Here is a 71,292-nt window from a genome sequence, read left to right on the forward strand (position 1 = left end):
GAGCCATGTTTGCCATGCTCGCTCTTCAAGCTGGCCAGAGTCTCTTCAACTCCTGCCCTCATGGAGCCCTGGGAGAAGGGCACAGTGGTTCATATCTGCAATCTCAGCACTTGGGAGGCTGAGATATGAGGATGAGTTTGAGGCAAACCTAGTCGACACAGTGAGACCCAATTTCTAAACACCCAGGGCTAAGGACCTAGCTCATTGTAACTCAGTAGTGGGGTTTGACTCATCAAACCAGGAAGAGTAAGAAGGGCAAGGTGTGGAGGGGAAGGACAAAGATGAGAAGATAAAGAAGGCCTGGTTTGGATCAGAAGATCTTTGCATAAGCTGATAGCTCATGGCAAGCAAGTTTATTAAGAACTATAGCATCGTATATATTATTTCCGGGGGGTGAGGGGGGGGTGGGGAGGAATAGAGGCAGTAGAAAGCTAATTAAGCAATGTTATCAAAGAGAACAAAGGATACCTCAGGCATAGCTACCTCAGGGCTGATAACCACAACCAAGGAGGAAGTGCACGGTTCTCAAAAACTATAATATCGATTCCTTTCGGGCTCTCGCTCAGCCCCAGACTGACCTTGCCAAGCCTGGCCCTAGGCAAAGACACAAATTAATGTTCCCTTTGTCCTTTCATCAGGCCCTCAGAGAAAGCTTTGGATAGGCCTGGCTCCTAACACCTGACAGTCATGCCCAATACCTTATGTTCAAACCCCAGTGCTGACAAATAAGGGCAAAAACCTATCTGTTGCTTAACAGTTACCTGAAGATTTAAACATCCAGCCTTAAGCGGGAAGGTAAACAACTCAAACTAGCTTTAGGAAGTACCTGAAACTGACCAGATTTACAAGGCCCCTCCCTACCAGAGTAAACAATACTGGTTGAGGATCCTTCTCAGAGGAAGGGAAACTGAGCTGCAAAGAAGACTCTGAGACCAGACCAGCTGCTTGAAGAAGAGAAATCATCTGAGCTGCCTGGAAGTTTAGACCAACTGAGGTACCTGGAAAGGACACTCTCCAATCTGCTGAACTGCCTGCAGGGTGTGTAGTAGATAAGCTCCCAGTTACCAGCTTTGTAAGCTGTCACCCATGATGGACTTTAGTGATGCAGCTGTTTGAGTCATTTTCATTCCTGTAAGCAAGCCTTCCCCCATATTCCTGTAAGTAACCCCAATAAAACTCACCAAGTTGGACTTAAGTGTACTTTGTCAGACTGTACTTTGGTCTGTTGTGGACTTACTATTTAGGTTAAGTAGACATGTGTTGTGTCTCTTCAGGAAAAGCTTTGTCACACAAACAATGCTATAGGATCATTCAAAAGACACAGAGCCATGCCAGGTGATGGTTGTACATGGCTTTAATCCCAGCTCTGGAGCAGCAAAAGCAGGCAGATCTACAGCCTGGTCTACAGATCAAGTTCCAGGATAGCCAGGACTACACAAAGAAACCCTGCTGTCTCAAACAAACAAACAAAGCTAGAAAGACACCCTTGACTGTAAAGTGTCCTAGGATTTTCCCTGTCCAATTACATTAGGGCAAGAGGAGGCCTGTGATTGGACAGGGAAAAGAGAGGCAGAGTGAAGAGGTGCAGAGACAGAGAGTGTCTCAAGAGAAGGAGAAGGCAAGATGGCAGCAGACATGAACCAACGTGGCTTTAACCAGCTACAAGTAGTTATGATATAAAGTTAGGATAATTGGAATAAAGCTTTTATCATTATCAAATGGTTCTAAAATTATTGTATTGGCATCTTGTAAATTGTGATTTTATTGATTCATAAAGCTGATTGGTTAACTATAAGCTTTAAGAGTTTTGATTTTACCGGGTTACTGGGTATTGTGATATCTAACCTCGAGGTTGGTGGCACAGTTTGGTTACTGGAATGTGGGACAGAGCCAGCAGGACCCCACGGGGCATAGTGTTGTGGCCTGCTGGTGCCAGCACTAGAGCAGGAACATGCCGGCTCTTTTTTAAAATTTCCCACAAACAGTAGAGTGAGGCAATCTCAATAACAAAATGGGGGTGGGGGGATTGGAGACTTGAAGATAGTTGAACTTAAAAGTTCTTGCAGAACAAGGACATAAGTTGAATCCCCAAATCTAACGGTGCATGTTGTAAGCGCAGTGCTAGGGAGGCAGAGAGTGGAGGCTACCTGGGACTTACTGACCAGACAGTCTAGCCTAACCAATGAGTCCAGGTTCCAGGCAGATAGCTACTGAGGAATTACACTCAAGGTTGACCACTGGCCTCCACACATGTGCACACACACCTGCAGCCCCCAAACATGCTTTCATACTTGCACATACTACACATCAAAAAAAGAAAGAAAGAGAAAGAGGAAAAAGGGGAATATATATTCAAACACAAAGGCAATAAAGACACATTTTATTCAATATTACTGCAGTAAGGGAGATGGATTCAAGAAAAATAAGTTCAACTCTAGGTATACCAAAAACATGGTGAGGCTGTGTGTGTGCATGCGTGTTTGTGTGTGTGTGTGTGTGTGTGTGTGTGTGTGTGTGGTCTCATGTGTGCAAGGCTTCCTTGAATTCACTATGTAACTAAAGATGACTTGAATTTCTAATTCTCCTGCCTCCTTCTGTCTAATGCTTGTGAACAGGCATGCTCCACCATGCCTGGTTTGGAAAATTACTAAGATCAGGTCTTTCTTCTTTCTTTGTCTATTTCTTTCCTTATTAATTTCGTGTGTGTGTGTGTGTGTCTTGGTTATATGCACTTTGAACTCCTCCCTCTATTCCTCTGGATGCTTTGAACACATGCCCATCGAATTTTCATGACCACCACTGCCTTCTCTTCCTCCTCCTCCTCCTCCTCCCTCCTCTCCTCTTTCCAACCTGAGTTTTCTATTCCCTGATCTGCCAAGCTGTAACAAGCTGAACTGCACACTCTGCTGTAGTGGACAAAAGCTGCCCTTGGTACCTCCCATGAGTGCCACCACATCTTTGATCATCAGACTGAATTACCCTTTCCCTCCTTCTCTCTCCTCCTTCTCCTGCCCCACCCCCACTCCTTTTCTTTTTCTTCCTTTTCTACAATCTATTGAGTCCAATTAGTGCTGCCTGTGTGAGCATGGGTAACCTAGCAACAATTACACCAGAAGAAAAGTGACTCCCTCTCACCCCTGCAGCCATCAGTTGACAATAGTTCCTCAGCTAGGGGCAGAGCCTCATGAGCCTGTCCCTCAAAGAGCCTGGGATTTTTGACTAGCTCGATCATGTGCGGGTGAGCATAGCTGCTTGTGGACATGCTATATACAAAAGACAGCATGGCACAGCAGCCCTCCCCATGCTCCAGCTCTTACTCTTTCCACCCATCTTCTGAGTTACTCCCAGAGATTTAGGGCTGAGCATTCAATAGTCAATCTCAGGACCTTAAGAGTCATGAATTTCCACACTGACTGCTGGCCAGGGTCAACAGCAGCACTAACTTATGAGCATGAACATAAGCATTTAGTTTGACAATGTTCATGTCTGTTTTGCAAAACAAGAGTAGTGAGTTCCCCTGTTAGGGCCCATAAGCTCCTATGACCTTATAACAGTGGTTCTCAACTTTCCTATTGCTGCAACCCTTTAATATACTTCTTCTTGTTGTGCTGACCCCCCCAACCATAAAATTATTTCATTGTTAACTTCATAACTGTAATTTTGGCACTTATGAATTGTAATGGAAATATCTGATATGCAGGATCCCTGATTTGTGACCCTGCAAAGGTCATGACCCACAGGTTGAGGACTTCTGCCTTAGACTTTTTTCAGTACTACTGATAGCATTCTGCCAAAGGTAGGCCAAAGACTTAGACATTGAGGGTAGGGAACGTGGAACAGGATCAGATAGTATCAAGGGAAGAGGGTGATTCTCATTAAACTGACTCAGTGGTATTCTTGCTCTAAAACTAGACAAGAGATTTAGAGGTTTATGTAAATGGCCACACTCTTGCCTAGCATGGAAAAGACCCTGGATTCAATCTCAGGTGGCAAAAATCAGCAAAACGAAACGGGATAGGAGTGTAGCTCAGTCTATACAGTGCTTGCTTAGCATGTACAAAGACCTGATTTCAGGTACCAATAAGTGACTTATTTATAAAAGTGCTTTTATTTCTTTTGTACAAAAAAAAAAAAAGAAATCTGAAATTGGAGAGCATTTGGGTGCTTCTCAGTTCCCACAGTTTCTTGCATGATACACATTATTTGGGGAACTGTCTGGGAGTTCAGTACTTGCTTTCAGTTCTATTTGGAGTTAATATGGAAACTAAGACTTTGTAATATTGGGGGCTCCTTATTAAAATCACAACTTAAATTGAGAGAACTGTACTTATCTCCCACTAGACATTTCCTCCTAAAACCAAATTCAGAGGAAGTAATAACTCTTGTCAGTTCTCCTGTAGACAATTTTAACTATCTGATTAAAATATTTGAACATGAGACTGTCAAGAGAAGAGATGGGCCAAAGAGAGCAAAACCCACTATTATTATTACAAGAGGAGATTTTAGCATATCTCCCCCAAACTCAAAAATGAAGAACACTAATGTTACGTGGGAAATCAGAGAAATAGAAACAACCTACCTCATGGGCATGTGTGGAAACTTCAATCCAACACACACACACACACACACACACACACTGCCTTCTTCCCCTTTCTCCATCCCTCTCTTCAACCCATGCCTTGGATCCAATTGCTCTGCCTTTGAGCCACACCACCAACCCAAGAACATACTTCTCATATACAGAATACAAACAAAATACTTGGGCCAGCAAGATGGCTCAGAAGGGAAAAGGCACCTGCCACCAGTGGGCAACCATCTCTGGGACCCAAAGTGGTAGAAGTAGAAGGAGAAAACTGACTCCTGGAAGTAGTCCTCTAATCTCCATATGTGCGACATGGGATTTGTGCATTTATACACATAGCTACACACACACACACACACACACACACACACACACACACACAAATAAACCAAAATTTTATTTAAAAAAAAAAACTATCCCTGATTTAATATGCTTCTCAATCCATTTTCTAAACTAATAATTGTTTTTCCTTCTATTCCATAGGTCTTTGGAGTATGGTGTGGTTGCAAATAGTAAGGAGAAAAAGGTTGCTTTCCCCATGTTTGCCACTGCAACTTCTTGCTGCTGAAGCAGTTTATGTGCAATTTTCAATGTGTACATATATCACTATATTCTGATTTTAGAAGTTATTTCCATAGACTGTATGGTGAAAAATAACTGTAATTCTAGCAAGGAGGCAGAGGCAGGACAGCTGCCCCAAGTTGGAAAGAGAGAGACAGAGACATACAGAGAGAGAGAGAGAGAGAGAGAGAGAGAGAGAGAGAGAGAGAGCCAGCAAGCCAGCCTTGCTATGTATCCTTGAATCCTTGCTATAAAAACACAAATCATACAGCAATGTATAAAGTAAAGAATGAGCTGAGTATGGTGGCCAAAGCCTATAATCCCAGCACTTTCGAGGCAGGGACAGGAAAAGCAAGAGTTCAGTCATTCGAAGCTACATAGAAAATTCCAGGCCAACTTGGGCTACTGAGACCTATCTGGTTTCTTTCTCCATCCCTCTCACCTCATATCTGAGACAAAGGCTCCCACTGAACCTGGAACCTGGCGATCTGATTAGACTGTGGCCCGGCAGCCAGCAAAACCCAGGGATCCCCTTGTCTTTGCCTCCTCCACACTGGGATTGCACTTCCCTACACCTGCGGGTGTGGCCATCCAACTCAGATTCTACGCTGAAGCAGCAAGCACTTTAAAGACAGAGCTGTCTTCCTGGCCCCGGGCCTATTTTTGCTTTCCTTTGTTTTTACTCTGATTTATTTGTTTACATTGTGTGTTTATGAGTCTCTATGGGGACATGTGACTGTCGGTGTATAGAGCTCAGAAGACAGCTTGCACAACTTGTTTTTTTTAACCTCAAGCTATCATAGTTCTCAAGAGGAAAGGATCAGGAATGGCTTAGTGGCCATTGTTTTATCCAGCTGAACAATCTAGCTGGCCCAACGCTTATCAGACTGTGCACTGTATAATGCATCCTAATCCTGTATTTTAATTGGCTTTCCAATTACTAAGTAACTGCTGGTTTCAGTGGGGTGGTACAGAAGGGTTTCATGTGGGTGCACAACCGGTTATTCTTCTAGATTTTTCATATGTCGCTCTCTACAAGACTACTTCATCCTTTATAAAGCCGGTGTCAGAGAGTCCCACTGTACCGTGAATACACCCTATTTAACAGATTCCTTTAAACATTTTTAATGCTTTTTTAGGGGAAAAAATGTTTGACACTGTCATTGAGGTGCCGAGGCTGCACTGAGGGAATCTAGAAAAGATGTGGGAGCATAGACAGGAGCCTCTGGGCTATAATAAACCAGAGTGGAGCTTGGATAGGACGTAGCTATGTTTCCCATCTTCCTAGTACATGAAATACCTGAGAGTCCATGACAGCCTGGAAGTCTTATTACATCTTTAATAAGATACTTTTTTCCCTCTTCAGGAGTCCAAACTTCCTCCTCCCTAATTACATCTTTAGCTTTTGAAACCCCATCTTAGCTTTACGATCCAAACCAAACCTCACCATGATATAACTTGCCCTGGATGAAAATCAAGTCTCCCTTCCCCAGTCCCGACACTGAGCCTTTTCTTCCAAGGGCTATAAGTACTATGGCACTGTGCTGAAGAGTTTTCTGCCTCCGCCTCCGAGGACCTTACCTAATTTCTCACACATGTGCTAAAATAAAAACAGTCTCCTAGGGGGAAAGCACCTGCAGCCAAGCCTGATGGATGACCTCAGTTCAATCCCTCTGACCGCTCCTGCAAGCGGTTCTCTGGCCTCCACACATGCGCTGTAGAACGCGAGCCGTACACATATGAAACGCCCACACATAGAATTAAAATTACGTGCAAATGACATAATTGTTAGCGAATAAACAGCTCTTTTCTGCTAATACACAGCTGAAAGAGAAGGCAAAGTTCCGTAGGGGGAAGGGGGAATTGTCACCTAGGCGTCCTTGGGTGTAAAATGAGAGCAGTGCATAAGATCAATTAAAAGATGGAAAGCCCTTATATAGTAGAGTCTGGTGGGTGTTAAGCAATGAATAAACGTCTCTGTCAGGATGCAGAGCCCGGCAGGGGGCGTGGCCACCGGAATTACTTTGGTCCACAGTCCCCGCGGTCATGTGATTGCTAAGATGGCGTCGTCCTGTTCGCGGAGGCTGCTAGCTGCCGCTCTGCTGCCTTGGTGCTGCGCCGCCTGGGCCCTGGGGCATCTGGACCCACCTTCACCACCACCGCTGGTGATCTGGCATGGGATGGGTGAGTGGGCGTGGACGGGGGCATCCTTTTCCCCCCTCGGTTCTTAAATCTGGAAAGACGATAGGGATTCCACAGCACCCGCCTAGTCCAAGGTTTTCGGATTTGTTGCTCTGCACGGAAGGGACGACAACCAGGTGTCTTTAGTGAGTGCTCAGTGAGTATTGTGCACGGCTTGGTTTATGCTTTGTTAAAATCCTGGCAGCAGTAGCATCAGCCTGCAGTATCTCACAGTCAGTCCAGCCTGCCCCTGCAGAGCTGGACTGCACACTCAGGCTTTCATTCCTTCACATCTGAATAGAGATCTACCAGGGGCCTTCATGTCCTTTATACAGTTACCTCAGAGCACCTGCTATACCTGAGCATGAAGCATTCTCATCTTTCTGGAACTTGCTGTCCAGTGGGGGAAACGTATTATAAGGAAATACGGGAAACTTGTCAAATGGCCAGGAGTGCAGTGAAAACAGAAGATAGAGCCTCAGGTGTGAGCTTGTGCTTCTACGGAGCAAGTTAGAACAGGAAACGGGATTCACCCAAGAGTGACAACTGAGTAGAGCTTAAGAGGATGCAGCACCATGGAGGGAGCAACTGGCCAGATCCTCCCTCCCGCCCCACCCCCCCGGAGCTCCCAGGGATTGGACCACCAACTAAAGAGTACACATGGAGGGACCCATGGCTCCAGCTGCCTATGTGGCAGAGGATGGACTTGGACATCAGTAGGAGGAGAGGCCCTTGAACCTGAGAATGTTCGATGCCCCAGTGTAGGGGAATGCCAGGGAGGGAAGACAGGAGTGGGTGGGTGGGGAACACCCTCATAGAGTCAGGGGGAGGGGGGATTGGATAGGGGGGTTCCGATGGGGAGACCTGGAAAGGGGAAAACATTTAAATGTAAATAAAGAAAATATCCAATAAAAAAAATAAAAGAAGGAAAAAAGAGAAGAAAAAAAGGAGGACGAGGGAAGATGCCATAGGGACATGTGGTCACAGGAGCAGCAGGTGCAAAGGCCCTGAGCTTGGCAGACTAGCATGCAGAGCAGTGTAGCAGGAGCAGCGGGAGCAAGGGAATAAGAGGGTGGACAAGTATGCTGGGGCTTTTAAGATTAGTGTAAGGACTTGGAATTTCACTAGGAACTTGTGAGGTGGTAGAATTTACATTTGTAAAGAACTGTTCTAAGCCCTTTGTGCTAGCTAGCAACTGTAAAGAGCTAGTTTAGGAATGTAACTCCCCAGCACTCCGGAGGCAGAAGCAGGAGGAACACCCCGAGTTTGAGGCCTGCATGATCTACATGGCAAGTTCCACATCAGCCAGAGCTACATGGGAAGACCCATATAATTAAAATTAAAAATGACGTTGAAAGGATCTATTTCTGACACTAGATGTCTATGCATACCCTAAGTGATCACTGAACAAAAGCTGTGGCTATGAGCTCTGGGGAGAAGTTGTCATTAGAAGAAAAGGGATTGAGAACAGTCAGCTGAGATCACAGGGAATTCAGGTGCTTGTCAACAGAACCAACAACAGGCATTTTCTTTGGGAGCTCAGATTTAAAACTATATATATATATATACACATACATACATACATACACATACATACACATACATACACATACATACATACATATACATATATATACACATATATTTTAAAAAATCAAGTGTGTGTGTGTGTATTGTGTGTGTGTATATATATGTATATATACACACACACTGTAGTTGTCTTCAAACACACCAGAATAGGGAATCAGATTCCATTACAGATGGTTTGTGAGCCACCATGTGGTTTACTCAGGAACTCTGGAAGAGCTGTCAGTGCTCTTAACCACTGAGCCATCGCACCAGCCCCCAGGGAGCTCTGATTTATTAGCTGTGAAGATTGGTTTTCTTGAAGAGTCTTAGGGAGATTCCCTGTATAAGATTCAGCTCAATGGCCTGTTTGTCCTCAAGAGTCCCTGGCTTTGTCCTGTAGCTAAGTCAATTGTTTCTTTTTCTCTCTGGGATAAGGCGAAGAGGGATCAGGGTCAGGCTCAGTAGGGCTGTAGACAGGGAGGAGGGAGACCTTACAGGATTGTGCTTTATGGATTAAAGGCATGAGTGCCTGTCTGTCTTGTCCCACCAGTGTCCTCATTTCTGTTGTAGTTGCTGTGTTGAGAATAGATTGTAGATGTCACAGGAACTGCAAGGGGACACTGCAGACTTAAACCCAGAGATGCCTGTGACTCAGAGCTGTATAACGACAGCTGTGTGGTAACAGGAAGTGTGGTGGAAGTTTGGCATACTTCAGTGTGGCATCAAAGAATTAGATATGGCATGAGAGATGGAGGTGGCAGAGATGACTACACAGGCTTTGGCTTGGACAATTAGAAAGTGAAGTTGTTTAATGAAAATAGGGTTGCTTGGATGATGAGCATACTGGGGGGGGGGGGGGTAGTCAGAATTTTTTTAAACCAAAGTAACGCACACTGTACTTGCTGCCCTCAAGAAGCTCAAAGAGTAGGATCCCGGTCCTCAGCCAGTTGAGGTTCATAGCCAGACCCTGTCTCAAAACAAAAGAAGTAGAGGTTCTGCTTTTGGACTTAGTAACTAAAGGGTGTATTGTTATTGTTTTGGTGTATTGCTAAGTTTAATTTTTGGGTCTTTTTTATTAAAGTTTTTTGTTGTTTTTATTGTTGGGTGGTTTTTGTTTTGTTTTTTGTTTTTCTTTTTTTTGTTTTCCAAACAGGGTTTCTCTGTATAGCCCTGGCTGTCCTGGAACTCACTTTGTAGACCAGGCTGGCCTCGAACTCAGAAATCCGCCTGCCTCTGCCCCCCAAGTGCTGGGATTAAAGGTGTGTGTCACCACTGCCCAGCTAAAGTATTTTTTTATTAGTGTGTGTGTGTGTGTGTGTGTGTGTGTGTGTTGTAACCCTTGCACCATTACAGACCTAGTTTTTGGCTGAGACCAGGTCTCATTTGGTACAGGCTAGCTCAGAATTTATATTTATTGCCTAGACAAGAATTATTTTGAACTTTGATCTTATCCCTTCCCCCACAGTCCCCAAAGAGCTAGAATTATAGGCATGTGGAAATATGCAGGGATCGTTTGATTGTTTTGTTTTGTTTGAGACAATATCTTTTGTAGGCCAGGGTATCATTGAACTGTGTAGCCAAGGCCTCTTTTGGTCCTTACTCATTACAACATGGTGGATATTAAGAAAGAAATAGAAGCTTCTCTAAGGCAGAGTGTTTTCTCCTTAACCTTCCCATCCAGGTGAAATGCTGTGATTCAAGTACAAAGTGGGATACCATATCAGCCCGCATTTCTACTCAGTGGTCCATTTGCTTCCTATTTTTAGTTCTGGTTGTTTCCGGAAAAGGAAACAATTCTAGGGCTAGGCTGAGGCTCTGAGCTCTGAGGCTCTCATTCCCTAGTTTATACAAGTTGGAAGTCAACCATTTCCCAAAGCTCACAGTAACTGATTACATTTTGTGCCTCGGGCATTTCTTGGACCTTAATCCTAGTCCTGATGTTACAGATGTGTGGCACTAGACCTTCATCCTGGTCCCTGACATTGCAGATGTGTGTGGCACTATGCCTGCCTTCTCTTTTTTTCTTTCTATTTCTTTCTTATGCTTTAAGACAGGGATTCATGCAGCTCAGACCAGCCTCAAACTTCACTAAGAAACCGAGGATGACCTTGAACAATTCTCTTCCCTCTGCCTTCAAAGTGCTGGGACCACATCTGTCCACCCTGTCTAGTTTATGCAGTCCTGGGTTCCTACCCAGGGCCTGGTACACGTTGGGCAAACACTCCCTCAGCAGGGCTACTTCTCCAGCCCCACGTGGCCTTCTGAAGCTTGTTAGCACCAGCTAGACAGAGCTTAAGCTTGTGGGTTTTTGTCTGTTACTATTGAGGTGAAACTCATGTAACATCAGGTTCACAGTTTTCAGTGCACAATTCAGTGGCATTGAGCCTGCTCACAAGCTGAGGCTTCCTCGTGATTTCAGAACTTGTCAGCACCCAGGAAACCCACCATATGGGTTAAGTCATTGTTTCCTTCCCCCTCCTCTCACTCTTGATAACCTCCAGCCTCTTTCCTATGCTTGTAGGGTGTCTTACTCTGGACATAACAGGTAAAAGGTATTGGGTAATTATTCTTTTGTGCAGGGTTATTTTAAGATACATGCTTTGAGGTTCATCCAAGTTGTAGCATGTGTCAGCACTTCCTTTCTATTTATAAGTGGATAGTATTCCATTGTATGAATATACCACAGATTATTTATCCAGTAATGGGCATTTGGCTTATTTCTGCCTTTTAGCTATTACCAGTAATACCACTTTAGACATTTGGGTAAGGTTTTACTGTATGTCTTCATTTTTCTTAGTTATCTAGTATGAGTAGAGTTGCTGGGTCATTTGATAATTTCATGCTTAATTGTTTGTTTGTTTGTTTGTTTGTTTGTTTTTTTAAGATAGAGTTTCTTCATGTATCCCTAGTTGTCTTGGAACTCACTCTGTAAACCAGGCTGGACTTGCCAAAGAATTCACAGAAATCTGCCCGCCCCTGCATCCCAAGTGCTGGGATTAAAGGCATGCACCACCACTACCCCGTGCTTAATTTTTTTTAAGTCATTGCAATACTTTTCCACAGAGATTACATTGGTATAGTTCCATTAAGAGGATACCAGCATACCTCATTCCCCATGTCCTTGCCATCACTTATCTACTAATTTTTTAAATGTTATTTTTTTCCAGATATGGTGATACACAACCTTTAATCTCAGCACTGAGGAGACAGAGGTAGACAGGTATCTCTGAGTTTGAGACCAACCTGATCTATATGGAGAGTTCTAGTCCAGCTAGGATTATGTAGCAATACCCTACCTAAACAACAATGTTAAGTTGTTTTTAAGCAGTCTAGGTGGGTATGGATTAACAGTTCATCGTTTTAGCTTGCATTTTGTCAACAGTGATTCTGTTGACCATTTTCTATCTTAGGCAAGTATCTTTGCATCTTTTCTCAATTTATTTTTTAAGATTAAGGAAAATTGGGGAGTGTGTGTGTGTGTGTGTGTGTGTGAGAGAGAGAGAGAGAGAGAGAGAGAGAGAGAGAGAGAAAGATTGATTAGAAGAGGGTATCATTGGATCCCTGGTGCTGTAGTTATAGGTGGTTGTGAGGCACCCAACATGGGTCTGAAACTGAATTCAGAAGCTCTGGAAGTGCTCTGAACTGCAGACCCTTCTCTCTAGCCTCTTCATTTCTTTTATTTTAAAATTATTTATTTTTATTTTTGTGTATATGTGTGTGCCTATGTGAGTGTATGTCAAGTACACATAGATGCCCTAGGAAGCCAGATGATGGTGACAGCATCAGATTTCCTGGAGCTGGAGTGCATGTACTTGTGAGCCATCCAACATGAGTGTTGGGAATCAAACTTGAGTCCTGTTCAAGAGCAATCTCTTTGTCATTGTTCTGTTGCTATGAAGAGACACCAGGGCAACTCTTAGTAAATAGGGCACTTCATTGAGGGCTTGTTTACAGTTTCAAAGATTGAGTCATCATGGTGGGGAGCTTGGTGACACTCATGGTGCTGGAACAGTAGCTGAGGGCTGCATCCTGATCCAGAGACAGACAGATAGACAGGCAGACAGCACCTGGCCTGAGCTTTTAAAACTTTAGAGACCAACTCCAATGACACACTTCCTCCAACAAGGCCAAACCTCCTAATCCTTCTAATCCTTTCAAAGAGCTTCATTCCCTGACTAAGCATTCAAATATATGAGCCTATGGGGGACTTTCTTATTCAACCCACCACCAGCAGCCAGCTCTCCAACACTACTCCATTTCATAATTATATTATTTGCCTTGTTGAGTTGTAAGAATTACTTGTGTATCTGGACACTGAATTGAGGTACATGTTTCACAGATAATTTTCTCTCCTTCTGGAGTCTCGACTTTTGGTTTCCGGCTTCTTACATTTGAGTCAGAACCCCATATGGGATTATGTTACTAGATATGGGTATCTAGAAAGACATGGCAACGGTGTTCTGAATGCTCAATGAGCAAAAATGTATTCAAAGTCAAGAGTGAAGTGAACTGCATTGTTTCTGTCAGTGTGTACATCTCCCACTCCCTTGGTTCTGAACACAGAACACTGTGTACTGTGCACGCTGCCCTTCATGAACACCAACAAATGCTGCCTCCAACAGCCTGCTCAGTCTCCAGCCTGCTGGGCGTTGTGAACCCCAGTGCTCTTATTATATATACAATGTCTTATGCTTTTCTAGTGGTTTTATTGCAAGAAACAAGGACTTAATATTTTTATCAGCATGTAAGTACCAAATTAGTTTCTCTATCATATTGTGCCCCAGTGATTACTTGTAAAGTTGCCATTTGAGAGGGCTGGAGACAAAGCATAGTGGTTAAGAGAACCTCTGACCTTCAGAGGACTTTAATTTTGTTTCCAGCACTTACATGATAGCTCACAGTTGCCTGAAACTCTGCTTTCAAGGGCAGACACCCTCTTCTGTACTCCAGAGGCACCAGGCATGCATATGGTGCACATATACATACATGCAAGCAAACGTTCATACATATCAATTAAAAGAAATACAAATTTCAGAGTTGCTAACTTGAGTTTCGTCTAAAAAAAAAAAAAAAGTCAGTAAATTTTTGTTTTGTGATTAGGATAGAATGTCCAATAGTTTCTGAAATAACCCCAAGCATGCTTCTGACATTTATACTATATATATTTCTGCAAGCAGTATTTCAGTACTTATAAAACCGAAATCTTGATTAACTCTGAAGAACACCAAGATCTATCTATGTCTTCTATTATCAGCTGTTCAGCTAGAATGAATTTTAGTGGGGTTGGGGGGGGGGGCCTTAGTTTGATTGATTGATTGATTGATTGATTGATTGATTTCATTTTTTTATTTGTTTGTTTGTTTATTTGTTTGTTTTTAAAGAGAGTCTGTATTGTCCTGGCTATCCTGGAACTCATCTGTAGACCAGACTGGCCTGGAACTCAGATATCCACCTGCCTCTGCCTCCTGAGTGCTGGGACTAAAGGTGTGTGCCACCACTATCCCTCTGCCCTCAGTTCTTTCTAAATTTGAAGCTAGGGTCTCAATATGTAGGTCTGGCTAGACTGGAACTCAGTGTGTTGACCAGTCTGGTCTCTCAATTTTACAGACATCTGCCTGCCTTTGCCTCCGGAGTGCTGGGTTTAGACAGTGACCTACTCTGCTGAGGTGAAAATATAATTCTTTATGTAAAAATAAACAAGTACAATGTTTACCATTTTGTAAAATTAATTTTGCCCTTAGTAAAATGGTAAAGTTTTGTGTATACCGAAGAATTATCTTATGATTCATTATCAGTAAGTGTTTGGTTTGTATATATGCTGTATGCACCCATATAACCAAGGTAGTGTTAAGAATTTCTAAAGTGAGAAGGGCGTTGTGTAGGAAAAGCTGGAGAATCCCCACATTAGACAATTGTTTACAAGTTCCCTCCATTCTGTGTGCTGCCTTTTCTCGTTCATTTATGCCCTTTGGCTTGAGACATAAAAGATTTGTGTTTCTTAAATAAATGTTTCAATTCACGAATTTCCACTGTTGTTTTTCTTGCCTAGGGGACAGCTGTTGTAACCCCATGAGCATGGGTGTCATTAAAAAGATGGTTGAAAAAGAAATACCTGGGATTTACGTCCTGTCTCTAGAGATTGGGAAGAACATGATGGAGGTAAGGTCCCGCTCGCTCCCTGAGGGCTTTGAACAACTCACCTTGCATTTTTAGCAGCAAACTATAGCCCCACTGGTTTGGTTTTATTTTATTTTGGGATGTAGGCTTTTGCTTTCTAGCCCAGGCTGGCCTAGAACTTGGTCTTCCCACCTCATCCTCCCAAGCGCTTGAGCTACAGCATTGTCCCAGCATGCTCAGCTAACTAACAGTCGAGTGGCCATATGAGGTTGCCGACCCATGCCAGCCTCCGTCTTAGAGAAGATGCTATTTACGTGCAGTTCCTTCTTTTCACTCCTCGCTACTCCTCTTTTAGGATGTGGAGAACAGCTTCTTCTTGAATGTTAATGTCCAAGTCAACATGGTGTGTCAGATTCTGGAAAAGGATCCTAAGTTGCAGCAGGGATACAATGCTATTGGCTTCTCCCAGGGAGGCCAGTTCCTGTAAGTACCCTTCTGGGCCATGGTACCTGTTACATGGAATTGATGTTTCTTCTATTCAGATGAGTGGACTTTAATTATTTTGGTATCTTCCCCTGTCATAGAAAGGAAGTTATTCTTAAAACGTGGCTGCATAAAAAGCTTTGTGGAACTTAATTTCTTTCTTTTTGATGTGTGCAGATGTGTGAGCATGTGTGTGGACAGCAAAGGTCAATGTTCAGTGTCTTCAGCAACTCTCCACCCTACTTTTTTTAGAAAAAATTTAAAGATTTTATTTTATTTTTCATCAATTATGTGTACATTGGGGGCATGTGCACATGTGAGTGCAGTGCCCACAGAGGCCAGAGCGGGGCATCATTTACCTTGAGCTTGAGTTACAAGCTGTGAGTGACCCATTGTAGGTGCTGGGAGCCAAACGTTTGTGAGCCGCCAATACTCTTAACCACTAAATCATCTCTCTCCACCCCTTACTTTCTTCCTTCCTTCTTTCTTTCTTTCTTTCTTTCTTTCCTTCTTTCTTTCTTTCTTTCTTTCTTTCTTTCTTCCTTCCTTCCTTCCTTCCTTCCTTCCTTCCTTCCTTCCTTCCTTTTTTTTCTTAGTTTTTTGAGACCGGGTTTCTCTGTGTAGCCCTGGCTGTCCTGGGACTCACTCTGTAGACCAGGCTGGCCTCGAACTCAGAAATCTGCCTGCTTCTGCCTCCCAAGTGCTGGGATTAAACATGTGGACTGCCACCACATGGCTTAGCTTAAAAAATTTTAAACTACATTTGTTTCCTTTCTCTCTCTCTCTGTGTGTGTGTGTGTGTGTGTGTGTGTGTGTGTGTGTGTGTGTGTGTGTGTGTGTACACTCACACCTTGGTGTATGCATGTAGGTCAGAAGACAGACAGCTTTGAAGAATCTCCTCTTCTACCAGGTGGGGCCCGGGAGTCAAAACCTGGTTTTGGCATCGAGTGCTTAACCCTCACTGGACAACATTTTATTATTATTGCCATCATCATTGTCATCATCATCATCGCCGTCACTGAGAAAAGATTTCTCCATGAACCTGGAGCTCAGTGTTAATAGACTGGCTGTTGGCAAGCCCCAGAGACCCTCTATCTCTACCTCTCCCCGCCCCCTACATGCTGATATGACCAGATTACTGTTGTCTGAGCCTTTTCTTTTTTTCTTTTTAAGGGAGGGTATGCAATCCAATCCAGGCTCAGTTCCTCATGGTTGTATGACAAGCCCTTCATAGGCTGAGCCATCTCCCTAGCCTCTCTTGATTTATTTTCTATAAAATAAGATTTGAATTCAGCCACAGGGGAGGAAGATCCTGTAACTCTGTGGTTTGGGAACCCGTGGTGTATCAAACAGCTTAATCTGTGAAGTGACTTGATAGATTCTAATCTGACCATCAGAGCTGACAACCACCCTTGATTTCTCCAGGAGGGCAGTGGCTCAGAGATGCCCAACACCTCCCATGATGACCCTGATCTCAGTTGGAGGACAACATCAAGGTAACGGTCACCTCTTCTTTCCATGATTCTCTTCCCCTTTCCTAATCCATGTCCTTCTGATGTTTTGTATTTCCGTTTTCTTTCATTTTTCCTTCTTTCCTTTATTCTTTCCTTCCTACCCTTTGTTTCTTTCTTTGCTCTTCCTCCTCCTTTTTAGATAAGGTCTTGTTTGGTAGCGTAGGCTACCCTCAAACTCTAAGCAATTCTTCTGCTTCATCTGGCCAGATGTTGAGATCATAGGCATGTATACCCATCGTGTGTGTGTGTGTGTGTGTGTGTGTGTGTGTGCACGCACATGTATGGGGGGCACATGAGGAGGACAGAGGTATTACATTTTTCTGGACCTGGAGTCATGGGTGATTGTGAGCCATCTTGCATGTGTGCTGAGAACTGAATTTAGGTCTTCTGTAAGAGCTGTTGCTGCTCCTAACTATTGAGAGATCTCCACAGTCTTGCCTACTTTTTAAAAATGCAGTATTGCCAGGTGGTAGTGGCTCATGCCTTTAACCCCAGCACTCAGGAGGCTGAGGCAAGTAGATCTCTGTGAGTTTGAGGTCAGCCTGGTCTACAGATGAAGTTCTAGGACAGCCAGGGCTACACAGAGAAACCCTGTCTCAAAAAGAAAAAAGAAAGAGAGAAAAGAAGAAAAGATGTGGTACTTGGATTTGTACCCTGCATCAGCCACCCTTGTCAAATCCCATCTCTACATAATGGGACAGAGTAACTATCACCAATGGAGGAGTAGGGATTGCAAAGCTCTGTAGCACAGGCAAGTCATTAGTAGCCATCTCTTCTACGTAGTTGATTAGATTTCATAGAGATAAGAGTCTGAGCGCAGGGGCTGGAGAGATGGCTCAGTGGTTAAGAACACTGACTGCTCTTCTGAAGGTCCTGAGTTCAAATCCCAACTACCACATGGTGGCTCACAACCATCTATAATGAGATCTGGCACCCTTTTCTGGAGTGTCTGAAGACAGCTACAACATACTTACATATAATAAATAAATCTTAAAAAAAAAAAAAAGTCTCAGTGACAGTGACAGTTGATAGTTAGGAGGACACGCAGAACTGAGTTGAGCTGTGTGGCTGTGTGTGTAGCCTGATGGTGATACGGTTGTCCAGCATGTGCAAGGTCCTATGCTAGCACTACCGGGAAAAGGGAAACATAACAGTGTTCCTGTTCTCTGACAGTTGTGCTGTACAACTAACATTAACTAGGGTGGAGGCTTTTTGTTCTAATTTGTGGTACCACTTAGAAATGTCCATTTGAGGGGAAAGGCGCGTCACTGGATTAGAACTCCTCTCATGCTGTATGTTATTGTCAACATGATTGACAACAGAAATTAAAGCTTGGATGCAGGCTTTAATATTCTTTTTATTTTATGCATTTACTTTAGTTTTTCGAGACACAGTTTCTCTGGGTAGCCCTCCCTGACTGTCCTGGAACTCACTCTGTAGACCAGGCTGGCCTTGAATTCACAGGGATCCACCTGCCTCTGCCTCCCGCTTGCTGGAATTAAAGGTGTGTGCCACTGCCCAGCAATTTTTTATTTAATTTTCTAAAAGCTTTATTTTGTATTTATGTATTATATTCACATCATTTCCAGCCCTCCAACCTCTAGCTCCTCCCACTTCCTCCTAAATTCATTGCCTCTTCTTTAATTATCATCAGTGTGTGCGCTCGCGCATATTGTTGGGGATAAAACCCAGGGTCTCCACGTGTGAAGCAAGAACTCTGCCACAAAGCTGCACCCGAGCTCACATTTGGCCTTCTGAACCCAAGGTGCTCCATATCTGTGGATTCAAAGCTCTACAGCTGAGAACTATTCTGGGAAAGGCATTTGTGTGTGCCTAGAATCCCAGAATTTAGGGGTTGGGGATAGGAGGATTGAGTTTGAGTTCAGCCTGGGCTTTATTAGCCCCTACCCTATCTTCATAAAAAGAGAAAGGGGAGGGGTGGCAAGGGAGGGCAGAGAAAAGTATTCAAGAAACCATTGAATCTGTACTGTTAATATACAGACTCTTTTCTCTCTCCCTAAACAACACACTGTAGTAACAACCCATGGAACATTTGCACTGCATTTAGTGTCAAAAGTAATTCACACAGGAAGGGGAAGTGCACGGAGGAAAGTATGACTGGGGAGAGGAATGGGGACGCGGAACCAGATGAGTTTCCCAGAAAGAGGATGAGGTAACCATGTGCTGCAACAGCCACACGTGCTGTATGTAACAGCCACACATGGGAGGCTGGGGCAGAGGTCCCTGGCGGATTGCCAGAGGGAAACTGGCAGTACTTGGACGTTTTTATTTTTCCTGTTTCACGGTGCCTGCTACAGTGGCACTCAACATGTGATTATTAGAGTAATACATGGCTGTCGTTTTCCTACCCAGGTGTCTTTGGACTCCCCCGATGCCCAGGAGAGAGTTCTCACATCTGCGACTTCATCAGGAAGTCACTTAATGCCGGTGCTTACTCCAAACTTGTGCAAGAACGGTGAGTGCAGCCAGCTGTCAGGTGCAGACTGTGGGAGTGCCCTGCTAGCATGTGTGCTCTCTGACTCCAGGAGCGGCTGCTAGGGGTATCACCACAGTTCATAACTCTAGTCTCGGGATCCTCTGGCCTCCAGGAGCATTGCCTGCACATGGTGCGCAAACATACATGCAGGTAAAAAACCCATATACATAAAAATAAAAATAAATAAATGTGGGGCTGGAGAGAGAGTTCAGCAGTTAAGAGGCTGTTCTTCCAGAGGACCAGGGCTCAATTGCCAGCACCTACATAGCAGCTCACAACTATCTGTACCTCCAGCTCCATAGGACCTGGCTCTCTCAGGGACACAGACAAGCATGTAGTCAAAACACCAGTGCACAATTAAAACTAATTTGAAAAAATAAAAAATAAACTAATGAACAAATCTTAAAAAAAAAAAAAAATTGGCTCGATGTAGTGGTAGACATAGGGACAGAGGCAGGCAGATCTCTGTGAGTTTGAGGCCAGCCTGGTCTACAGAATGAGTTGAGTTCCAGGACAGCCAGGGCTACACAGAGAAACCCTGTCCAAAAAAAAAAAAAAATTAAATTAATTAAAACTAAATTTAAAAAAATAAAAGGACTTGAAGGAGGCACAGAGAACAAGAGAGTAGCGCAGAGCCAGCACAAGATCTCAGCATGTTTTTGAAAAAATACAAACAGAAGGCCGGCTGGGCTGTAAGAACCATGTGGCTCAGCCAAAAGGTTTTACCTCCCTCCATAGAAGGCTCATTGCAGAAAACCATGCTCTAGAGCCCCAGGAAAGCCTGGAGACTGGGGGATGTACGGTAAGTGGGCAGGTCCAAACTAGGGCCTTTTGGAAACCTGAGGCAGGAACAGTCTGAGTCCCCAGTTCCCTGACTCGAGCATCCAGGTCACTACCTTTTTCCACCCTGGACCCTGCCAGGAGACACAATCTACTCTCTCAGCGATTTAACTGGACGACCCAGATTTAGAGCTAACGCTATGTCCCAGGCAGGAAGTGACTAAGGGAGAATTCTCAGCGGGGTGGCAACCTTCCTTTATTTAATCCTAGCACTTTGGAGGCAGAGGCAGCTGGATCTCTGAGTTTGAGGCCACCCTGCTCTCCATAACAAGTTTCAGGACAGCCGGGGCTACAGAGATCCTGTCTTGGAAAAAAAAAAAAAAAAAAGTAGTAATAAAAAAGACACCTAAACCATACCCTACATGAGCTTCCAGACTGAAAGCTTGCTGAGTACTGTGTCAAGGACAGAAGAAAATGCATACTGCCGTGCATTCGTGTTACACGTCAAGAACAGATGCCAACCAGGAAGGATCTGCGAAGCATGCCCACCCAGAAGGCAGCGACGCCAAGCTTTGGAATCTGAGGGAAGCTGTTAGCTAACTGCAAACCTGTGTGCCTGCACCAAGGACCAACGGGGGATCAGGGTCAGGGGTCACCTTCAAACATGGAAAGTAAAGGGAGATGGCCTCTTGTGTTCTCCTGGGGGTTGTTGGAGAGCCTGCATTCTGTCATCGGCTAGCTGTGTGGCCCTAGGCACTCTGAGCCTCTGATGTGTGGTTAGAAGCATGCCTTACTGGAGAATCATTTTTCAGGTTAAGCAAGTTGAGTAAAGGCTATCTAGTGTAGCCTGAATTCCTAGTAATTAAAAGGTTTGGACTGGATTTAAATCCAGTAGGGCTGTATTTAAAACACTGAGCTTTCTATTTCTTTTGTTGTTGTTGTTGTTTGTTTGTTTGTTTTTCGAGACAGGGTTTCTCTGTGTAGCCCTGGCTGTCCTGGAACTCACTCTGTAGACCAGGCTGGCCTCGAACTCAGAAATCGGCCTGCCTCTGCCTCCCGAGTGCTGGGATTAAAGGCGTGCGCCACCACGCCCGGCTGAGCTTTCTATTTCTATTTCCTCTCCAGGTGTTGTCATTTGTTCTCTCTTCCAGTTGCAGCTTTGAAGTCTTTTATTTTCATAGTCTCATCAAATATGAATTACTATTTGCCACACCTGGTGGCACGCTCCCTAGATACCATGGCATAGAAGCCAGTTGGGCACGCTGGTCTCATGCTAGGAGGGGAGGGGAAATGGGCACCTTAGGTGGAGTCTGCCAAGATGCAGGTGTGCACGTATTATTGGTGCCTTTATTCTGGGGTGTGAAGGGGGAGGTGGAAGGAACGTGGGAGAAGTCAAGAAAAGAATGGCCAGCACTAAGGCAGGGACAAGTTTGGCTTGTTCTGGGCTGGGGTGACTTTAGGGACAGATGGGAGAATTGAAAAGACAAGGTGGGGTCCTACCTTGGAAGGAATTGGCCAGGAACGGAGTACTGAGAAATGCTGTTCTCTCTGTAACAGCGTGTGAAGCAGAAGACTAGCGCAACGTGTTCGTGCTTTCAAAAGGCCTACACTGCTTTGTAGAAAGTGGACTCTGATAGGACTCGAAGAAAAACCAGGAAATCTTTAGGGTCTGAGCAGTGGTCTAGGTGAGAGACGGTGGTGGCTGAGATGCTAAGGATGAGTTAGGCCTGTGAGCCAACAGCATAGCACTAACTCAGTCTCCCTTCGTTGTGTGTTCTGGATTCTCAACAGCCGGTAGGTAGCACAGACTGACTTTTAGGCCACCATTTAATTTCGGTCGGGTCGTTTGCTTTTTCTTTTTTAAGAAAGAGCCTCATCTGCACAGGTGGCCAATAGGACACAAAATGGTGGGAAAGCATGGGAAAGTTTCTTTCTGCCTTCATGCAGGTTACCTTTTGTATAGGAGAAGATGACCACAAGGCAACCAAATCTAACCAAACTTAAACAGGCATTGCTGGGGCCCGGGAAGTGGCTGAATGTTTAAATGCTTGCTGTGCAAGCATCCAGAGCAGGTTCAGGTTGCCAGCACCTACATGCATAGCTGACTGCAGTATCTACGACCCCAGCCCTAGGAGGCAGAAAGAAGGTGATTCTGGGAAGTTGCTGTCCAGCCAGCCTATCACACTGTCCTAAGGACTATGGTGCAGTGATAGAGGACACCTGGTGTGAGTCTCCACAAGAATAACAGGATCACCCACACATAAACCTATATGAACACATGCATATATATACCCACACATATACACTGAAGTAAATAAATGGAATTCCCTAACAGTTTGGTTCCCAAAGCCTCAAAGAGCATGGTGGTTCACACCTGTAATGCCAGAAGAGCTCAGGAGAATTATTGCAAGTTTGAGGACCCCACTGGCTACAGATGGAGGACCAGGCCAGTCAAAGTTACATAGCAAGAGCTTTCCTGATAAAACAAACCAAAAAAGTCAAGTGTGGTGGTATATGCCTGTACAGTGTTAATCCTAACACTGGGGACACAGAGGCAGGAAGAGCATCTATTTGAGTATATCCTGGGCTACATAGTGAAACTGTCTCAAAACACCAAAGTATAACTTAGATCAGTTAGCCTTTCCCAATCTACTTCTCAGTGGTACAAGTAAGTAGTGAGAGTATACACTGGTTCTCCTTCTGTTTCACAAACCTCGTCCCCCTCCCCCTTCCTCTCTCCCTCCTCCTCCTCCTCTTCCTCCCAGGCCCCTCTGCTTCTGCCTATCCTCAGGCCTCCTCTGGGCTGTACCACTTACATCAAGCTCCTTGCAGTGGGATGTCCCTGTATCTTCCTGTCCTCTCCTCTTAGCTGTCTCATTTTGATGGCAAAAGCTTAGGTGATGATCAGCTTCATGCTCATCCTTAGTCATCGGCCTCCTGAAATTCTAGGCCACTGAAATTCTGGGTCACAAATTTGGACCCAGCTTGACTGGGGCCAAAGACTTTCCTCACCGTCACTTTGCATTATTGAGCGAGCCATGATCAATCACCCGGGAAAGTTGTGTGATGTTTTTACCCCCCACCCCCTGCAGTCTTCTCACCACTCCAGCCTCTAGCACAGCTTGTCTCACACCCTGTATGGGCTAGCAGACCCTTAGTATAGAGTATCTTACTGTCTTATCAAGGGCCTTAGGATCCTATGGGGGGAAAGTAGTGAGCAGCAGTACTGATGGTAGGTAGTATTTTATATGTGTTCACAGTCTATCTGTGTTTGCAGAGCTGAGGATCAAACCCAGAGTCGTGTGCAGGTCAGACAAATACTATTATCTGGGAACTATACCTTTAACCCTGAATTTTATTTATTTATATACTAGATATTTTTCTTCTCTGTTTGGGTGTTTTATTAGCATGTATGTATGCACACCATGTGCAGGCCTGGTGCCCAGGAAGCCAGAAAGTGGCACTGGATCCCCAGGAACTGCAGTTATAGATGGTTGTGAGCCACCATGCGAGTAGGGAGAGATCAAACCCAGATCCTCTGGAGGAGCAGCCAGTACTCTTAACCACTGAGCCATTTCTTCAGCTCCTAGCCCTTAATTTTTAAGTATCAGTGAAGTTAAACATTTTAGGACTTCCAAATACTTTTTTTTTTTCACGACAGGGTCTCATATTAGCCCAGACTGACCTCAGACTTGCTCTGTAGCTGAAGATAACCTTGAACTTCTGAACCCTATGCCTCTACCTCCCATGTGCTGCTACTACAGGCAGCCACCACCACATCTGGCTCCAAACACATTTATCAACAGATTGGAAAGGGTCATTCTGATAACTGGTAGTCACTCTGAGCTGGCTCAGCCTCCATTCCAGCCTGAGGAAGACGAGGAAAAGGATAACAATGGAGAGGAAGAGACAAAAGGCGGCTGAGTCTTATAGGATAAAGAGGAAGCAAAGGAGAGTGGGAGAAGTGGAACTGTGAGAAGGGACAGCCTAGACCACCATATTAGAAGGTCAAATATTGATGAATCTCTTCCCCAATTCTTCGGCCTTTCTGTATCTGCCAAATGGCCTGTCGTTCTCCCAGCAAGATATTTTGTTGACAGGTCTAAGAAGTATTCCCTATTAGAAGGTTAGACCTGGGACTTCAGGCTTTGGTTTTTCATCCTTTTGAAGTCTCTTGGTTGCCTAGACACTGGAGTATGTTCCAGGCATACTGACTGAAAGCACCCAGTCACCTTCATTCCTTCTCTTTCTCAGCCTGGTGCAAGCACAGTACTGGCATGACCCTATCAAGGAGAGTGTGTACCGAAACTACAGCATCTTCTTGGCAGACATAAATCAAGAGAGGGTAAGAGCCCAAATAGGCTCCCATGGCTAGACCTTCCTTTCTGGCCATCAGAAATCAGCAGTGGCTAGTTACAAAAAAATACCCTGAGCAGAAGCCAGGAACCATGGGTTTTGTTTGTGTGTGGCAGTGCTCACTGAGTTTCAGTTCCTTTCAGGGTGGCTGGGCTGGAACTCATCTGACTCTCCTCCTCCCTGAAGTCCCCCCCCCCTTCCTTTATGTTGACATATTACAATAGGTGGCAAGCTGGGCAATGTGGAAATTTACAGCTGCTGTCTTCACAAACGACATTCTTCCAGGTGGGGCCCTTTAGAGCGGGTTTTCTCAGAAAAGACTTACTTGAGAGACTCAGGGAAGGGCATAGACTGTGCCCAGGCATGAGCATGGTTTGGGACATTCTGGTAAACTTAACGGTTCATTTTATATGATGGCCAGCTTGAGGGTGTTTGTTGTTTTAAGCAAAAAAAAAAAAAAGTTGAAGCAGATAACAAACAGAACAAAGGACAGAATCAAATGCCAGCGCCACCCAGAATTCTTCTTATTTTGTCATGTTTGAAGCCTATGACCTAAATGAGTAAGGTATATAGAGAGAGAGTGGACAGAACCCAGCCCATGGCTGATGACATGCCAGTCAGACAGGTTTTAAGGAAAGGCTGAACTTGACAATAGTGACCCTGCATGACTGTCCCCTCTAATTCCAGTGTGTCAATGAGTCCTACAAGAAGAACCTGATGGCCCTCAAGAAGTTTGTGATGGTGAAATTCTTTAATGATTCCATTGTGGACCCTGTCGACTCTGAGGTGAGACATGTCCACAGAGTACCAAGAGATTGTAGGAGGTCAATGATTCTGACCATAGCTGCTTTGTGGGCAAAACCTGGTCTCACAGCCAGCCTTCACCTGTGAACAAGGTGTCCCATAAATGAGATACCAAATCGGCTGCAATCCCCTAGTTGTACCGAGAAATTTATGAAAAAGTTATGTGGTTACATTCTGTGGAGGAAGGGCTTATGGGCCTGCCTTGATTCAGAATGACCAATCTTTCCAGCTTCGTCACCTCTATTTTAGTACTTGGAATGTCTTAAGCCTCTCTCACATGCCTTGTCTTTTGAGAGCTTCTCCCTGGCTTCTCCATCCGACTACTCCTGTTCTTTGTTCAGGCCACATACATCGTTCCTCTAGGACACCATCCCTACTCCCAGATTTTGGTTCCCTCCTTTTGGAAGGGTCCTCGTAGTTTGGTCTAGCCTTGAACCCAAAGTGATCCTTCTCACCCTCTTGAGTGCCAGGATGACAGGTGTGAGAAACCGCCAGCTGCTTCTGCATTTGAAGCCACAAACTGAAGCTCTGTCCACACTGTCAGATCACAGGGGAAGAGGGGAAGGCAGCCTAGGGGCCAAATTTCACTATATTTTTGAATGGCCTGTGAGCTCAGAATTTCTACATATATAGAGAAAACATTTACAATATTTTATCTGTGAACACTATTTGAAAGCCAAATTTCCATGTCTATACAAGCCTTTCATTAGAAAAGCCCTACTCTCTTCTCACACACTCTGTTGCTCCTTTTGTGTCATGGTGGCAAGTGAGTAGCCACAACCATGTTGATATAATCTGGCCTCAACAGAAGTCTACTGACCCAGTGCTATACAATGAATTGGTTCTGTGCCTTCTAGACTAGGAGGCTTCATGGGAAGGGGGCTTGTGTATTCACCCTTGAATGATTGGGGCAGCACAGGGACTTTCAGGGCTGATACACTCAAGGAAGGAAACACAAGTTCCAGAGATATGGAAAATTTTAGGATTAGCTCATCCCTTGGGATTGACCTTTAAAATGAGCTAACTCAAGACACATCTTTATGTTATGCATGATGACACATGCCTATAGCTCTAGCATTCAAGAGGCTCAGACAGATAGCCTGCGAGGTCAAAACCAACCTAGGCTACACAAGTGAGTTCCAGGTCACCTAAACCAAAAACCCCCTTCCCATTCTTCCTTCTTGCTTGCTGTCAGATCTATTACAATGTTCATTTTGCTGGTAGTTTTAGGTACTAGCTAGCCTCAAATGATTTTTGCAAGTGTGCTGGGTGCATGATCTGACCTGGCTTTCTTCCTTCTCTCCTGAAGTGGTTTGGATTTTACAGAAGTGGCCAAGCTAAGGAAACCATTCCCCTCCAGGAGAGCACTCTATACACAGAGGTAACGGAGGGACAGATCTGCTGTGGGAGGTTGAAACTATTTCTCTCCACCCTGGTTCCTGGAGCTGCTGTGTTTCATGGAGCTAGACTCCTGCCTTGTCTGTCCTAGAGCACTAAGAGCTTACAAGCTGTCTAACTAAGGTCATAGTAGGCTGTTTTCACACCAACTTCCTGGGTGCTGATTTCTACATAGGTACTAGATCCTAAGACCTCTTGCTCATGGTTTTTAAACACACAAGAGAAACATCAACTCTGAGGTTTTACTTTGGAAGAAAAGGTTTGGAACTAGCTTCCCTTGCGAGTTGTTTACTACAACTCCCAGAAGCCCCTAAGTAAATGCAGACATGGGCGAGGTTTTATGTCATGGCAGCCATGAGGTGTGGATTCTGGCAGTCTAAGGGTATGCCTCAGTGGTAGAAATGAGCTTAGCATACAGGATGACTGGGGTTTGTGCCCCAGCACCAAGAGTAAACCTGTCAATCTGCATTGACAAGGGGAAACTCCTTCGCCAGTCTCTCAACGGGGGCTGTCAGGCATCCTGTCTAGCAGTAGGTCCTGTATCTCAAGCAGAAGTTGCAGTGTCTCACCACATGCAGTTATTGCTTGCCATAAACTGGAGATGGACACACAAATGCCCAAGTACCATATCGAAACCACCTTTTATTACAGCCCCCCTGCCCCAATTTCAGAGGTGCGCTTTCCTCCACATTTTTGGTTTGGTTTGGTTTTTGTTTTTTTTCATGTGTGTGGTGTCCTGGTTTGGATGAAATAGAAATAAAGGGAAGCTAGGTTCTGGCAGCTTTGGAAATTACAGCCAAGATCTTCCTTATCATGAAATTCAAACCCAGGGTAGTCAAGAAGTGGCACTGTCCTTGCATGCTAGATCTTCTCTTCTCAGCAAAAGCCTGACACCTTGGCTACTGGGGGATGACACTGTAAGATTCTAACACATCCCAAGTTCATTATCCTAAGAATCAGCTATGTTGGATATTAAACATTATTTTCTCCTGACTTTGGCTCAGCTCTTGTTCACTATGATGTTGTGTGCCAGTTTTGCTTGCCCCGCTGCTTTTCAGGAAGCTGACTTATAGGCACTGGGGTACAGCTCAGGAGCAGGCCCTGGGTTGACTTCTAGCATCTTGCTGGAGTTGAGGGGGTGGGATGAGGCAGAACATAAGTAGAACAATTCAACAGTATTTTTCTTTTTTTAAAAAAGATAGCATGTAGCCCCTGAATGTCCTGGCTAGCCTTGAAACCACAGAGATCCACCAGCCTCTGCCTCCCAAATGGTGGAATTAAAGGGGCCTGACACAATGTTGGCCTTGCACATGTAAATCTATTGCTTAGAAGCAAACTGAAGGAACCAGTTTAAAACATGCTTATAATCCTGGCACTCGAGTCTAAGGCAGGATTGCTACAATTTCGAGGCCAGCTAGAGCTGCAAAGCAAGACCCTGTCTCAAAAACAAACAAAACGAAGATCTGAAAGGGGGTGTCATCTTTTTTAACCGTGTACCTCTAGTTTAATACTGAAGGGAAAGTGTGTATCTTGAGAGTAATTGTTAATATTCTACTGGGTTAGTCTAAAACCTTCAGTAAGCCTCTTGGATTCATTATGTCCTTTCTCTCTACAGGACCGCCTGGGGCTAAAGAAAATGGACAAAGCAGGAAAGCTAGTGTTTCTGGCTAAGGAAGGGGACCATCTTCAAATATCTAAAGAATGGTTTACTGCCCACATCATACCTTTTCTTAAGTGAAGCCCTGGCACTTTATAGCAGAGTTCATGAAACCACAGCTCTTCCAAGCCATGTACATAGTTCATGCTCAGCCCTGAACTCTAATCTAGCCTGCAACCAGCCCTTCTCTCCTCTTATCATCTAACATACCCTACTTGGAAAGATCTAAGATCTCAATCTTATCCTTTGCCGCCTGCTATCACCATATGGTGTTGGATTCAAGTTTAATTAGCTAATAACCATGGAGATTGTTTTACAACTTTGTGATATGGTCAAGCTCCCGTTTAAGAAATGGGAGTCTGTTGTTGCAGATCAGTAATTGTGCCTAAAAGAGACAGAAGTGAAAAAGAGACAAGCTCTGAGGGCAAAACCCATACAAATTTGGAGCAAATAAAAGCCCAGGTCTGAGATGTTCACACAAGCAATTTCTCTGCACTGCTGTGTGGGCCGTGCATGATGTTTCCCCATCATTTCTTAAGACTGTTTTCCTGTGTAAGTGTTGCCCTCTAGAGGTACCTAGCAGTCACCCCACAAGCCTACCATCACGTCCCCTTCAGAGCTCACCTTGTATCCTTAATCCTCAGTAACAGAATTAGTCACACAGGGGGGAACTGCCAGCAGGGTTGCTTAGGAAAGGAAATGGACCTTCTCTTCTCTTCTCTTCTTTGAGACAGGGTTTCACTCACTTTGTAACCCTAGCTGGCCTGGAATTCACTATGTAGAGCAGACTGGTCTTGAACTCACAGTCACAGAGATCACCTGCCCCCTCTGCCTTTCAAGTACAGGGATTAAAGGCATGCATCACCACAGCCTACAGCAATGTGTGTCTTATATACTATGAGATAGTGAGGGAGTATAGAAGTGAAAACCAGGTGTCTGTTCTTGCCCTTAATATTATAAGTGGCATAAATGTCACACCATTGCAAAGAACGGGAGAAATAGTCTAAAAAGGTGGGGCTTTGGCATTCCTACCCTACATCCTATTTACCAGCATACATCAAACTGCTGCTGATTTGATTCCTCAAGAAAATGATTGGGGAATATTGTAGACTTCTTTTCCCTCCTATTAAACAGATGATAACTTTGATTGTTAAAGAAGAAACCACCCTGATCCCCCATTTCCTACAGTTGAGCATGGACTCCCTAGTGCCCATGCTGAGATCTCAGCATGTTCTAGATGGGTCCTCTAGAGCACGGGTTTGGAGAAATGACTGTTTTCATGAAAGCACCATTAGCACCACAGAATTCACCCACTGCCTGTTTTTCCTTTTCCTTTCTCAAACCTACTCAAATAAAAGGATGAGGGTTAAGGGCAGGAAGTGGGAGGATCTAAAAATAGTTTTGAGATTGTCTTTAAAAATAATAAAGAGTAGTTTCTTATACTTGGTATCATTTTCAGTATTTTCACATCTCTGTACTGAAAACATCAGGTGAATAACTAAACAAGTTTGGTATTAACTTTATTCTATTTTCTGTATAATTTTAAGTACATAAAGGTTTATTTCCACAGGCCTCAGGTAATGGGCAGAAGTCACAGGACAATCTTTCTTCCTCTTTTCCCACCAAAAAAAAAAAAAAAAAAAAAAAAAAATAGGAAAGGAAAGGTTGCATATTTTGGTCAGTGTGTCCTAGAGGGAGCACTGGGATTTTGCAATGCTGTGCAAGATTCTGATGTAAGTCGAGACCTAAACAGCCGCCGTGGAGGTCATAGTCCTAGTCAGGTTCCTGCGCAGAGGCCCTAAGCTGCCGAGTGACAAGCAGAAGGGTGAGTGGAGGCAATGACAGTCATCTGGCAGGGAGGAGGAACGCCAGACTCCTTGGAATGCTGTGGTGGTTTTCTTTAAAGTTGTTCCCCATGGGAATCAAGGCAGTCATCCCAGGGGGTGGGGGGAAAGGGTTTAAGACTTCCTTCCTCAGAAAAGGACACTGCTACTGTACTGCAGCTGCAAGGGAATGCCTGCTATGTTGTGGTTGATGCTGACCCAGGATGGAATGCAGATGAAGGATGCTTTTAGGAAACAAGTCTGCTTGGAATGCTGGGTGGCAATCCTTAGCTTTTGGTCGAGTGGAAGCCTGGCCTCACTTGTCAACAATGAAAACTAGGTTGGTTAGAACCTAATAGACTCCCTGGCTCCTGCCCCCCATGCTCACTGTTAGGAGAATAGTGTGCATTCTGATGTTTGGTTCCAGGGTGTTGTGAACCCTCAGGGACTGATTGTTGGTAGAATGACCCCCAAAGCTGAAAGCTTCGGTGCCCCAGTCTGGGCCTGAAGCTCTGTAAGCTCAGCCTGTGGTGCAGCTGCGCTGATGCCGAGAAGCTGCACCTTCCGGTGAAGATCCACTGACCTGCTGTCCCGCCCGTCTCAGCCTGAGGTATATTTCAGTGAAGGCAGGTAGCTGGGCTTCTCAGAGCAGAGAAGCAGTTTAAGAGCAGAAAGGTAGAGGAAATCTAGAAAAGAACCGTCTCCATACAGATGTATCCCATGGTGTGAAGGGAGAGGGCACAGGACCCATGTATTTGCTTATCCAGCGATTTCTGTCACTGTGGTGACCAACTTCTGTCCGTTCCACAGGGTCTTGAACTGCTCGGGGACTGGGAACTCGTTCTGCAAAAAGGAAGTAACAGGATGATGGGGCTGGAGAGATGACTCAGTGGTTAAGATCACTGACTGCTCTTCCTGAGTTCAATTCTCAGCAACCACATGGTAGCTCACAACCATCTGTAATGGGATCTGATGCCCTCTTCTGGTGTGTCTGAAGAGAGTGACGGTGTACTCACATATGAAATTCCTAGCCAAATGGATGGACCTGGAGGGCATCATCCTGAGTGAGGTAACCCATTCACAAAGGAACTCACACAGTATGTACTCACTGGTAAGTGGATATTAGCCCAAAACTTAGGATACCCAAGATATAAGATATAATCTGCTAAACGCATGAAACTCAAGAAGAATGAAGACCAAAGTGTGGACACTGTGCCCCTTCTTAGAATTGGGAACAAAACACCCATGGAAGGAGTTACAGAGACAAAATTTGGAGCTGTGACGAAAGGATGGACCATCTAGAGACTGGCATATCCAGGGATCCACCCCATAATCAGCTTCCAAACGCTGACACCATTGCATACACTAGCAAGATTTTGCTGAAAGGACCCAGATAGAGCTGTCTCTTGTGAGACTATGCCGGGGCCTAGCCAACACAGAAGTGGATGATCACAGTCAGTTGGTGGATGGATCACAGGGCTCCCAATGGAGGAGCTACAGAAAGTACCCAAGGAGCTAAAGGGATCTGCAACCCTATAGGTGGAACAACATTATGAACTAACCAGTACCCCGGAGCTCTTGACTCTAGCTGCATAAGTATCAAAAGATGGCCTAGTCGGCCATCACTGGAAAGAGAGGCCCATTGGACACACAAACTTTATATGCCCTGGTACAGGGGAACGCCAGGGCCAAGAAAATGGGAATGGGTGGGTAGGGAAGTGGGGGGGAGGGTATGGGGGACTTTTGGGATAGCATTGGAAATGTAATTGAGGAAAATACGTAATAAAAAAATATTAAAAAGTAAAAAATAAATTAATTAATTAAATTAAATTAAATTGAAAAAAAAAAGAGCACTTGCTCTTAACTTGAGCTACTCATGTAGTGGCTCAGAACCATTTGTAATTCCAGTCCCAGGTAACCGGGCACACATAGGAGTGAGACAAGCTTAACCTCCCAGCCATGCTGCTTGCACTGTGCACTGTTCACTGTTGAGAGATCTGTGGTCCTGGACAGACTTAGCTCTAGACAACAGCCTGATTTGGGGGGTTAGTCTTATTCTTACTGAACTATGAAAGGCAGGAATGACCCTCCCTCCCTCCCTCCCTCCCTCTGGAGCTCCCTTCATGGACTACCTGGCTTCTATATGTATTGTTGAGATTTACCTACAAAATGCCAATATCCACCAAATAGTTTTCTCTAATTCAATAAGTATTCAGTCCTGTTTCAGTTGTCTGAGACAGAGTAGGAAGATTTCTGAGTTTGAGGCCTACCCGGGTTATGTGGTAAGACCCTATATGGAATACAGGTGTATATCAACAGTCCCAGATTATTCTGTTTATAATGTCATATTCCTCAGGGATATAGCTTAGTGGGAAGAATGCTTGCCTAGCATGCACAAGTCCTGGGTTCAATCTCCAACAGCAAAGAAGCAATCCTGGGCTACATGGCTATATCTCAGCACTTAGGAGGCAGAGGCAGGAGAATCACCAATGAGCTCCAGGCCAGCCTGGGATACAAGAGACACTGTGGAAGGAAGGATAGGAAAGGAAGAAAACTTACAAAATCACCGCCTTCGGTAGGAATGAGGACATTCATCTCAGAAGATTTGGCACTGACTATCTCACAGTCCAGGGAGTTCTTGCTCAGGTAAGCATGGCAGCCATCTGTTTTGTTAATGGAAATGGTTGGCACTTTTCCCATCACCTGCAGAAAAAAAAAACAAAAAAACAAAAAAAAAAAACTGAGTTCCAGCACGTATGAGCAGACTAAGCTGCAGAATATTCACCGTTTTAAGTGATTACACTACTTCACAAAAGCCCCCAGTGCACACCAATATTACAAACTGGGGATGGGCTGGGCTAGGTCCTGGAAAGAGCTCCCTTAAAGAGCCAACTTCTGCCACATCCAAAGTAGCTCAGCTTACAGGCTTTGGAGAATCAGATTCCTGCCCAAGGAACATCTGCGAGTCTGCTGTGTCTCTCTCAATTAATTCTTCAGGGACCAAAAGGAGAAGCCAAGACATCAAGTTACCTGAACTTTGACATCCCTACTATTGATTATCTCCACAATGCCCACCACGTCATCAAACACCAGGCCAAGCTTCTTACAGTTATCTAGAAGAAAGGAAGCAGGTCAGCAGTGGGACTGAAAAGGCTAAGTGGTGTAAGAATTTACAAAGATGTGGGAAGAGGCTCTAACCCTCTCCGGCTGCAGGTCAGAACCTGCCTAGGGCAGCAAGGGGGACTCACCTACTGTAATGGAGTTAATTTTGCCCTTGATTTGCAATGTTGTGTTGACACACTTGTAGATGTAAGCCACCTGCTTCAGCTCAGTGTCATCGATCACCAGGTTGGAAACATTCTCCTGGTTTTCCTGATGAAGACACACCCAGGATTCTTACCACAAAGGTCACATCATCCCAAACCTTTGTTCTCCCACCAAGAGCCAGACCCCCGCACTCTTCAGCTAAGCTCTGCTGAAAGCCTTCTTCCTAGTCCCTTCCCGGAGTCAGGCTGCTTTAACTCACCACTCTCCATTTCTTGCCTTCCAGTTCCAGCAGAGCTGGTTCCTTCTTTGTGGCTGGTTTGGGGGAGGGGCTAGTTTGGGGTTTAGGTGCAGAGAATGGTTTGGGGCCACTCCGAACTGGACCACTCTGAGCTTTCAGGGCAGGGTTCTTGTGAGTCTTCATGTCATCAGATACATGTTTCAGGGCTGTAAGAACACACCACAGCTACCTCGTTCCTGCTCTTCATACCAGAGCTTCGGGCTGAGGCAATAAACAAGGTCTGCTATTACTAGTCCTTAGCAGAAACTTCAAAGCAAGAACTCAAGCTCTTGAGAGACCATCTTGCAAACCTTTGGAGAACTGCTTTTATGGTTTCACTTGTCCTCTAAGTTATATAGTTTTATTTAAAAAAAAAAAATGTATGTGTTGAAGGTGAGGAAGGAGCAAGGATATGTAAATGCACAAAAATACATCTAGAAAGGTATGTAATATATACACACAGAATGTATGTGATAATAGAAAGGGGAAAGTACATCACAGTGAAAATTCAGTGGAAAGAAAGCTAGCCCTCCTAACCACGTGTTGGCACTTGCCGTTTCCTACCTTTCTCTTAGCATGTATTAATTACACACACCGCTGTGCTCCGCTGTCATTCTTCATACACGGATAGAATGTGTTTGTTCATCTTCACCCCATTACCTTCTCTTGCTCCCCTTCCTCCCCCAACAAGTCCCCTGCTACTTCATGTCTCTGTGTGAGACAGTGAGTTTCATCAGGCATGAAACTTACAGGAGCATGGGGAAGAGGTTATTTACTGGATCTCTTCTGTCACCTAGGCTCTACTCATACAGCTAACAGCCATTTCCCTTAATGCTGAATATTTCTCTAAGTACACCACTACTGGCTACTATAAATAACAGGGTACATTCTTAGTCAATAAGTCAAGTAAGAATTCCACTAGTGAGGTATAGAAGTGCCGACTTTTTCTGTAATGGTGGGTCCCTATTTGGCAAACTTCCCATGTGACAAGTATACATCCTGAGAAGTTAGCATCCCAACACAATGACTTCAGAGACCATGTGGAACTGTACCACGGGCTCCAGGAAAACTGCAGCACTGTGAGCTGGCTAATAAGGTGCCCTGTACATACTACTTAATGACTTCACTGTCATTACCCATGTTCAATGTCTACTTCTTAAAGTTACGTACTTAGTTATGAATTTATTGTAGGGCGGAGAGAGTAGTCAGGGGACAACTTGCAGGAGCTGGATCTCTCCTTCCACCAACTTGGTTTCGGGGGTCAAACTCAAATCATCAATCAGGCTTGGTGGTATGCACCTTTACCCACTGAGCCAGCTGCCCTTTCCTGAAAGTTATTATTGTAGATAGGAGGAACTCATGCTAGTGTGCATGTGCCTATCCTGTGAGAGGACAGACAAAGCAGTAGTCAGTTTTTCTTCATTTTTTGTGGCTTCCAGGGCCTGAACTCAGAGACTACAAGGCTTGGCCTACAAACATCTTTTTATCTACTGAGCTATCTCACTGGCCTGTCAGTCACCAAACTTAAGTTTGATGTCCCTTTAGACACCCCCAAATGAATGTTGCCACATGCAAGCCAGGGTTCTGGTTTAGACTAGTGTCTGGTTGATGAAATCTAATGGAATCATTTGCTTTAACAACTGCCCATGCCAAAATACTCACCATGTGTGATGCTTTCCCCCTGATTAATCTGTGCAAACAGTGCTGAGCGTGATGCAGAGTCGTCAGAACCAGAACTGGTAGAGATTGGGGGAGGAGGCGGGCCCGGTGGGGGAGGAGGTGGGCCTGATCCCACAGAGGGTCCAGATGGCAATCCACTCAGTTCTTTTGCCACAGGCCCCTGAGCAGAAATGCAAGAATATAGTCATACACTCCTTAACCTCTGTATTGTTCTTTATTTGCTGTGGACTGTGTATTTATTATAGCATTTAACTTGTTAATTTATAATAGGGATCTGTCTTTGTATTTTTAAAATTGACTTTATAACTTACTCTTATTTTAATGTGTGTAAGTATTTTGCCTACATGCATGCCTGTGTCCCACAGGTGCACCTGGTAATTAAGGAGGACAGAAGAGAGTGTTGGAGTTATAGACAATTGTGAGCTGCCCTGTGGGCACAGGAATTAAACCAGGTCAGCCAGAGCTCTTAAATGCTGGACCATCTATCTCCACAGCATTCCTTTTCTGGCCTTGGTGATTTAAGTCTCCTATCCTGGAGAGAGGAAGAGGGAGAGAAGGAAAACACACTAACCGTCTTGCTCCAGGCCAGGCCAGTAGTATGAAACTCCTTGATGTAAGCCTGCAGCTCCGTCCATATACTCAAGTAAGCTCTGACCCAGTCCACATGCTTCTTATCCCTGCAAAAATTAAGAATTTGAGTATGGTACTAACTCCAGAACCCATCCTGCCCATTGGCTCACATCCTCCTGCTGTGGCATTTCCTAGGCTCTGCTCAGTGGCAGCTTCCCTAGCATCAAAAATATCTTTTTAATTAGTTTATGTGTATGGGTGTTTTGCCTACAAGTATATCTATATGCCATGTGTTTGTCTGATGTCTGAGGAGGCCAGGGTAGGGTGTTGGATCCCCGAACTGGAGTTATAGATGCTTGTGGCTGTTGGGAATCAAAGCAGGGTCCTCTATAGAAGCAGTGAGGCTCATAACTGCTTAGCCATCTCTCTATCTCATTAGTGATGTTTTTTTAAAGAAGAGACCAAGCTGGCCATGGTGGTGCACACCTTGATTCCAGTGCTTGGAGGTAGAGGAAGTGGATCTCTGAGTTCGAGGCCAGCCCAACCTGATCTACAGAGGGAGTTCCAGGACAGCCAGGGCTATGAAGACAGACCGTGCCTCAAAACAAATAAACAAGCAAACAAACAAACAAACATCTTACCGTCTTACTCTAATTAGACCAAACTCCAGCAGAGCATGGACATTGGATTACATGTTTATTTTTGACAGCAGTGTTTATCAATGTTTTTGTTAGGACCAATTTTTTGTTTTTCCAAAATACACCATAAGCAGAACCTAACAGCAAAGTTGTTAAAAACATTTGTGTAGGAAGCCACAGTAAAACCAAGATTAGTGAAGCATTGCCATGGGATTGAGGGACTCCATGAGCCCAGTGCCTTGTGTCAAAATATGCTCCCAACTAAAAGTGTTTCTTTAAGAGAAAACCATCAGCTGTGCAATAGTGGCACATGCCTTATCCCAGCACTCAGGAGACAGAAGCAGGTAGACTGAAAGCCAGCCTGGTCTACAGATGGAGTTCCAGGACAGCCAGGGCTACACACAGAGAAACACTGTCTCAAAAAACAAATATAAACAAACAAAAAAAGAAAGAGAGAGATTGGGGGGTCAACAATCAGCATTTGTTATAGAAGGTACATTGCATTGTAAGTAGACTAATCCTTCTCTTTGTAAACGTTAGCTGGAAGGTTCTGTGATTACTTAGCCCAAGGCCTAATTTCTTCAGCTATAAATGATAGGGTAAATTCCAAAGAGGGTCTGAGTAATTCCAGGCATCTAGAAGGATTTTTAAAAGTGTGTGGTGGTGTGGGACACATTACACACAAATGAAGGCTTATTTCTTACACAGCTTCATCAAATGTCTGCTGACTAATGATGTCTGGAGAGTTATACAGCTAAGTAACTGTAGTCACTCCAATTCAAAATTAGCAATAGAGAAGTCATTTAGGACTAGCATGATTATGTGGATAGAACACAAAGACTCCCTTTCTTCATACAGGTCCTGGCTAGGCAGCCTGTCAGTTTACCTGAACACATGAATATACAAGGCACTTTACTTCATTAAGTCCGACTGACCCCTTTGTCATAGCACTGTTGAGACACAGCAACAGAAGAACAAAATCTGATACAAACAAGCAACTTAAAAATCTGGAGAGATGGCTACATAGATAAGAGCAGTAGCTGCTCTTTCAGGGGGACCCTGTGTCAATTCCTAGCACTCACATGGCATCTCACAAGATCTATAACTCCAGTTCCAGAGGAGTGACACAGTGCATAGATTTACACCCAAGCCAAAAAATAAAAAACCTTACACATAATAATAATAATAATAATAATAATAATACAGTAATTTTTTAAAAGAAACTTCAAAAGTATTAATCCATTTTACCTCTAACATGACCCCCTTAACCTGGGCGGGGAAACTAAAGAGCACCTAGCATTCAGAGTCAAAATGGAGGGGCTGGTGAGATGGCTCAGTGGGTAAGAGCACCCGACTGCTCTTCCGAAGGTCCAGAGTTCAAATCCCAGCAACCACATGGTGGCTCACAACCATCCGTAACAAGATCTGACTCCCTCTTCTGGTGTGTCTGAAGACAGCTACAGTGTACTTACATATAATAATAAATAAATAAATCTTTAAAAAAAAAAAAAAAAAGAAATGGAAGCAGAAATATTTCCTGCTTGCAAATGCAGTTTCTATGAGATGAGATCTACCAAGTTTCCACGAAACAGCCTTGAAGTGAGAAGACCAACACAGAGGTCACTCCAGGAGGTGACATCTACATTTGTCCTGCCCCCTGGGGAAAGGCTAGACTCACACATCTCTGTACTCCTTGAGGACACGATTTGTGTAAAACATGGCCGCGTCATTCATCTCTTTCACAAAGGGGCCAGGTTTCGCAGCCTGTAGAGGAAGAAGCAGCCAGTGACACATAGTCTCTGCAGCCATACCTCCTTCCCTGCTTACATCCTCCCCTCCGTCTTACCAGAGCCACCCAGCCCAAGGCCTGGATGCTTTCACTGACAGCAGATAGATGATTAAAAAACTTGCTGCCTCGGTTCTTCTCCCGGAAGGTTATAACTTCTTGGATCTGCTCCGAGATAGGTGCCAACAAATCAGAAAGTTTATTCTAGGAGAGATGGGAAACAACTATGGTTAGTATTTCTTTTTTTTTTTTTTTTTTTTTTTTTCCATTTTTTATTAGGTATTTAACTCATTTACATTTCCAATGCTATACCAAAAGTCCCCCATATCCACCCACCCCCACTCCCCTGCCCACCCACTCCCCCTTTTTGGCCCTGGTATTCCCCTGTACTGGGGCATATAATAGTATTTCTATATATGCAGACCAACTGTTGACTCTGAAGGCAAGTGATTCCCCCTCTTCAGTTTATAGGGACAATATTCTATGTAGTCTAGAATCCAGAATACTCCTGCCTCGGCTCCCAAGTGTTGAAATTATAACCATGTACCCAAAGCATGGCAATGGGAGAATTTGTTATGGCCTATAATGAACACCTAGGTAAACTTTGTATCCACCCCACCATGACTCACCATGACTCACATGACTAAGATACTGCTCATATCCTTCCTCTGCATAAAGTTTCAAGTCCTCAAGAGAGACTTTGTGCTTAAAACCTATATTCTGTATTTGAAAAGCCCCTCCCTCCATTCAAACCACTTGTCTCTTTTCTGACTCACCAATAGAAGATACAGCTTATTTTTGTTCCTTATGCTCTTTCTCCACTTATCTAAATAACTTCATGAGCTTTTAGCTTTTAGCTTCATGTGGCAGCTTTTTTACCCCAGCTGCCACAGCTTCTGTATCATATGTCAATATAACCCATCTCGATACCTTACCATACAACACTGCAAACTATCCCCAGACCCACATATGTCCTTCCTTTCCCTTGTTTCTCTGTAAGACAGGGTCTCTCTCATGCAGTCCAGGCTGCTGTGTATGTAGCCGAGGATGACTTTAACGCCTCCTGATTTCTCTCTCCACTTCCCAAATGCTAGGATTAAAGGTATACTACCAAACCTAGTGCTTGTTTTTCTGTTAACTTTTCAAAGGCCAGAGCTTTGTCTCAGTTCTCCTTTGTCCTCAATGCACCCTGAGCCACACAGCAGCTGCTTAGTAGAGATCTGGTGATTCAAATGCAGTCCGTGATGCTGCCATTCAAAGCCACTGAGCAAAATGGATGTGCCTTGTGTTCCCACTTTTTGATCCTCCCTTCAAAACTAGGTTTCCTAACCATGTCAGTTCTCAGGTCCTGTGTGCACAGTCTAACGAGAAGTGTGAAAACTTCTCTAAAGTACTAATCAGTGAATATTTGTTCCCCCAAAAAACTTCATTTCCATACACTGGAGGAAATCAGCCTATAGTCTGTGGTTTTGCTAACCTTAGTCTAAAATATGACAGTGTCTCAGCTATTTTATTCATCTAGGGAAGTATGAACTTGGAGAGAAGACAGAGATACAACACTCTCGTCACTCAAGACAGATATTTAAATTATCTGCATTGTTTCCACAGACTTAGGCATGACAAGGATCAAGGATTTTATTTATTTCAGCCTTAGCAGGAAGACTTGTTTTAGCATCTTCTGTGATCAAGAAAACCTAAGACAAGTTAATAATCTTTCCTTCTAAGAAAGTTCTCATTTCTCTAACTTAACTTTCCATAGCAGATAGCAGAAAATGTTGAAATAAGAGTCAAGCTAAAGGGAGGGTAAGGGATGAAGGCAGTCCCAGTATCAAAGGCTTAGGATCCCCACCACAGCTGTGCCACCTGTCAAACACCAAAGCTGCCTGACAGAAGCAGCGACATCCCAGGGGCAACTAAAGTAATGAACAAAATGACAGAAAACAAAAAGTCATTGGGGACTGGTAACTACCCAAGGCACAGTCCCATGGGGCACTTGAGTGCTTTTATGTCTGTACACTGCTGTGTGTTATTGTAGCACGCTGTGACAGCCTCTTGGAAATTTCTGAGCATCAGAGCAAGCGCAACTATCTAGTAAACTTACACCAGCTGGCTGCTGGCACTGAGAAGCTGTAGCCAGGAGAGCTCGCTCCAACTTCAGGCCTGTGTGGACCATCTCCGCCTGCAGGAAAAAACAATCTGCTGTCCATGACACATGACATTAAGGATAACCTGAAACTTACACATCCACAAGCCCTCCATGTTGTCTGACTCGTGCATTCCAGAGTTCAGGGACTGATACCAGAATCACATTCACTATCGTTCCTGTTGGAACTGTCAAGGACAAATAGCCAGAACTGAAAATGAAGATAGCCCATCTTAGGTGAAGGCAAGTTAGTGAGTTCAGATGAAGTACTTTTGGGATCTATCTGTTTGGATTTTTGCTGGGGGTGGGGGTTGTTTGTTTGTTGAGGTACTAGGGATAGAATCCAAGGCTTTTGAATGGTACAAAAAATATTCTACCACTGAGGTAATAAGTGTAGCCCAGGCCCAAGTAAAATTTGCTTAAATTTACTTTTATTTTTATTCAAGTATCTCTGTGCATATGCCAGTTTAGGCCAGCAGAGGGTGTCAGATCCCCTGAACTGGAGCCATGAAGCACCTGAAGTGGGTGCTGGGAAGAGAGCTCAAGACATCTGCAAGAGCATCTCTCCAGCTCCTTATTTTATTTTTAGATGTTTTGAGACAGGATCTTAAATGTGTGACATCCTCAGGCCATAGTCTCCCAAGACTAAAATGACAGGCAGGAGCTACCACACTGCAGCTAGACTTGTACTTTCAGAGATAAAAGTGACATATGTTTAAAAAACTTTTTCGGGGGGCTGGAGAGGGCTCAGCAGTTAAGAACACAAGCTGTTCTTCCACGGGACTCAGAGTTGGTTCTCATCACCCATCATGGCTCACACCATCTGTAACTCTACTTCTAGGGGATTCAATGTCCTCTTCTGGCCTCTCTGGGCACCATGCACACAACTGGTATATGGACATGCATGCAGGGAAAACACACAGACATATAGAATTTTTTTAAAGGTTGCTTAAATTCTTTTTCAAATGTTATACAATTGTCTGAAGTAAAAAATATACCACCATTCCCCTACCAATGGAAAGTCCCAGTGCTCCACAGAGTCCCCACCTCTCAGACACTGCCAACGGCTAGTGTATAAGGGGCTCAGGGTCAGTTAGAAAGAGCCTAAATATGGTTACTGTTTATAAATGATCATTCCGTGCTGGGCTCCAGAAGAGATGCAGAGTGTCAGTGAGTGTGGGATGCAGGTGGTGGTGACAGTGTAGGAGGCAGAGCATGAAGGGAAGTGGGAGGACAGGCATCTGTCATTGCCTACCTCATTCTCGCAGGGGCTAAATGTGAAAGTAATCCATATTAGCATAACTAATAACTACCATCCTCGGTTTATAGGTGCTAAGTCACGAAAGTGATTCTTTTGAATAAGCCACCCTCCACTTGGTTACATAACATTAAGATAAGACTGCCAGGACCTTCTCCACCACAAAGATGAACACAGTTGTATTTTATGACCAAACAAGCTTTGTCATAAAAGAAACACACAGAATATGTAATAAAACAGGAGACCTAGAAAAATGAACCCCATTTCTGTTCCTGGACCAATAAAGGAAGAAGAAAAGGAGTCAGGGGGCTCCCGGACGCCCCTATGATGAGGGTGAAGAGATGTGAAGAAAAGCTTCCAGTCCTTAAATAGGAGGAGAAAGAAAGGGCCCCCGTGTCCTTACGTGTTTCTGCACATCTCCCCCGATCTCCTTACTCATCTTCAAGTACTCTGCCACGGGATTGGCAAGCAGCGAGTCAAATGCTTGCACATATGGAACTGCTCCTGGGGAAGGCAAACACACGCAATAGGAGAATCAAAGAGACACTGAGTGATGTGTACTGGCACTTACGTGGTCATCAGAGGACAACTTCAGGTATCAGTCCTTCCTGCCTTCTACTTTGACAGCATGCCTTCCTGTTCACCACTACACACACCTGGCTACGTAGTCCACGAGGTTCCCGGACTCTCCTGTCCTTGCACACAGGAGCACTGGGATTACAGACACATGCTACTGTGTTCAGCATTAAGAGGGTTCTGTGGATCTGAACTCGGGCAGGCCATCAAGCTTGTACGGCAAGCACTTACTTAACCCAATGAGCCAGGTCCCCAGACAGAAGAGCCAATGAGACCCAGTGCACAGAAAACTAGAGCAGGAGTCGAACAGCAGGGCTCTGTCTCTAAGCCCATCACTAACTGAATCCATGACATCCTTACTCTCTGGGCTTAATGTTCTTCATCTATAAATTGAAAATAAACACGAAAATCCTTCAAGATACCTTTCATCTCTAACATTCTATGTTTGGCTAGTGTATAGGCAAAATGGATAATTGTCCCAATCACTTAGAGAGAAAAAACTAGTTTCACTTGTCATCTGACAGAATGACTAGTCATTCTGCTAAAGAAAGGACAGGAAACATCACACAAGCAGGAAGTTCTTGTGTTAAAATTACTTAACCACAGGGAGGTCTGCACCAAGTCACTTCCTTCCTTATCTGTTCGCAGGAGATGAGCTACCTACATTAGTCTGGGAGGTGAGCTCCAAAGAAGAAAGTTCACCAGGACAGAAATACTAGGCCAGGATCACACAGAGCGAGCACCCCACTGGGTCTGGCTTACCTTTTGAAGGGCTGTCTCCATATCCACAGTGCATGTCTGAAGTATGTGACACTGCCTCCAGGCGGCCCACTGCCCTCTCCAATCTTTCTACAAGATTTTGCATGTCAGCCATAATGTTCCACCTGCTGAAACAGATCAAATGTCTTATGTTATTTTAATATTATACTACATGAGGTGAGGAAGATGCCAAATCCATAGAACAGGGTAATTTAGTAATAAAATACAGGGGGAAAGTCATCTAGAGCATTTGCAAAACCATGCAGACTTCATTAAGTAAGAAAACTACACAGGAAAAAGTGTTCACTAATGCAAATCTTACTCAAATACTTGGGGACTTGGTATATACTAACAAATATTTGTGTAGGAGTTTAGAATTTACAAAGTAGGCCATACATGTTTTCTCAGGTTAAACCTCCCTACAACTATTTGGGATAATTACTATACTCCTTTTCGGGGAGGGGAGGTTTAGCCCAGGTCTTCATCAATGTTAGGTAAGCATTCTACCACTGAGTCATACCCTCAACCAATTACAATACACTTAAAACAGAAATTTAATTTTTAGTAACATTTAATAACTTGTCTCTAGTCACACACTAGTCACCACAGAAGCCAACACTCAAGCCTCCAAGCTCTATGTTCAATATGGTTTCCACCCCACCCCCAACTCCCCGTCTACAGTAGGACATCACATACCAAGATAAATACCATCCTCACTAACTTCTTACTGAGGGTGGGGAGAGGGTATTTAACTAATAGCCACCGAACAAGCTGGGAAAAAGCTGAAGGTGACAGAAGCTGCAGACAGAGAGGCATGGAGTTTCAGAGGCTGAACGCATCAGCTGGGAGATCAGATAAGGGTATCGTGAAGCTGCCATCTGAGCCAAGCTCATACGGGAATGGGTGGGGTCTGGCTATGCAGCCAAGGAAACCACAGACCTGAAAGCTTGCTATACACTTTTCAGAGAGTACCTTACCTGAACCAGCCTCATTCACTGTCTAAGAGTAAGAGTAAGCTCCAAGAGAAGAGCAAAGAATGGTTATCTAAGTTGACCCTACTCTACTCGCCCTTCTAGACCACTAACTACCAGGCTGGTTAGGTAGAAGGTGTGCAGGATTTATTTATGAACCTATACACATTATGAAACCACAGAAGAACAAGGATCCTGACAGGTGCTTGGACTACACACCCAAGTGTGAAGCATTGCCTATCAGCACCTGTACAAGGTAACTGTGATTGCAGAATTTCAGTTAAAGCCTTGACTTATAGTCTGATTCATCAAACATTAGGTAATTCAAGTAACTGAAGCTGATGGGACTCAGTGACTCCAACAACAATTAGAATCTTCCCCAAAACGATAGATAGCATGCCAGCGTATCTCACTCTTCCACATTAGCTTCCCTGTGCAGGAGATAAGCAGCTCACCAGACAATACAATCTCTGTTCATCTTCTCTATGTGCAGGTTCTATCTCTCTGAATCCAGTCACTTGTTACCAAGTGTTATTTACGAGTGCCAGTGGGGGAGCAGGGGGGAATAATAATAATAATAATAATAATAATAATAATAATAAACGTGAGAAACCACCTTTTCTGTTTCCTGAGCTGAAGCAGCAGCAGGAGCCTCTGGGTCTATTCCTAGTCACATGGGAACAGACCTGGGACAGCAAGACCATCAAACAATATACATTCTACTTCTTTGATCCAGTCTGGGTACTGGCCAGGGCAGACTCACATGTAATCCACACTATAAATCTAGGGGAATAAACTAAATCCCAAAGCTACCATCCATGCAAAGCACTCAGTCCTGCTATATAACATGCTCTGTCACACATAAAGGCAGGCAGTGAAGCCAGAGCTAACATAGAAACTTCGATACAAACTGTGTAGGACAGTACATGCTACCACAGCTGTGAAAACTAAAGGCATTTCATCTTAAGACTTACTTTTATTTTACATGAATGGGTGTTTGCATACAAGTCTGTCTGTGTATTTTTTATATATGGATGGCCCACAGAACCAGAAGAGGGGGTCAGATCTGGAACTGAAGCCGCCTTATGGGTGGATAAATTGAACTCAGGTCTTCAGGTAGTACAGCCACGGCTCTTAACCACTGCGAGCAGTGCTGGGGAAGAGGAGGCATGGTATTTGTTGGAGGTGCCTTGGGGACAGCCAGGTTTAGATGTCTAGATGGGAGCTGGATCTAAGATTCTGAATCCCACAAGAATGGCTTGACTTGAATATGCTGCTCTGAGGTCTCCATCTCTCCAGCCCTGACAACTAATTTTAAAATTTTAATAAGTTTTAGGGGCTGAAAAGAAGCATCTATGGTTTAAAAAATAAATTAAAAAATTACCAACCCTCAGAGAACCTGAGCTCTGTTCCTAACATCCACTTCAGGGAACTCACAACCACCTACAATTCCAACTCCAGGAGATCTAATGACTTCTGGCCTCTGGGACACTTACATTTACATGCAGATACTCATACAAATACACATAATTTTAAAAAATAAATCTTGTAACTCCCAAATTGCTAAAGATGATGCTGAACTCCAAATCCTCCTGCTTCTACCTCCCATGTGCTAAAAATACAGGTATGAACACCTTACCTGGATAAAACTACCATTTATAGCTCATTTCTTCCTACCACTAACCAAATATAGAGCAGTAACCAGGGCTCTGGTGTTGTTCTTGTTTTGTTTTGTTTTGTGGGAATAGAGTGAGATTTGATAGGTTATGGGAAAGAATATCCAAAAGCAAAAACAAGCCAAATGACACGCCTCTCTCCTCCCCAGTGCTCAGATTACAAGTGTGAGGCACCACTTTCAGCAAGACACACCTCTTCTTGCCCTACACACTCTCAGGGTGATCATGTCCACTTCTTCCTAACCCTCAACTGCCATTACTATAGAAACACATCCAACCTGCTTACAAGCACTTATCCGTTAAGACCTCAGAGCAGCATATTCAAGTCAAGCCATTCTTGTGGGATTCAGAATCTTAGATCCAGCTCCCATCTAGACATCTAAACCTGGCTGTCCCCAAGGCACCTCAAACAAATACCATGCCTCCTCTTCCCCAGCACTGCTCGCAGTCACATAAGTGCCCAAGCTAATAACCTGGAAACTGTCAGCCATAGACCCTGTCTGTGCAAACAAGAGTGGTTCTTCTGTTGTTCTGTTTTGTACCGACAGGGTCTCACACAGGACAGGATGGTCTCAAAACTCCTGGTTCTCCTGTATACACCTCCCAAATGCTGCATGAAAAACTGTCTTAAATAAACACATCTACAGGCTATATTTTGCATTCCTCAAGAATAGATGTCCCTTGCTTTCATCCTGACTTTAACAAACAAAAATCACTTAAATTTTGCCTTGGTTAGTGCTATAACTTCCTAGCTTGTCTCCCCTAAATTCAGCAACATACCCTTTCTTCAGCCATGTCAAATGCAAATATAATTAGGATGTATATGTTGTTAAACCTTGTGTAAGTGGGTGTGGAGATGGGAGGGGTGCTGAGAACAACTTTCCGGGTGTTGATTCTCTCCTTCTACCTTGTTTGGGGCAGGGTCTCTCAGTGTTTCTTGAGTTTGCACTGTGTATGTGCTCTTTGGTTGATTCTCTTGTCTCTGCCTCCCATCTTGCTGGAAGAATGCTTGGAGTACAGAAACTTGCTCCAGCATCCATCTGGGTTCTTTTTCCAACATGAGTTCCATAATCAAACTCAAGTCAATAGATTTTGTACATCATGAGCTTTCCCTTACTGCATTATATCTTATTTAATACCATTCAGTATTCCCCATAGCATTCAGGGTAAAGTCCAAATAAGCCTTTCCATCATCTGGCCCTGTGTTATCACCTATCCTCACCTGGTCCGACTTCTCATTCCATCTACCTTAACCACACTTCAGCAACCAACTTACTTGGACTTCCATAAAAAGCCATGTCTTCTTTCACTTATTAAGCTACCCACCCTGCATGGTGGCACTTTGCCCCATCTCAGGAATTCTTATTGTCCTTTATGTACTTATTGTCCTTATGTACTTCCATGATACTGTGCCACTTATCTCTACCACCACAGAGGGTTAAAACCACTTAATAACCAACAAGCAGGAGTGGGTGAGATAGCTCATCATATAAGGGTATGAGTTAGCTTATCATATAAGGGTATAAGATGCTTATCATATAAGGATACCTGCCACCGAGCCTAAGGCCCCAAGTTAGATCCCGGAAACCCTCATAATGGGGAAAAAACTCCTGAAAGTTGTTCTTTCACCTCCATGCTTCTGCACAGATGTACAGGGACACAGATGAACACATGGATGAACACACACAATAGATAGATAGATGATTGATAGATAGATAGATAGATAGATAGATAGATAGATAGATAGATAGATAGATAAATTGGTAGATAGGTGGGTGGATGGAAGGAAAGGAAAGAACCAACAGGCAATTTGCCGCCTTAGGGCAGGAATCATGGCTTGTCTTTGTAAATCCAGCATTAGGAAATTAACAGGAGCTAAAACTATGGTGGTTTTAGTGGATCTTTGGACAATGAATGAACAAATGTGTGTAGGACCTACCCACTGACATCTAAAACGGACCTGGCCTCTTTCCCTTCTGTCAACTCTGCGGGGATGTGTTTCTTCCCCCTCCTTAAAATTCTTTGCTTGTCTTTGTAAAAATATTACAAATAATGTTCACCTGAAAATAAATGCTGCTTTCTCAGGCACAAATCACATAGATATCTTTATAGATATCTTGAAACTAAGTAACACAGGGAAATAGTTTTGCTTATTAGGAAATGTCATTTTAGGACTGGCAAGATGGCACAGAGGTTAAAGTACATGCCACCAAGCCTGACAACCGAAGTTCAATACCCAGGGCCCACAAGACAAGAAGAGAACCAATTTCAGCAAGCCATCCTCATCATTAAAAAAAAAAAAAAAATTTAGGTGGTGCACATCTTTGATCTCAGCATTTGGGAGGCAGAGGCAGGTAGATCTCTGAGTTTGAGGCCAGCCTGGTCTACAGAATAAGTTCCCAAACAGCCAGGGCTACACAAAGAAACTCTCTCAAAAATAAAATTAAAAAAAAATGTGAGTGTGTGTGTTTTGTGTGTGTGTGTAGGGGAATAAACTGAGCCATTTCTCCAAGCCCACTTATAAGACCCCCCACACACACATATACATATGGGGGGGGGGGGGAAGGTAGGGTGGGATCTATATGAGTTTGAAGCAGTTTGGTCTATATAATAGTGAGATCCAGGCCAGCAAAGGCTACAGAGTAAGATCTTTTCTCAAAAATAATAAAATTAAAAATAAATCCTTTTAAAAACTGACAGAAATAGACTATGCTTTAAAAAAAAAGTTTAGAATGATGCAGTATGGAGATAAGGCTGGCTAAATAAGCTGGGTCAGATATCCTAGAAAAGCCAGCTAATGTCTGGCTTGTTATAAACGATGGAAATGAAAAAAAGGACTACAGAAGAAAGAAAGCAAAGCATTTACAAATACTATCTGGTAAACAGAATAAGGTTTGAACGAAAGGGAAAATATCAAGGTCTGTAAGGTTGCTCACCTACCTAGCTGCTCCAAAATGCTCAGGAAAAGATGAAGGCTACTACAAAAGACTAGGGACTTAATAAGTAGCATTGGCTGGCACAGAATTCACTGTGTAGACAGACCTGCTGGCCTCAAACTTACAGAGACCTGCTTGCTTCTGCTTGGAGTGCTGAGATTAAAGACATGCTACCATGCCCCAATTCATCAAAATATTTCAAACAAAAAAACAAAAAACCTACAATAACTGGTAACTGAAAACCATCAATTAGCCTACAATCAGTCCTCTTTTAGGCAACTAAGGAACTGGCACCTGAATTAACTGCTGAGATTTTTTTTTTTAAAGGATGAAATAGTTTCCCTGCCCAAAAGGGGAGAGGCAAAGCTACCTCCCATAGAATCAGCTTCTCCGGATTAAAAGTAACTGTAGAAATCACCTTATCAAAACTCCATTTGATGCCAGAACAGTCCCTTCAACATTCTTAGCAATTAGCTGGGCAGCCTGTGATCAAGCACCTTCAGGCATAGAGAAAGAACCCTAGACTCTGAGACAGCCCATTTCTATGCAGACAGCTTGAAGTACTCCTTATATGGAGGCAAATTTGCCTCCCTGAAACTTCCACCCACTGCTCTCAGCTCTGCCCCTGGAGGGCACACATGAGTGTGAACCAGACAGAGAACAAGGGTAACTGGTCCTGGACTGAAAGCACTACAGCATTCAGAAGGGAGAGAAGGGCAATTCTAGAGTCACAAGAATGGGGGCCTTACAAGAATGATGGCATTAAGGCAGTAGCAGGTTCTAGTTACAGCAAAAAGATGGTGTCTGCTCTAGATTTACGGAGTCTGAAGAAAAGATGAAGATTCTAAATAAAAATGTCCAGTAAGTATTTAGAAAGAGAGCCTGGGAAAGGATCAAGACTGGAGATGATGTTTACAAGTCACTGGCAAGAAAAGCTTCATGACATCACCATGCAGGGTGGAAGGAAACTATGAGCCTGACTCTCCAGCAACTTCTTTTGCAGTCCAAAACCAAGAAAAACTAGAAATGGTTCCAGACCCTTGCAAAACTGCTTTGTTTTCATCCTTCTATATTTTGTGGTACTAGGGATAGAACCCACAGCCTGGCCTTGTACACACTACATAGACACTGTGCCACTGAGCTACGTCAGCAACTAACAACCTCTCAATCTCCTCATTCCAACAACTTCTTACTATTCATTAACTCATGCAGAAGGCCAGGGACTAGGTTACTACAGCAGCTCTGGTCACAACTCAAGAGGCCATAAGCCAGTAGTGAGAAATGGTTTCTACTTTATCCCATGGGAGTTCTAAGTCATCAATTCATATAAAACAGAAATGAAAACAACTGTCCAAATCAGTCTATATTCTTAATAAACCAACTGACCTTAAAATTCTTCTCTTGGGGCTGGAGAGATGGCTCAGGAGTTAAGAACACTGACTGCTCTTCCGAAGGTCCTGAGTTCAAATCCCAGCAACCACATGGTGGCTCACAACCATCCGTCGTAACAAGATCTGACACCCTCTTCTGGAGTGTCTAAAGACAGCTACAGTGTACTTACATATAATAAATAAATAAATCTTTAAAAAAAAATTCTTCTCTTATCTGGGCAGTGGTGGGACACGTCTTTAATCCCAGCACTTGGAAGGCAGAGGCAGGTAGGTCTCTGAGTTCAAGACCAACCTGGCCTACAGAGTGAGATCCAGGACAGCCAGAGCTACACAAAGAAATCCTGTCCCAAAATTGACAAAACAAAACCTAACAAAAAGAGAGAGAGAGAGAATATGAGAAAGAAAGAAAGAAAGAAAGAAAGAAAGAAAGAAAGAAAGAAAGAAAGAAAGAAAAAAAAATGCTTTCTTAGGCTTGTCTTTGTAACCCTGTTGAGATTTTATCCTAAGAAAGTATACTATCATAATGTCCTGAAAGTGATGATAACATGAAGATATTCACTGTAGTGTTACATATCCATGCACACATCTATAGTGAAAGTACCTTGGGCTCCTAATTATGGGAAACAGCTAAATGGACTGGGGGGCGGGGGCGGGGGGTAAAGATAAGATTTACAATTTTGCACATTACAAAGTTGTCAGCAAATTCCCCTTTTTTTCTAAACTTTGACATAGAAGTACAGTGAATGAAAGAATGAAAGAAAAGGGAGGGCTGGTGAGATGGCTCAGTGGGTAAGAGCACCCGACTGCTCTTCCGAAGGTCCGGAGTTCAAATCCCAGCAACCACATGGTGGCTCACAACCATCCGTAACGAGATCTGACGCCCTCTTCTGTAGTGTCTGAAGACAGCTACAGTGTACTTACATATAATAAATAAATAAATCTTTAAAAAAAAAAAAAAGAAAGAAAAGGGAAACACCTTTAATCCAGCCCCCAGGAAGCAGAGGCCTACATATCGAGGCCCTATTTCAAAAAGGGACTAGGGGATGAGCGAGAGAACACCACTCCTGGGTTGCCTGTTTCAAGCTACCACAAAGCTATATATATTAGTTAATTCTATCCCAAATAATATAGATCCTTAGCCTCTAAAGACGCTAATAGGAAATACCTACATGTAGATTTGTTCTGGTTGGTTTTATGTCAACTTGACACAATTTAGAACTATCAAAGAAAGGAGCCCCTCAATGGAGAAAAATGCCACCATAGGATCCAGCTGTATGACATCATCTTAATTAGTGATCAATGGGGGACGCCCAGGCCATGTGGGTGGAGCCATTCCTGGGCAGGTGGTCCTGGGTTCTATAAAAAGGCAGGCTGAAGAAGGCTTCCCACTCGGGTAAGCAGCACTCCTCCTTAGCTTCTGTATAAGCTCCTGCCCTCTTCCTGTCCTGACTTCCTTCAAAGATGATCAGTGCTCTGGAAGTGTAAGCCAAATAAAACTCTTTCCTCCCCAACTTGCTTTTTGGTCACAGTGTTTGTATCAACAACAGAAATTCTAAGACAGCTGGCTTAACCCAGAAACCAAAGAATCAACTCTGTAAAGATGTCATCTACATCTAACCCAAATCAGGAGCCACTGTTCTTCCCTAAGATTTTGGTTTCACTGATGAAACCAATGACATTTCGTGCCCAAGTCACTGCCACCTGAGGATTAGACTAAAAGAGAAAAGAAAGGCCTATCTTCTAGGGAGGGAGGGAATCCAAGTCAACGTCAGGGCTCGGCTCCTATTCCCCTCTGCTACGGTCCTCTAGCTGAGACTCAGGAGAGGGAGGTGAAACGAGTAATATCTCCCAGGCTGAAGTCAGACTTGGGAACTAGCTGTTTCAATGGTTCAGGGCTAACAGATAACTCTGTGTGGCTATGAATCCTCTCTCCCTGTAGACTGAAGAGTATTATGAACATTCAGCAGGCCCTTGTTATTTCCCTGTGTCTGTATAGAACAACTGCACTGCTGATTTCTGCCTGGATGGGTGCTTTAATAGAACAGCCTTTCCAACTCACAAACATAAAGATATTTTCAAAGATGATATCCATCCTTAGACATGATTCAGCTGCAACTATAGATATGAAAAGATCTGTGATTCTAAGTCTATAATTAATTTAAATATAGGAGTTGTAATGGCCTCTGGAGGAAGGAAAGTGCTAAAAACATTCTCCTCCACCCCACCTCCCAAAAAAAAAACCTCAAACAAAAATAGCAAGGCTACTTATTCCTTCCATTAAACATTTCAACTATTTCCTAGCCAAATGGAAAAGTTTGGCACATGTCTGGTAATAGAAGGCAAACAAAGCTGCACTGTAGCGGAGGATATTTTTAGAGCTTTGACTTTTTTTTAATTGGGTTTACATAACGGTATATTGAGAAGAAAGTTTTATGGTGAATGCCAAAGTTATATTAATTTAAGAAAGAAACTACAAGACTATCAACTCTATAATCCCCAGCCACTAAACCCAAGCAAGCTAACTGCTAGCAATATGAACATGATCAAAAAGGAGTCTACATTTCCATATCAGGGACAGACAAATCTGCTAACCTGCCAGGTAACTAACACAAACTCTGCTGCCAGTTCCTGCCAATCATTGGCCTTTCTCTAGTAAAAGATTGCAAGTCAGGCACTGGAGAGATGGCTCAGTGGTCATGAGCAGCTGCTGCTCTCAGAAGAGACCCTGAGGTCCTCAGCCCCATACCAGGCAGTTAAAACCATCTGTAACTCCAGCTCCTTCTTCTGGCCTCCATGGTAACCAGCATGAACATGGTGGACATGCATGCACTTGGGATGTGCATATACATCAAATTAAAAAATAGATGTTAAAAAAAGAACAATAACTGAAACAGGAGTCTTAGGAGGGTGGTAAGGACTTCCTCAAAAGCACAACTTCCCAGTACCTCAATGAAAACAAATGACTTATTCATTAGTGTACAATGCTTAGAATGTACCATACACTATGCTAAGTGCAGCTCCAGAGCCTCCTCAGAGATGTTAGCTGAGGAAATAAGACCCAGTAGAACATAGCTATGTTTTCTATTACACTCATTTATTGTGTGGATGCCTACATGCTACAGGGCGTGGGTAGAGGTCAGAGGACAACTTGCAGGAGTCAGGCATGGGTAGAGGTCAGAGGACAACTTGTAGGAGTCAGTTCTCTCCTTCCACCATGTGAGTCCCAGGGATAGAACTCAAGGGCTGTGCTTAGCAGCAGGAGCCTTTATAGTATAAGCCATCTCCCCAGGCCACCTACAAAGTTTTCTTAAGCAGTTCTCCACCAGGAGAAATTCTTTCCTCCAGGAAACATTTAGCAATGTCTCAAGACATTTTTGGCTATCACGACTGAGGAAGTGCTACCAGCATCCAATGGATAGAGGACAGGGATGCTGCCAAGCATCTTACAGGACAGCCCAGAATGCCAACTGTGCCAAAGCTGAAAAAAAAAAAAAACTGGTCTAATATAAGAAGCATAAAGGGAGAACAAATGACTCACATAAAATGCTAATCTAAATTAGAAAGTCGAGTCTGAAAATTAATTTAGGCAAGTGTCTGAGTGGGGCTGTGCCACAGCTCGCTAGGAGACAAGGAAGCACAAGCCCTGGGTTCAACAGCGAACACTTCCAAAATGAAACAATACAACACAGCACAACACAACATGTAAAAGTCTAATTGTAGAGGACTGGTAAGCTGGAAAAAAAATTTAGACTTGGTTCTTTGGGATTATGAAGTCTGTGAGAATAATAGGCAAAAGGGTGAAAAATGATTTGTTTTCAAGACCTTTAAATGATTCACTATGGTACAGAGAAGCTGGAGTGCTAGGTACAGAAGACAAGTTAATACTAGATAAACTGATGATGATATTTAAAGAAATAATCACAACCATTGGTAAGATATAGTGTATAGTCCTCAGGTTTCAAATCTCAGCATTAAATTTCAAGCCAAAAGGTTTTACTTCCAATAACACTTTGTATTTGCTTGTTTAAGCAAAATGAACCTTGTACTTATAGTTTCTCAGAAAACCAAAATGAAGAAGTCATTCTTTTAAACCAGTCAGCCTATGATTAAAAACAACAACAACAACAAAAATTCATGCGCTACCATGAACATGGTTGAAAAAAGTTCTCCTCAGAAGGGAAACACTGCCTCCTCAAGGCCTGCTGCACTCAGAAAAGTCACCAGTACCTACCACTTGGTCTGCAGAGTTAAGTTAGACTTTAAAGTACTTTCATTGCTACCAATTTTATTAACCTTCTCTGCATCATTAATTATGCTCCGCTGACCTACAGAATATTTCTGCAAAGTAGGAAGTGTCCAGAAAGTTATGCGTGCTGAGCACTACAGCAACAACAGACAGTTACAAAATAAAATCCAAACACATTCAGACTAAGACATTCAAAGCCCCAAACAACCAGCCAGACACCCCACCCCGCTCCCAGCTCCTACCGAACTCCAGGCCTGAGTATTTCTCATAGCAGTACAGACCAAACCCTCTTCTGCCACACCTTTGCAATTTGCCCTGGCTAGACCTGGGGGCACTAATGCCCAGAAGGCTACAGATTTTTTTCTTTGTCACTTCACAATTTTATATCTCTTTCCAATGAACCTTTTATATTCCTTATCTGAATGGTACTGACAGTATCTTAGACCAGAACAGCAGCAATTTCCAGACTACAACTACTTCTTCACTCCCATAAATAACAAGCCTCCAGTTCCTTGGATTCCAGCCTTGATATCTGCCCTAGGCTTCAGCTCGTGATTCTCCTGCCTCAAACTCCAGGTGCTGACATGGCAGACACACACTATCACATATGGCCAAGACTGCTCAAATGCAACCCCTCTTGGTCATTTCCACTTCCCCTCTCCAGCTCAAGCCATGACACAGCAACAGCTTTTTAAGTACTGGTCTACTCCAGTGTCTGGTCCCTTCCCACTCTGCCAAGTGGGAAAACCCTTCAAAGTATCCCCATAGCTTCCAGGCTAAAATCCAAATTCTTTAGCATGCTTCCAAGGGCCTCCCTATTTGACTCCACAACCTCTCATTTTCTCCACTTCTCCAAGTAATACTGGAACCACAACACGGCTGACTAGTCACTTGGGTCTTTCTCATGCCTAGGTCTCTGCGCCTTTCCATCTAGTTCTGCCTAGAAATCCGTTTCCTAGGCTCATTATATGCCTAAGGAAATCTTGAAACACTAAGTCCCTCATTGTTGCCTAGAACTGTGGTTCAGATATTTCTCCTGTTCTCAGTAGCTCTGTGTTCACACAGTGCACACACTCAACCACCCTTGATTTGCCGGTTCCTCCCATACTGTACATATCACCAGAGAACAAGTGTATTCCTAGCCAGAAGGGCTAAGTGCCTAAGCTAAAATGTTTTCACACATACTGAGGTCCAATAAATGCTTGGCAGATGATGAACGTGCTGTTCTAACCCTGGATTTTCACTTCAAGGGAAAGCAGTACAAAGAGCTACAGCTGACAGTTCTGATACTAACTAACCTCTATCTAATATATTCTCTCTCTCTCTCTCTCTCTCTCTCTCTCTCTCTCTCACACACACACACACACACACACACACACACACCCTCTTGATCTTTCAAAACGCTTCTGACTCCCTTGCTGCGTCCTTCCACAGCACCCTCACCACATTTGTAACTATTTCTTAACTGTCTTTCACTGCTAACTCGATGGGGGCAATGACTAGACTTTTCAAAGCTGTATTCGATGACATTTTCCATGTTGCCAACACAGAATAAACACAGCGATCCTACGACCACAGGCACTTGGCAACTGTGCCAGACCCAACCTGAATCATCTGACTTCAGATCCAGAAGTGGACAGCACCTCCCATAAAGTTAGCTTGGATTGCGAGTGAACAGTGGCAGTCTAAGAGTAAGGGGAGCTCACTGAACGTAAACGCAGGGCTTACTAGCCTACCTTAAATTTAACAGGCATTCCAAATTTTTAACTTTTTTTTTTTTTTTAGTTCTACTACCAGATAGCCTTTAACCTGCAGCTGCCCAGATCGAAAGTTAGAGAGGTTCCAAGGAAAGGAAGGATCTAGGACTGGAAACCTCTCTCTAAAACCAGATTCTTTTCTTCTCCGAGATCAAGTTACCCATCCGAGTAATGGGAACAAGACCCGGTCAGGAGGAAATTCTAAGGTCTCCCAGGGTCCATTCAGTTGGTTAGGATGCCTTTAGGAATCAGGCCTCCGCGGAGGCTGATAGGCAGAGCTGCGAAATCAAGGAGAAAGTGGCTTCCCCAAGACCTCCTGGTTCAATCTGGTACCCCAGCCCCACCTCAAGAGACCGCACCCAGGAGCCCGGGATGGCCGAAGGGCCCAAACCCCGGCCTTTCAGCAAGACTCCTCAAACGCGCGTAGGCTAGCACAGCCTTTACTAACGGCCAGGACCCGGTGGGCCCCAAAGACCATCCCAATCCTTATCCAACCACCAACCCTCACCTTAAGAGTTCCGCCTCACCTCCGGACTGCGATCAGCCGCTCTCCACTTCCGGCAAGAACCGCCCAGCGGTCTTCGCGCGACCCACTTCCGGGCCCTCACTGGGCGCGGCACCCCCACCGGAAATGAACCACTGGCTGTAACGCTAGCCCGGGGGAGAGGAAGAAGTTTGGCCGCTCCGCTCGTGACTCCGCCCTCATTCCCCGCCACCGGAGAGAGAATCTGGCTTAGGAGCGTTTGGAAAAGGGCTCCGCCTCCAAGGGAGGTGGGGGAGGAAAACTCGGGGAAGGGGCGTGTCCACGGTTGGTCACGCCCCGAGGCCCAGACCAATAAGGAGCTGGAGTTCCTAACCAAGCCCCACCTCCTCAAAGGAAGACAGCTGAGTGGCTGCTTGTTTTGTCAATTTGTGCTCGGAGACTGAGGTCGTTACGTTTTTAGCCTCAGTCCGGAAGAGGTTCAGGGAACAACAGTGGGGCTAGAAGGCTCTGAGACCCAGTGTCTGGTGGTTGGGGGGACCGGGACCAAATTTCGCCCCTGGCTGGGCGTGCAAGCCTTGGTTTCCCTGTCTGTAGTACAGAAAAGCAATGGACTCGGTCGCGGAGGCTAATAGAGTAGGCTTTGAGCGTCTGGGCATGCTCGCCCTCGCTCGATTCCGAGGCTAGGGCTGGGAAGGTGGAGAAAATCTTCCACTCGCGCCCCACTTCCTGTTTGCTCTGTGCGTTTTGTGACCATAGATGGTCAGGTCCGTGGCTGTGCTTAAGCTTCCGCCTCAGGCTTCGGAGTTCTTCCTCCCACCCTGTAGGGTGTGGTCCCTGAAATGAAATGAGCAAAATTAAAGGAGATCTTGTCCCATTCCTTAAAAATCTTGCTTTTGAGGCTTCATCGCCCCAAGCTATGTATGCCCAGCTGGCTGCTAATGAGCCCGTGTGCGATTCAGAGCTGTAACTGCAGCCTGCAGGGCAGTCTTCGCCTCCCTGCTTCTTAGACGGGGGATCGCGTCTTTGTTTCCTCCGGACTTAACACTTTCCAACCGGTCATTATCCTCCCACAAAGATTTATTTCTAGAAAAAAAATTGGCGAGTGCTGTGCTATGGTTCCTACCCCTTCGACTGGATGACTGACAACTCCGCGTTCAAGTTGAATGCAGGTGTTATATGCCAGAGTCAATCATTCAACAAATACAGTTCATGTAATAATAGCTACCATTTACTGTGCGCTGACTACATGCCAGGCTTGTGCTGAGCGCTCAAACCATTTTCATTTAATCCTAATAGCAACTCTCTGCGGTAGGTACCATTACATCCTCGGAGCTTCAAATGAGGAAGCTGAATAACTTGCCAAGGTCACAAAGTAGATGTTGAAACTTTAAACAGAGCACGCATTTGACTGTCTTAGAACCAATGAATTTAATCATCCCCAGTGATAGATAGATCTGGGAACATTTGAGGCATTGGGTGCCTCTGGTTGTAGACGTAAGTTGTTCCATTCCTGACTCCGAGCCCTTTACTAGCGTCCCGACTTTGATCAAGGTGCTTTGGACAATTTACTGGCCTCCCCCAGTTTATGACTCCCAGTTTGTTTAAAACAGAAATGACAACATACCAAATTATGGCACAAAAATCATCCGTTTATAATATGTTCATTTCAGGGGCAGGTGTGGTAATGCTCACCTTTAGTTCCAGCACCCGGGAAGCAGAGGCAGGTTGATTTTGTGAGTTCAAGGCCAGCCTGGTCTACATAATGAGTTCCAGACACAGTGAGACCCTGCCTCAAACAAACAAATACATTTGGGCTGGAAAGATGACTCAACTGGAGAAAGACATCTGCTTCCAAATCCTGAGTTTGATTCCCCAACACCTACCTGACAGAAGGAGAGAAGACTTCAAAAAGTCATTCATGGTCCATGTGGGTTCAATCTCTCACACAACAAATAAAATTTTTGTTTTATTTTCTCTTGAGAAAACTTCTCATACCCTTGGCTACCCTAGAGCCAAGACCAGACTAGCTTTGAACTCAGACATCTCTGCCTGTCTTTGCCTCCTGAGTGTTAGATTTAAAAGTATGGGCCAACTTGCCTGGTCAATAAATAAAATACGTTTAAAATTTAAAAGTTTAACCAATAAATACTGTCTTAACATCAAACAGAGAGTTGTGATGCACACCTTTGATCTCACCTCTGGGAAGATTGAGATAGGACGACTCTGAGTCTGAGGCCAGCCTGGACTACAAAGCAACAATTTGCCAAAACAAAACAAAACAAAATCAAAAGGTTAAATATGAGTCTATATGCAGCTCAGAACAGACAGCCCCTCCCCCTAACCAATTTTACCCTCCTAAATCTCTTTTGTGAGTAGGGACACAAAGTATACAGATCATCCATCCATGCGTCCAAGAGCAATAGAAGAAAGAGGGGACGAGAGGGGGCCAGTGAGATGGTTCCTGGATTAAAAGTGCCAGCCACGTAAACCTGAAGAGCTCTGTAATACACATCAAGGTGGAAGGATCGCCACACGTTTGAAATAGCATGCATGCCCACATACATGCATACATAATACATACACAAATTAAAGACCATTTCCTTACCTGTAAAACTGGGATGATAATTTATAGGGTTGTGATGAGAAATAGAAGCAGCCTTTTTGAAATCATCTTGTAAAACAATGATAGGAAACATAACTTACAGCCAATATGCTGAGGAACTGCTTGTTTTGACTGAGCATATAGATGCATACACTTATGACTCCAGTGACAGATAGGATGAAAACATTACCTGCTGTATACATGTCTATATATTGAAGGATATATATTTGGCCTTTCCAAACACTATACTACCTTATTCCAGTTCTACACCCGGGAAAAAACAGTAGCTTGCTGCTGGCTTTTTTTGTTTGTTTGTTTGTTTTGTTTTTGTTGTTTTCTTTTTCCTTAGCTGATTCTGTTCTGTGCCCAGACCACAATGCTTCATCTACAATTGGCTCATATCTAGCGCATATCCAGCAAATGCCTTGAATTCAGAATAATCATTTCCTGGGCTGAGATGGATGGGTAAAACGGTAGAAATAGGAATTTGGCCAAGATGAGGTGAGTAGTGCCTGTGGACAGCTTTGACATAGGTTGGACGAAGAGGCTAAACCAACCCCTCAAGAGGAGAAGTGGGGTCCGATGCTCTGCCCCTGGGCTGTACCCCCACAGGAGGGGCAGACTGTAATGGAAGAGCTATTAGATTGCATTTTAGCAATGTTCTGTAGAGCATAGTCTTGAGTGGGCAAGACAGACCCATCAAAGGTCAGAAAGAGGGCTGGCACTATAGCTCAGTGAGTAAAGGTGCTTGCTGAAAAGCCTAATGACCTGAGTTCTATCCCTGGAACCTACATAAAGGTGGAAGGAAAGAACCAACTCCACAAAGTTGTTCTTTGACCTCCACGTGGTACTATGGCGCTCTCTCTCTCTCTCTCTCTCTCTCTCTCTCTCTCTCTCTCCCTCTCTCTCTCTTTCTCATGCGCGCGCGCACACGTCAGTAGTAATAATTTGATAATAATCTGTAATTTTTAAAAAAGAGAACAGGCACTAAAGAGATGGTTCCACAGTTAAGAATCCGTACTGCTCTTGTGAAGAACCCAAGTTCAGTTCCCAGCACCCATGTCGGGTGACTCACAATTGCCTGTAACTCCAGCTCCAGGGGGACCTGATGCCTCTGGCCTCCAAGAACATGTGCACTCATATGCATGTACCTACACAGCAACATACATACATGCACATACTTTTTAAAATACGTAAATATATATTTGTTTAGGAGAGAGAAGACTGAAATATATGGTCCAAGATAAGTGAAACCAGGCTGAAGAGATGGCTCAGTGGTCCTGAGTTCAATTCCCAGCAACCACATGGTGTCTCACAACCATCTGTAATGGGATCTCATGCCCTCTTCTGGTGTGTCTGAAGACAGCAACAGTGTACTCATATACATAAAATAAATAATTCTTTAAAAAAAAAAAAGGTAAGAGAAACCATCCTTATGGCAGTAACAAAGATGGTGAGGATAGAGGGAAACCAAATGCTGTGATCACTTAGAGCACATCTGGTCCCATGAAACTACAACTGTATACAACTGTGTTCCCCTAAAATTCATATCGAAACAGTTCTAATCAATAGCAAGTATTGGGACTTTTAAAAAGAAGTGATTAAGCAGGGGGTGGAGATATGGCTCAGTGGTTAAGAGCACTGACTGCTCTTCCAGAGATCATGAGTTCAATTCCCAGAACCCACACAGTAGCTCAAAACCATCTGTAATGGGATCGGATGCCCTCTTCTAGTGTGTCTGAAGACAGCTACAGTGCACTCACATTCATAAAATAAGTAAATAAAACTTAAAGAAGAAGGAGGAGGAAGAAGAGGAGAAGGAGAAGAAGGAGAAAAGAAGAGGAGAAGGAGGAGGAAGAAGAAGAGGAGGAGGAGGAAGAGGAAGAAGAGGAGGAGGGAAAGGAGGAGGAGGTGGTGGTGATTAGGCTATGAGGACTCTACCCTTATGGATAGATAGCACTGATGCCTTTAAAAGACTTGAAAGCTATATGCCCTTTGCCCTCCTACCTTCTACCCTGTAAAAACTTGGCAACAAGAAACTATCTCAGAAACCCAGAGCACAACCTTATCAGCCACCTTGAGGACTTCCTACTTCCAGAACTGTGAGGAATAAACTTATATGCCTTACAAGTTATCCAGTCTCAGGCATCTTGCTACAGTACAGGAAGAGCTGACAGCACGCATATATTTCCAACACTGCTGCTTTTCCTCCTCAGTGAGTCCTATAATAATAATTGTTGGGGTGGGGGTTGCTTGCTTGCTTGTTTGTCTTGAGACAGAGTGTCACTATGTAGCACTGTTTAACCTGGAAATCACTATATTAACCAGGCTGGCCTCAAACTCATAGAGAGCCACCTGCCCTTGCCTCCCAAGTGCTGGGTGCAATTATCTTTTGATGTCTTTCTCCCCCTATTAGTTTCTTTCTCTCTATAGTTCCTTGTGCTCTGGCACAAAATTGATAATAAATATTTATTGGAGATTTTTGACTAAATGAAAAAGTTAAGAAGTTGGCTCTGAAACTTGGAGGTATGGGAGATGGGAAGTTGAGAAGGGGATAGGGTTTTGGTTTGGGGTCTCAGCCCCCAAACTGTAGCTGATAAGAGAAAAGGAGGACAGGCTTGTAGGTAATCAATTTGTAAGCAGGAGTTGCAGCAGTCTTTGCATATGTTATCACCTCTTTTTTTTTTTTTTTTTGGTTGGAAGCAGGGAGGGGTTGGGGGAGGGTAATGGGGAGGCTGGGTTTCAGCACATTCCAGATCTACAGAATAGCTTTGTCTCTAAGAGTGCTACCCAAGTCTCCTCCCTTATCTCTCAGGGTTTCAGACACAGAATTCTGGCAGCTCATCTGGAGCACTTCCCAGCCTGGCTGGGAGGACAGCATGGATCCCTGCAGCCTGGCTCAGAGGACTGTGTGCATCTGTGCAGCCTGGCTCAGAGCCTGCGTGCATTCGGGCAGATCATGTATCCTCTGCCAGGAGGGGCTGATGGCAGACAACGGCCTTTGGGAGGCTGTCATCTTACTCCCCCTCCTAAGGCAGGGCCCCAGGCTGCATCTTAAATCAGGGTCCCAGGTCACATTTAGGAATTGCCAAAAGAAATAGCAAGGATGAGTTAAAATCTAACTTTGGGGTCACGCTGACCCAAAAATGAATCCCAAATCTGCCACTTACTGAGTGATCTTAGAATTATCCTCACTTAACCTCCAAGAACAAAATTAGTACCCAACTGAAAGGGTTGATATAAATTAAGAAAAAAAAAATATACAGCTTATAAAAACACTTGGCTCTTAGAAAACAATGGTTAACAGTTATTACTCAGAACAAAGAAGCCATTGTCTGTACCCCTGATGAAGGCCATCGGGGAGCAAAATAAGATCTGAAGTGTCAGCACACTGGCTGGTGCCACCAGAACTGCCACTACTATCATGCCAGAAAGAGTCTCTACAGTCCCTGCTTACTTAGAGCTATCTTTTGATTCAGAGTCAGAGACTGTGTCCTTGGCTGCAAGTGATCCTAAAGTAAGTCAGTTAGGAATCTGAATGCCTTTGCCTACAAATAACAGAAAACCTGGCTGCAATGACATTAAAAAAAAAAAAAATGTTTTAATGGCTCAATATCAAAGCCAGTATCTTCTGACACCCACGCCACCCCCCTCCATCCCTGTTACTTTTTTTGTTTTGTTTTGTTTTGTTTTGTTTTGTTTTTTGTTTTTCGAGACAGGTTTTCTTTGTGTAGCCCTGGCTGTCCTGAAACTCACTCTGTAGACCAGGCTGGACTCGAACTCAGAAATCGACCCTGCCTCTGCCTTCCAAGTGCTGGGATTAAAGGCATGTGTCTCCTCCATGCCCCACTGACTCCTATCTTACCCTCACAGTTGTTAAGTTTAGAGCTGCAGCCGAAGCTGTCTTGTCATATTTAAGGAAAGAGGAAAGGGAAGAGGCAGTGTCTGAAACTGGAAAGTTTTCTCAACAACCCACAAAGCATACCCTGCTTCCTGTCACAAAGCCAGATCTCAGCTGAGTTCAGCTTCCCTGTCTCTTAGGGGAACCTTTCTAAGTTTCCTTTCGCATTGTGTCTGAGGTCCCCAGCAATCCTATGCCCACTTTCCCATAGCAGTAAACATTCACACATCGTCTTGGTTGGGGTTTCTATAGTTGCAACAAAACACCAGACCAAAAAGCAAGCTGGGAAGGAAAGGGTTTGTTCGGCTTACAATTCCACATTGCTGTTCATCATTGAAAGAAGTCAAGACAGGAATTCAAGCAGTTCAGAAACCTGAGGGCAGGAGCTGATGCAGAGGCCATGGAGGAATGCTACTTACTGGCTTGTTTCCCATGGCTTGCCCAGCCTGCTTTCTTATAGAACCCAGGACCTCCAGCTCAGGGATGGGACCATCCACAGTGGGCTAGACTATGCCCCATTGATAACTAATTAAGAGAGTGCCTTTCAGCTGGGTCTTATGGAAGTATTTTCTCAATTAAGTTTCCCTCCTATCAGATAACTCTAGTTTGTATAAGTTGACATAGGCTCAACCAACACACTCACAAATTCTGAATTGGCTTTTCTCCCTTAATTTGTCAGGCTCAGTTGATAGAGTGTTTGCCTAACATGTCTAAAGCCCTGGATTTGATTCTCAGTACTACATAAGCCAGATGCAGGGGCACATACTATAATCTTATCATAAGAGAGATGGGGGTAGGAGGACCAGACATTCAAAGTCGTCCTGGGCTACTAAGTGAGTCCCATGCCAGCATGAGATGAAACTTTATCTGGAGAAAAAAAAAAGAGAGAGAGAGAGAGAGAGAGAAAGAACAAAACACACAAAATCACCTGATTTTACTTGTCTTTGGGAATTCAAAGAGATGGTTCAGTGAATAAATGTAATTGCTGCAGACGCCTCGTGATCTATCTGAGTTTGATATCTGGAACCTGTGTAAGGAGGAAGAAGAAGAGAACTGACTCCACAAAATTGTCTCCTGACCACCACGTGTATACTGTGGCATGCTCCGTGTCCCTCCAACCCCCAATTACACACACCACTAGGTGCCCACAGGAAAACAGGCACACATAGATACCCACAAATTAATTTTAAAAGGGAATGGACTTGGTTGGGCCTAGTACGCTAGGAAATTAACAGTAAGTATTGTTAGCTTTGGTAGTAGAAGGTGTACCCTCTCACATGTGGGATAATGCCTGCTACCATTTAAATCTGAAAAGTGACCCCAAAAGGTACAAGCTTTGAGCATGCTTGGTCCCCACTTGTGCCACTATTTGGAAAGCTGTGGAACCTTTCAGAAGTGAGTCCTGACTGCTGAAAACGGGTGACCAGAAGAGGGTCTTTGAAGGTTATACTCACTCATGATGCTAATATCCCTCCTCTGTTTCCTGGATGACCGTCATGTGAACAGCTCTGCGATATGCTCCCTCCTCTGGGACAGCCACAACATGCTCCTGCCCCTTTCTCTTTGAGGGGCTGAGACCCCTCGGAAACTGTGAACCAAAATAAGTTGTTGTTCTCTCAAGCTGTTTCGGGCAAACAGTCTGCGACAGTAACACACACTGTCCAAGCATATGAAGGTGGCACCGTTGAGGACTGTCCAGAGATAATGACAGACGTACACTATGCCTAGACTTTTTGAATGCTCAATATCAGCACATACCCTTCTCTCTATGCTTGCACTTCAAAAACTAAAGCAACCCCGAAGCCTCAAACAATTCTTTTATAACCTAAAGAGTAAGCCCCACATCCACCTTCTACCCTAAAACTGGAATCATTCCATCCAGCAAGGAGCCCAAGATCACCAGATAACATTCCTTCAGGCCTGTAGTGACTCCATCTCTGTGTTCTGTTGCTGTGATAGTTGGAATAAAAAATGACCCCATAAGCTCATGGGGACTGGCACTGTTGGAAAGGGTGGCTCTCTCTGTGTGATCTTGTGAGAGGACGTATGGGCTTTGAAATTTCAAATACTCAAACCTGACCAGTGTGTCACTCTCTTCCTTCTGCCTGCTCCTTTCCAGCATCATGTCTGCCTGCATGCCACCATGCTTCCCTCCATGGTGATAATGGACTAAACCTTTGAACTGTAAGCCAGCTCCAGTTAAATTTTTTCCTATACAAGAATTGCCATGGCCAGGCAGTGGGGGCAGGGTGTGAGGGCACACCTTTAATCCCAACACTTGGGAGACTGAAGCAGGTGGATCTCTGGGTTTGTAATTTACAGAGTGAGTTCCAGGACAGCCAAGGCTACACAGGGAAATCCTGTCTCAAACAATAGAACACTAACTATGTGTGTGTGTAGGAGGGAGAGGTCACAATTGCTCTTCATTTTATTATCTATCTCTCTATTAATTGACTTTTTATTGTACGTGTATGGGCATTTTGCCTGCATGTATGTGAGTGTACTGACTCCATGCCAGGTGCCAGAAGAGGGCACTGGACCCCTGCCTTGTGGGTGCTGGGAACCAAACTCCAGTATTCTGCAAGAGTATTGGGGTTCAAATGCTTTCAACTGCTGAGCTATCTCCCAGCTCTTCCACCTTATGTTTTGTCTCCCATCAAACCCGGAGTTAGCCATCTCAGTTAGGCTGGCTGATCAGTGAGCGCTGAAACCTTCCTATATCCTATAGCCCAGGGATTATAGATGCCCAACACTGTGTGCAGCGTTTACCTAAGTGCTAAGGAGTCCGGGACTTTACCCACTAAAGCAGCTCCTCGGCCCTAAATCTTCTTTCTCCCGATATTGATTCTTAGTGGCCTATCCTATATATTATTCTCGTATTTTTCCATTCACTTTTTTGAGACAAGGTCTCACTCTGTGGCCTAGACTAATTTCATACTTACTATATAGCTCCTGGTTGGAATTCATGGCAGTTCCCAGGCCCAGCCATGTTGTTGGAATGACAGGTGTTAGCCAGCACACCCATTTATGATTCTCTTTGTTTGATAATAAGCCTGCCATTGTAACTAGAGATATGTATGCAAGAAAGGGTTAACAGCAGCTCCTCAGGACAGTAACCCCGATGTGTGGCATTTCATAGCTTTTTGATTTTCTAGTTTTTCTGGATTTTTTTTTTTTTTTTTTGGTGTGTGTTTAAATACTCCCAACATAGCTAATTTTAACCCATCAAAGTTGTATCACTCAACATAAAGTCTAGAGAAATCCACCGTGGTAGAGCAGAATAATGGCTCTCCAAAAATTCGCACACCCTAACCTCTGGAAGTTGTGACCCTGTGACCTTTAGTGACAAAACAGACCTTGCAGATATGACCAGATTAAGAATGCCAGGTGGGAGAGCATCCTGGATTATCTGCACAATCAAGCATCATCATATGGAGCCATAAAAGGGAAGGAGGGAAGAGTCAAAGAAACGACAGATAGCACTAGAGGTACAGCTCTGGTTCCCAGCAGAAGGTTGGAGTGAATTAAACAATAAAAATCAAAAGAAGAAAAGGAACGGGCTTGATCAGGTGATGATGACAGTAGCCATCTTGGTGATGTCACTCGGAGTGTTGGGGGCTTCCAAGAGGCTGGGAAAGAAAAGGCGCCAAGCTGAGGCTGTAGACCAGCGGAATGCTAGCCTGGCCCACTCCAGGGGCTAAACTCAATCCTCAGTGCTGGTGGGTGGGGAGAAGCACAGTTTAATGGCTGTTTAGGGAAAGGAATTGACACATAATTACCCCTCAGGAATTTGCTTTATTAGCAGAAAGGGCCTGGTCCATGATTTCAGGATGGGTGTGGAGGTGAGACAGCATTAGAAAGGAAAGTGCAAGGTATGGAAACAGGGTAACAGGAGTAAAGGAAAGAGGCTTCCCTTTAAAACCTGGAGCTTTATTAAGACAGACAGCTTAAAGGAAGCATAAAAGAGACAGCCATCATAACTGACTGGGACTGGGAGCATCCCAGAGATGGTGTCCGTTCCAAAAATCCCCAGAACAGAGGGAATATTTGATTTATATATCTGTTCTGGGGGTAGCAGGAAGTTCCACCCAGGGATAGCCTATGTGACGAGGAGAATGGAGGAGTCTTTAATGGGTAGGACAGTAAATTAGGACTTGTAAAACCACAAGCTTAGAGCTGAGGAGATAAGCCCTAACAGTTAAGAGCACTTACTACTACTCTTCTAGAAGATCCTAGTTCAGTTCCTAACACCTGGGTGGCTTTAACCCCTGGAGCAGAAGATCTGACACCTCTAGTCTCTGTTAGCATTTGCACTTGTATGCAAACACATGAACACACACACACACAAAATAAAAGGAAAATAAAATAAATTAAACAAACCAACAAACAGCCCAGGACAGACAACTTTCTTAACTCTCTGTCCCAAGGAGGGACCTGCAGGAGAGATCTGGCCAGTTCCTTAAGGGGACAGGTTCATAATCTAACACTAAGTAGGAAATGGGGGGGGGGGGTGGAGGGAAGAGGAACAGATTTCTCTATAGACCTTCAGAAAGAGTACAGTGGAAGCTGTGGTATTGTACTGACTGGTTTTGTGTGTCAACTTGACACAGGCTGGAGTTATCACAGAGAAAGGAGCTTCAGTTGGGGAAATGCCTCCATGAGATCCAACTGTAAGGCATTTTCTCAATTAGTGATCAAGGCGGGAGGTCCCCTTGTGGGTGGTAACATCTCTGGGCTGGTAGTCTTAGGTTCTATAAGAAAGCAAGTTGAGCAAGCCAGTGGAGGCAAGCCAGTAAAGAACATCCCTCCATGGCCTCTGCATCAGCTTCTGCTTCCTGACCTGTTTGAGTTCCAGTCCTGACTTCCTTTAATGACGAACAGCAATGTGGAAATATAAGCTGAATAAACCCTTTCCTCCCCAACTTGCTTCTTGGTCATGATGTTTGTGCAGGAATAGAAACCCTGACTAAGACAGGTATGGAGAAGGGGAAACACAGATCATCACAGTGGTCAAGTTTTTAAAGTCTTTAAAAAGGAAGGATAAGAGCCGAGCAGTGGTGGCGCATGCCTTCAATTCCAGCACTTGGGAGGCAGAGGCAGGCGGATTTCTGAGTTCAAGGCCAGCCTGGTCCAAAGAGTGAGTTCCAGGACAGCAGGGCTACACAGAATAAACCCTCTCGAAAAAACAAAAACAAAAACAGAATAATAGGATCAACTTTAGCTACTATCTCAAATGCGTAATGCAGCCTTGCCTAACACCCTGGTATGGTTTTCCTTCACCGGTCCCTTCATTTTTCAGATTTTTATTTGATGTGTAGGAGTATTTTCCTGGAATTTTGTGTGTGCACCACATGTGTGCATGGGACCCGTGGAGGCTAGAAGAGGACTCGGACTCCTCTGGAACTGAAGTTACAGGTGAAGTTGCTCTTATGGAATGTACTATCATATATCGGCAATGTCTGTTTTCCCCAACCTCGTTAAAGTTGGAGAGGTTCCCGTGTAACTGAATGTCCTAGGCATGCGTGCTTGCTCCTGGCAGAGGTCCTTTGCTGACCTTGTAATCCAGCATGTGGGTGCTGGGAGTCAAACCTAGGTCCTCCACAGGAGCAGAAAGGGTTCCTAAACATTAAGTCATCTCTCCAGCCCAAATCAACTGTTTCTTCCCCTTTTCAGAGATCCCTACTAGATGTAAGTGTATTGGTGGTGACGGCAGTAGGGTTTCATTTTGTTTGGATTTGGTTTGGTTTGGTTTGGTTTGGTTTGGTTTGGTTTGGTTTGGTTTGGTTTGGTTTGGTTTTTTGTGGCTGTTTTGTTTAGTTTTTAGAGTAAGCAATAAGGTTTATTCCAACTGGTGAGAATGTAAAAGCAGATAAGGAGTACACTCTCCAGAGCAGACGGCAGAGCCAGTTTCTTGACTGGCTCTGCCGACCAGGTGACCTTCAGCTCACAGAGACTGGTCTGCCTCTGCCTCGACTGCAGGAATCAAAGGCGTGCGTCACCACCGGCTGGCTTGGAGTAATTCTTAAAGGTTCCTTCTTAGGCCCTTAGTTCTTGCTCTTTCCAGTAATGATGCAACCTTGTTGTTAACTATTATATTTATCCCAGCGTTTCTCTGGAGTGTCTGACTTACTTTGATATAGCTTTACTTTTTTGAACATCTTTTAGTTGTTGGGAATGGCGTTAGCCAGCACACATTTAAATCGCCACAAGATGGCAGCCTTGCCAGTTCTGGCTTCAGGAAGTCCTGTAACCCGTTCCTTCAGGCTAGAAGGGGAAAGTACCTGAGTCAGATTTAAATCTTAAGACTTGTAGAGATCCTGTTCAAACCTGAGTCTTTTTATATACTAGAGGGTTGTTTTTGGTTTTGTTTTTTAATTTTTGCAAAAGTTGGCTTTCTCCGCTTTTCTTTTTTTGTTTTTGTTTTTTGTTTGTTTGTTTGTTTTTAGAGACAGGGTTTTACTGTGTAGCCCTGGCTGTCCTGGAACTCACTTTGTAGACCAGGCTGGCCTCGAACTCAGAAATCCGTCTGCCTCTGCCTCCCAAGTGCTGGGATTAAAGGTGTGCGCCACCACCGCCCAGTTTTTTGTTTTTTGTTTTTTGTTTTTTGTTTTTTTTTCTCCCCTTTTCGGATGAGGAAACTAAAATCGACTTTAGTTTACTTACTCAGTCAGGTTCTGAATTTGAGATGAGTTTTCTGCTGACTCCAAAGATGGGAGGTAATCCCCTCAGCAAGCGAGTAAATTTCGTTTGGAAGGGCTGTTATTTAAATTTCATTTTTAAACTGCAAGTTAAAGAAAATTAATTTTGGCCAATCTAACAGAGCAATGTAACTAGCCTAACAAGAATGAAGATGGGCTGAAGACTCACTTGTGGACCTAGAGAGATGGCTCAGGGTTTGAGAGCACTGGAGGCTCCTCCAGGGGACCTGGATTCAGCTCTCAGCAAGAGGCTAGTACAGGAGGGTCTCTGTAAGGATCACAGGAGGATCTCTGTGAGTGCTCAGCAAACCTAGGCTACATAGCAGGTTCTAGGACAGCCGGGGCTATGTAGTGAGACCGGGTCTGAAAAAGGGGAGAAATAAAAAGGAAAGAGGGAGAGAGAAGGAATGCCCCGAGTATGTGCATTTTATGAAACAGGTTTTAGTGCAACCTCTGAAGTTTACCTCTAGACATTATTGGCTTTCTTTTCTCTGCTGATTAAAGAATTTTTAAAAAGGCAAGGGGGGGGGGAATCTCAGACACTACAGACAGTAACAGGTTACAGTCTTTATTACGGCAAAGAAACAGAGAAAAGGAGAGGAGAGAGAGAGAGAGAGAGGAGAAGAAGTAGAAGAAGAAGAAGAAGAAGAAGGAGGAGGAGGAGGAGGAGGAGGAGGAGGAGGAGGAGGAGGAGGAGGGAGGGAGGGGGGGAGAAAAAGAGAGAGAGAGAGAAAACCCAAAATCTATTTCCCCCTGTAGACAAAGAAAGGGGAGCTGACAGGCCCACAGATTTGGGTAAACAAGTTAAGGACCTGTCTTAAAAGATGTGACCATCCTGGACCCATCAGCCAGAAGCATGGCTGTCTGGAGAAAAAGCCCTCAGTTTTTCTTCAGACAGTTTTTCTTCAGTAGATTGGAAATAGCATATGAGAGGAGAGGAAAGGATTACATATGACTCACAATCTTCTGTGACTCTCGTTTTGTTTTGTTTTGTTTTGTTTTGTTTTGTTTTGTTTTGTTTTTGAGACAGGTTTTCTCTATGCAGCCTTGGCTGTCCTGGAACTCACTCTGTAAATCAGGCTGGCCTTGAACTCACAGAGATCCCCCTGCCTCTGCATCCAGAGCGCTGGGATTAAAGGTGTACACCACCACCACCTGGCTCACTCTGTTAAATAAAACTGGCTAGTTCTCTTCTGCGTGGTGGGAGGCTGTAAGGGCACAGAGTACTCCCATTTCTCTTGGCCCTTACCACTTCCCTTAGAGGAGCCAGAGGTGTAATCTCAGACAGTTGGAGCCTAACCCTGAAGATCAGTGATTCTGTTTCTCCGATAGTCCAGAAATGCTCAGGAAACAA

At 44.2% G+C, this 71,292-nt stretch overlaps 2 protein-coding genes across 6 annotated transcripts; one reads left to right on the plus strand and one right to left on the minus strand.

Annotated features, from left to right (window-relative positions):
* The first annotated feature begins 7,024 nt into the window (after positions 1–7,024).
* On the plus strand, positions 7,025–30,123 carry Ppt1 (palmitoyl-protein thioesterase 1). 2 transcript variants are annotated; one of them, NM_008917.3, is made up of 9 exons: positions 7,175–7,327; positions 14,943–15,052; positions 15,366–15,493; positions 16,919–16,989; positions 19,381–19,483; positions 24,539–24,629; positions 25,328–25,426; positions 26,754–26,825; positions 28,458–30,123. In NM_008917.3, the coding sequence occupies exons 1-9, from the start codon at positions 7,204–7,206 to the stop codon at positions 28,578–28,580; spliced, it is 921 nt and encodes a 306-aa protein (NP_032943.2). In that variant the 5' UTR covers positions 7,175–7,203; the 3' UTR covers positions 28,581–30,123. The 2 variants fall into 2 exon arrangements, 1 of the variants encoding a protein (NP_032943.2); XR_376299.4 differs by lacking the exon at positions 24,539–24,629 and having other exon boundaries at positions 7,025–7,327; positions 28,458–29,946.
* Cap1 (CAP, adenylate cyclase-associated protein 1 (yeast)) lies at positions 29,996–57,024 on the minus strand. Of its 4 annotated transcripts, none has more exons than NM_001358036.1 (13): positions 56,781–57,024; positions 43,280–43,401; positions 42,345–42,445; positions 40,642–40,719; positions 38,601–38,744; positions 38,433–38,518; positions 36,118–36,223; positions 35,529–35,706; positions 33,849–34,033; positions 33,571–33,694; positions 33,353–33,435; positions 32,882–33,025; positions 29,996–31,165 (listed from the first exon to the last, which is right to left on the minus strand). In NM_001358036.1, the coding sequence occupies exons 2-13, from the start codon at positions 43,389–43,391 to the stop codon at positions 31,082–31,084; spliced, it is 1,425 nt and encodes a 474-aa protein (NP_001344965.1). In that variant the 5' UTR covers positions 43,392–43,401; positions 56,781–57,024; the 3' UTR covers positions 29,996–31,081. The 4 variants fall into 4 exon arrangements, with proteins under 4 accessions (NP_001344965.1, NP_031624.2, NP_001287996.1 ...); NM_007598.5 differs by having other exon boundaries at positions 43,280–43,404; NM_001301067.2 differs by having other exon boundaries at positions 56,762–57,024.
* Positions 57,025–71,292: the final 14,268 nt, after the last annotated feature.

The sequence above is a fragment of the Mus musculus genome, chromosome 4 (assembly GCF_000001635.26).
Source record: "Mus musculus strain C57BL/6J chromosome 4, GRCm38.p6 C57BL/6J".
Lineage (NCBI taxonomy): Eukaryota > Metazoa > Chordata > Mammalia > Rodentia > Muridae > Mus > Mus musculus.

Coding starts and splice junctions, on each gene's coding strand:
- Ppt1 (NM_008917.3), top strand. CDS start 7,204: ATGGCGTCGTCCTGTTCGCGGAGGCTGCTAGCTGCCGCTCTGCTGCCT. Junction 16,990..19,380: donor AGTTGGAGGACAACATCAAG/GTAACGGTCACC, acceptor TTTCCTACCCAG/GTGTCTTTGGACTCCCCCGA. Junction 25,427..26,753: donor TGGACCCTGTCGACTCTGAG/GTGAGACATGTC, acceptor TCTCTCCTGAAG/TGGTTTGGATTTTACAGAAG.
- Cap1 (NM_001358036.1), bottom strand. CDS start 43,391: ATGGCTGACATGCAAAATCTTGTAGAAAGATTGGAGAGGGCAGTGGGC. Junction 40,720..42,344: donor GGGGAGATGTGCAGAAACAC/GTAAGGACACGG, acceptor TTTTTCCTGCAG/GCGGAGATGGTCCACACAGG. Junction 36,224..38,432: donor CTCAAGGAGTACAGAGATGT/GTGAGTCTAGCC, acceptor TAATTTTTGCAG/GGATAAGAAGCATGTGGACT.